Here is a 72,089-nt window from a genome sequence, read left to right on the forward strand (position 1 = left end):
TGTGAGAGAAAATGTTTCCTTATATCTATCTCTGCTATAGGTTGATCACATCACTGTGCTTTCAGACACAAGAAAGAAAAAATCCAACTAAGGGCATCAACTTGCCAGGGTTTCATGCTAGTCAGTGAAAGAGCAGCAATTAGCATTCTGTGGTGAACATGAATGGGGTAACACACGTAGACTTTGTTCACCCCTGTGGGCTCCCAAAAGCCACTGTCCCTACCCCCAAAACAATTTGTAGGCTGGTGGCTACAATATTTGCATAATATTTGCATAAATAAAATAATTCTTTTCCACTACTTTCCCTCATAGGAGAAATATCACTTCCCAAAAGGCCCCCACTGGGCTAAGGTGAAGATGATTGGAGACATGATAGCAAGTGCCCTAATATGTTGTCCACTTTCCCTCAGAACTGGCACTCACGTGCACCTGTCCGAGCCCCAAGGACCTCTAGGCTTCCTCCCAGGCTGTAGGCCCTGCTGTACCACTCAGTGTCCCATGGAGTTGGCTGTCCCCCACTTCCATGTAGGTGTCAAGGAGCACTGGACTGAGGCCACAACTCACCACCAGAGGCTGGTGTTTTCAGGTCCTATAAAATGACTCAATGCCCACCTTTGTAAGCCGTGCAAATTAAAAGTGTGAGAGAGAAAAAGGAATGGGAGGAAATCTCTCATGTGGCTCAGAAGGCCACAGGCAGAAGCAGGTACTTAAACTCTGCCACACTCAACCTATAAATTTTATGAACCACAACTTCTATATAAAAAAAAAAACCTATAAAATTTAAATATGTATTTAAAACCTTAGGAATGCCTTTTGAACTTCTAGAGAAAGTTAAGTATGCAAAAGTGATTTACTGTGGGGTTTACAACAGCAAAAAATTAAGAACAACCCAAATGTTCCTCATGAGGGGTTGAGCAAATATACTACAATACATCTTACAATGGAATACTATGCAGCCAGTAACATCAATGAGGCAGAATAGACATGGAATGGTGTTATAGTATATTAGGTTTAAAAAATAAGTAATAAAGTAGAAAATATGGTCTCATTTTCATTAAAAAATGTATCTGTACAAAGGCACAGAAAAAAGTTGAGAGGTACAGTTATACTAAGGCATTAAAAGTGGTTATTTTGGGGCATTAGAATTTTGGTTGATTTAAATTTCTTTTCTGCTTATTTTCAATTTTCATAAGACATAAGGAATGTTAATATGTGTAACATGTACCCCTCAAAAAAGAGCAGTAAAGTTTAAGAGCAAAAGCAGGGCCAAGCAGACATCTCCTTCAATACTGGGTGGCCCCAGACGTATCGGTAACAAGGTAGTAGACTCTGCGTGTTCTACCCTGTTCCCGCTGAGACAGCTGCATGGCATGAAGAGCAAAGACTCTCTATTCCCGTGATTCCTTGAATGCACTTGGAGTCTTCTTCCCAGTGAGTCTGACCACCTTCTTAGTTTAGGCTAAGAGGTAGCAGCCATCCAGCAGCAGCAGGAACCCCAGGCAGATGATGGCCGGGACGCAGGTGCTTAGTGACTCTTTCAGAGACACCAAGGTGAAGATAGCCCCTGGAATGGAAAGTGAGGGCCCTGAGGCTCCCTGGGAGAACCCAGGAGATCCAGGAGCTCAGGGCTCTCCAGCCTGGGCTGACCCACTCCAGCCCAAGCTCTCCCATTAACCACCTCCCCGCTGCACACACACACATAGCCACCCAAAACTAGCTGCACTCATGTCTCTGGCCTCCCAGAGAAAGCAGGACCAGGAATTAGAAGGGTCTTGAACAGATGTAGCTCCTGTTAAAGGACAAGAAAGAAACAGAAACAATCCAGCAAAATAGGGCAGGGGCTAAAGTGGGCAGATTGGGATTTGGGACAAATTCTTCCTGATCCTTCTCCTTTCTTAATCCTACACCTACTAGAGGGAAGGAGGCCCAGGGATTGGTGAGGAAGATGTTGGAAAGATCTGAAAATGACAGAAGCTCCAGAGATGGAAAGAAAGCCTGGGCGGTGGGGCTGTAGTGGTGGCAGCAATGGTGACACAGGCCAGAGGACATAAAAGAGCCTGAAGATATCCGGCCTTCGAAGCAGCAGCTGTCTTTGTACATCAGCAGTTCCTGCGGGCAGAGCAAGGAGGGGGCCTCTCTAGGGAAATTCTCTGCCCTCTTGTTTGAGGGCCCCAGCCTCCCTGCTCTCCACACCAACCTGCCAGATACATAAGTCAAGTGGCAGCTGCTGCTCCATCCCCCCTCCCAGGAGTGGCATGTGGAGAGAGGAGCAGGGGCCCTGAGGTTACAGAATACTACGCAGCCATTAGAACTGAGGAGGTACAAGGTATATTTGACAAGGGATAGTGTCATAGTATATTAAGTTTTAAAAGCACCTGTCCTAGTCTGAAGACTATGGAAACTGCGGTAGAGCAGGAAGTACTCCTGATCCCAGAGAAAAAAGAGGTGTGGCATCTGTATAAGAGGGAACGGCTAGGTCTTTCCATCATCCTCCCCCAGAAGACCCCATTTCCTCAGGCCAGTTGGCCCCCTTACCCATCATGAGCAGGGTCAAGAACAAGTTACTGATCTCTTGCAGCATCGGTGGGCCCATGACCAGCAGCAACCCAGCCAGCAGTTCCAGCCAGCCCACAGCTGTTTGGTAGCTCACTGGATCTGGCTGGTAGCCGAACGGCTTCAGCGGGAACACCTCAGCAAACTGCACGAACAGGGCTTTCTAGGGGCGGCAGGGAATGCCTATCAGCCATGCTCTCCAAGGAGGCACTGCCCAGGCACTCCATAGGGGCATTCTGTGCCTGAACCCTCAACTCCCTGAACACAGGAACTACTGCTGTTCTAGGTTGGATGCAGGCCTAAGGTCAGCCTGAGGAGGAGAGGGCTGCCCTGGGTGGCTGAGCGGTGTAATCAGGAAACAGGCTCTGTGCTCCCAGTGAGAAGGGCAGAGATTGACCAATGTTCTCACCAGACCTCTCAACCCATGACAACCCAGCCCCAAATCCCAGGAGAGGGAACTGCGTTTGGCTCCCTAGTGCCAAGGCCTGGGGAACTCAACAGCTTCTTCTTTGTGTCCAGCCTGGTTCCTGTTCAGGCTGCTATGCAGGGAATATTTCGAGGTGGAGCAGAGGGAGGAAGGGCTCATTAAACAGATTCCACCTTGAATCTCCCAGGCTGGATCCTGGACCCCACTGCAGCAGACAGACACTAGGGCAGGGTTAAGGGGGCTCAAAGTGATTCTTCTGGCTGAGTCAGGCTCTGCCCTGGGCCAAATGACAACTTCCCCCTGACCCTCGGGGCTATTTTTCCTGCTCTCCGTCTTCAGCTCTGCAGCAGAAGCTCTAAGCTGTCTGGCTCTGGGCATGTACCTCCCCAAATAACCCACCACACTAAGCCGGGGGCAGAGGGGAGTATCCAGGCCAGGGAGAGGGAGGCCAGCAGAGGTCTCCAAGTCTGGCTTCTTTGAGGGTATGGGGGATTGGTGGGCAGGACATGAATGCCTTCCCATGAGGTGGAACTAGACAGGAGGCTGACAGGTGACTTCTAGGCTTCACTCTCGGGCTTCATGGAAAGGACATGAGTTAATACTCTTGAGTTAGGAGAGCAGTTTGTGTCCTGCTTCCGGACTAGCTGTGCAACCTTGAGCAGATACACTTCACCTCCACGGCAGGTTTCCTACCCTGCAAAGCCAAGATGACTAAACCCCTCCCTCCAGAACCTCCCAAGAACTGAAGCAATAGAAGAATGAGGCGAAGAGGGTGAGGAGGGAGCTCAGTCACTTTTCCTCTGCACTGTCCTCCCACAGGGTCCCCTAGCGCTCCTCCTCCGGCTCTAAATTTGCCGGTTCCGTCCCCTCCCCTCTGGCCTAGGGAAGCTCCAGAGGACTCGAGGACCTCCCCACGCCTCAGTGGAGGTGTGCAGGCGCGTCCCCCAGCTCCAGCTGAGCCTCGGAAGCCCGAAGGCTGGCAGGGCCGGGCCGGGCTGGGGCCGGGCCGAGCACACGCCGCCGCGGGCCCGCCCGCCCACGCCGCGCCGCTCACCATCTGCTCCGACACCGGAGCCGAGAGCTGTTCCGAGAGCTTGGCCGCCCCCGTGAGCGCGAAGAAGCCGCCCAGCAGGACGCGCAGAGCCGAGAGAAGGAGCGCCATGGCCGCGCTCGCCCTGCGGGACGTCCCAGGCTTGGCCCCGCCGAAAACCCGCCCCTGCCTCCGGTTCATTTCCTCCCTCCGCGGGCCGGCCGGAACACCCGCGCCAGAGCGTCCCCTCCCGCGCCTGCCGGGGGTCGCCACCCAGTTCTGCCCGGCGCCTGCTGCGCGCGGCGAGAGCGTTGGGCGGGCATCCCCATCTCACAAGTGGGGACAGAGGCCACTGACCTTGACTGACTGAACCGGCCCCTAGGAATTCACTTTCCCAGCCCACATGGAGTGGAGGCAAACACCCGTGGGTACCTGGATGTGGCTCAGTTACAATCAAAAGACCCCGGGCTTGGTTCTGGCCTGTGTCACACAAGCTGTGAGATCTGAGCTGTCGCACAACCCCAGTGGGCCTCAGTGTCTGCATCTGTATATGGGGATAACGCCTTAACAGTTCCCTGGAGTTCGTGAAAGGCCCAGCACAAAGCTTGCACATGTAAGACCTTAGAAAATTATTTTTAAACTAGTAAATTAATTGATAAAATTAGAAGCAATAAATCAATAACCATAATTATTAAGTAACTTGTTCCTTTCTATCTTTGCCTGAAATCTCTCTTCCCTCTAATTTCTCTCAGCTAAAATTGAAATATGAAAGGTGTTTGAAAATTCAGATCCTTGCAGCCACGGGAAGAGACGTTTTGGGTTTTCACTGACAAAGCCTACTGGCCACTCCTGGCCCTTCTGCTCTTACCTGAAAATCTGTCTAGGGCTGGGATGGACAAACTATGGGCCAAATTTGGCCAGTTGTCTGTTTTTTTTTTCCCACTCTCCCCCTCCCCCCAAGCTAATAATGTTTACTTTGGATAATAAAAAAATTTTTAAAGAAGCTTGCATCACACATGAAAATTATATGAAATTCTTATTTCAGTGTTCACAAATAAAAGTTTTATTGAAACACGGCCACACTATTTGCATATTGTCTATGGCTGCTTTTGCACTGCAACCGCAGAGTTGAGTAGTTGTGACAATATGGCCTGCAAAGCCTAAAATATTTGCTATTTGGCCCTTTATGAGAAAAGGTTGCCAAGTCCTGGTCTAGTGAGCCAGAGAGGCCCAAGCAGGAGTCTCAAATTCCTCCCTGATGCTTCCATTTCTTGTTAGCCAAGCTGCTTAGATCTTGCTTTTCCACCACTTTTTATTCACAACCTTGCTGGGGTAGGTGGCTGGTTGGCTGAAAACTGAAATGTCCCATGTGCTTCTAAAGCCAAGCTGTTTCAACATCCAGGTTGTGCTATTACATTATAAACCAGGTGGGCCTTTCATTACCTGCAATCTTTGTCACTAGTCCAAATCTATGGATCGAAATAACAACTAAATTCTCTATCCTGGATTATTAAAAATATACATAATTATGTATAAATGCATAATAATTAAATTCCTCAATAAAAAGGGAAAAATTATGAAAACATTATTTAATCACTGAAAACACAAATCCACATTAGGAAATTATATTTTAGGAAACTTATACAAAACTTAACACAAAATTAATTGACTTTGAATATGCATGTTGCTATTCTTGCTCCTTTACTAATTTTTCTATCCTTGGTACTAAAGATGTAACTGCAAGTCTTATGGCAGGGCCAGAAACCAATAGATTTCTTTGTTTTGACTCAGTCAAAGCTGAAAAGGCAGCATCACATAAATAAACAGTTGAAAAAGGTAATAAAAATCTCATCGCCTTTTCATGGAGTTCAGGGTAACTTGTCCTTGCATTTATCCAAAACTGAGTTACAGACATTGATCTAAATACTGATTGCAATCCTAAATCTGAAGATAACTGTGTTAGTTCTTCTTCTTCAAACTTGGTGAGATTATTATTTTGGTGATTCATAAAAGGATTAATTATCCAGAAATTTCCTGAACGCAAGTCGTCTTCTGGTGGAAAACAGTCATCAAACATTTGAGAAAGTCCTTCCAGGTGTTCAAAAATAATATTTGTGATGCTTCTCATATTTAAGTCTGATGAGTTTGCGAATTCAGAAAATGAAGGAAACATGTCATAATCATCCTCTTGTGTGCGCTTCAACCACATTTTTAACTTTTTCTTAAATATATCAATTTTATTATGCAAATTGAAGAAAGTAGTCAAAGTTCCTTGGAGACTTAAATTTAATTCATTTATAAGTGAAAATATATCTGATAAATAGGCCAGCTTTGCAACCCATTCCTGATCATGAAAATACTTGGCCAAATCTGAATGCATTTGATTTAAAAATATTTCAATTTCATGTCGTAATTCAAATAATCTTGTTAAAATTCTCCCTCTTGATATCCAACGTACTTCAGCATGAAGTGGTAAATTCACATGCTCAGACCTCATCTCTTCACACAAAATTGTTAGCATACGTGAATTCAATGCATTGCTCTTTATAAAACTTAAAATTTGTGCTGACTGCAAAAGAATTTTATGTAAGCATGGAGTCAACTTTTCTGCTGCTAAATGTTCCCGGTGAATAAAACAACGTGTAAATGCCACTGTATTCAAGGCAACTTCTCGAATTTTTGCCCTTAAACCAAAATACCTGCCAGTCATGCTTACAGCCCCATCGGTACAGAGACCAACACAATGTTTCCAATTCAGAGATTTACTACCAATGTATTTATTTATTAGTTCGAATATTTCAAAACCAGATATTTCAGAAGGCATTTCAATGCAAAATAGTAATTCTTCTTTTATATCACTACAATCATAATCAATGAACCGAATATAGCACAAAAGAAGGGTGATATCTGAGATTTCTGATGACTCATCTATCTGAAGAGCAAACCACTTTGACTCTCTGACCTTTTGAATTAGCTGATCTTCAATGTCTGCAGATAGTTCATCAATCCTGTGTCCAATCGTATTATTAGAAAGGGGAATGGTTTTCATTTTGTCTCCAGCACTTGAACCCCAAACTTCTGAACACATTTCTACTAAATATGGTTTAATTAATTCTTCAGCAACAGAGAATGGCTTCTTGCTAGCAGCAATTTGGAAAGCAATTAAATAAGAAGCTTTCATAAGTGACTTTTCAACCAGTAAACACTTCTTTAAAGAACTATTTTGACATTCCATTTCAAGAGATTTTTGTTCAAAAAAATCTACTGGTTTGTTTTCTAATTCTGAATGTTTTGTCTTCAAATGATGAGAAAGATTTGCCGGCTTCATGTTTTCACTGGATAAGATCTCTCCACAAATGACACACTGTGGCCTTGGTGAACTTTCTTTTGATCCAGGACAGATAATAAAACCAACTTTTAAATATTCCACATCATAAGTCTGGAAAAAACCTATTCTTCTTTTCTTTGCAGGTGGAGAATCAAGTTCCGCATGATTTTTCTCATTAGGCAGAGGTAAATCTGAATGAAATATTTGAATCACTGTTATTTTCAAGAATAAATAAGCAATGTTCTTTAGGTTTTTCTCCATACATTTAAAACTTACATTTTGTTACTATTTATATTTATCAAAAGAATACACTGATTAAAGTTTAAACACAAACCATAATACCTTCATGATGCCACTGAAAACTGAATTTCTCTCTGCCCAAAGCTTAGTCACTGACTGTAATAAAACTGTAGGCTGTAGTACATGTACAGGTAATCCCAAGTATCCAACAGATTATTGGAATTAGGGCTAAAGTTCACAGAATACATCAAATTAAGACTAAATTACTTTCAAGAGTTCAGGGGGGAAAAAAGAAAACAAATGTAAAAAGTAAACATTTGATGAATGTAGAGGAATGGTATACTGGTGTTCATTGTACTGTATTTTCAACCTCTCTGAATTCTGAAATTTTTCAGCACTGAAGTTGCAGAAAAATATAAAGGGTAATTATTAATTTTAGTGCTGTCCGTGAGGTTGTAGAGAAATGGATCCCCTCAAGCACTGTTGCCTGGAACATAAATTGATGCAACTTTTCAGGAGAGGCAATTTAGCAACAGGTATCAAACGTCTTAAAAATCTATGATAGGCCGGGTGTGGTGGCTCACACCTGTAATCCTAACACCCTGGGAGGCCAAGGCGGGAGGATCGCTGGAAATCAGGAGTTTGAGAACAGCCTGAGCAAGAGCAAAACCCCGTTTCTACTAAAAATAGAAAGAAATTAGCTGGACAACTAAAAATATATAGAAAAAGTTAGCCAGACATGGTGGCACATCCCTGTAGTCCCAGCTACTCGGGAGGCTGAGGCAGGAGGATCGCTTACGCCTGGGAGTTTGAGGTTGCTGTGAGCTAGGCTGACGCCACAGCATTCCAGCCTGGGCAACAGAGTGAGACTCTATCTCCAAAAAAAAAAACAACAACAACAACAACAAAAAACCTATGATAGCCTTTCTGTCAGTAATTCTGCTTAGGATTTTAGGATTTACCCTAAGGATATAACTAGACAACTTGACAAAGATCTATTAACACACTTCAATTTGCTTATAAAAATCTAAATGTCCAATCTTAGGGGGTTGGTTATATTATTATAAAAACACTGAAATCTGTCTGCTAAGAATCTCAATGTGTATTTAAATTTATATTGATGTCGGAGGATGTTTGCAATGCAATGTCGAATGACAAAGTACTTGAATGTTTACTACAAGCGAGGCACTATTCTAAGCCCTGGGGATACAGCAGAAAACAAGACAAAGTCCTGCTCTTACTGACCTTACATTTTAGAGGGAGACACAGAAAACAAATAAGTAAAATAAACATATAATGTATAATTCGAGGTAGTAAACCAAGGTAAGGGAAGGCAGCATGATGTAATACTTTACAACAGTATTTTAGACAACAATCCAGTATTTTATATAGAATTCAAAAAGATGTGTAAGTACACACATACCCACACATATAAATGTCCACAGATTTTTTACTACCCTCCACGTGTGAGTGTGTATATAACGTAAATTCTTGTGCACAGAGTGTATCATTTTAACAGGAATATAAAATAAATTTCCTGAGGAAGGAAAACAGGATTCTCCTTGACATTTATTGAAAGAAAGGCACCCTACATAAAAATTTAAGATCACCTGTTCATAGACTAAGCTTTTAAATACAGTATACTCTATGAAGTAAAATTATATTAAAAACTGCTTTGGGCACAGTAGCTATTAAAATAATTGAAAATCCAAGGGTAGTGGGATTAAAAGTAGCTAACATGGATTGGGGCAATATTTCACAACTTTTTCAAGCATAAGTTCAAACAATTTTCCTGATCACCAATACCTCAAACATGTTAGCTGTACTTTTTAGCAATTGATGACTGAATTCACAATGTTAAATAATAATAATAAAAAAAAAATGGACCAGGTGCTGTGGCTCATGCCAATAACCCTAGCACTTTGGGAGGCTAAGGCCAGAGGATCAATTGTGGCTAGGAGTTTAAGACCAGCCTGGGCAACACAGCGAGACCTCATCTCCACAAAATACAAAAATTAGCCATGTGTGGTGACACACACCTGTAGTCCCAGCTGAGGCAGGAGGATCACTGGAGCCCAGAAGTTCAAGGCTGCAGTGAGCTATGATCGCACTACTGCTCTCCAGCATGTGCAGAGAGCAAGACCCTGTTTCTAAAAAAATTTAAAGAAAAAGAAACAAAAAAAGAACTGAGGTTAAATCAGTAATGCTTTTAATTAAATCTGTATCTTAGTAATTATAGCTTGTCTATACATTTAAAAAATACGTATAGGAGGGCACATGTATAAGAGATGCTTGTCTACACATAATGCTTTGTGTACATATGGATTCAATTTAATGGTAATTAGTGTTAATAATTATGAAAGAAATAAATTAGGTATTCAAAGTATGTGATCCAAGATAATGTTTCACATCCAAAAAATTGTCAATTATTTTCTTTTCCTTTCTTAAAAAACAAAAACAAACCAACCAGAAAATAAATTTTGACATGGGAAAGCACAGGACACATACCTGTCTGACATTCCTTGTGCTGTGTATGTGGTTTGCAAGACGTGGCCTTGGTCTGTGTGACGGGCTTGCACAATACGGCTTTGTTCTTTAAAAGCCTAAAAGGCTGGGAAGACTGGAAAGATAGAAGTTTCATGATGTTTGCCTGAGGTCTTTCCTAGTTAAAAACAAATTCAGAAACCAAAAGGAGATTTTTTTTTAGTACCGTATCACTTACTATAATGGCTATCAATTTAAAGGTGATATATATCCAGTGAAATAAATTCCTCTGAAAGAGTAGTTGCAATAAAAAAGTCACTCTGGAAAATATACATTAATTTCTAATTCTCCCAGTCCGTATCAGTTCCATTTGTTGATTTAGAAAAAATATTCTGCCTACAGTAAGATCAGAACAGTGAAAACAATCCTTGCTGATTACAACAAATAGCCCCTTAGAAAAATTAGACCTAACCTTAGAACATACGCAAAACTATATGCTATATCAGTTAAGAACTTCAACATGAAAAAAAAGACCCAAAACTTTAAAAATCATTGGAGAACTTTCAAATGACCAGAGCACAGAGAAAGTAATGTTAAGGTTAAGAACACAAAAGAGTAAAAACAAAGTAGAAAATACCGATTCATTTGATTACCTCAAAACTTAAAACTTTTGTCAACAAAGGTCTTTATAAAACAAAGTTATAGCATAAACAGCAGAGTGGGAGAATATATTTAAAACATGTTTATTCACTCAAAAAGTACTGAGTCTTTACTACAAGCTAGACACCATTCTAAGCCCTGGGGATACGGCAGAAAACAAGATAAAGTCCTACTCCTACTGGCCTTACATTTCAGAGGGAGACACAGAAAATAAATAAGTAAAACAAACATATAATGTATAATTCCAGGCAGTAAACGAAAGTAAGGGAAGGCAGCATGGTGGCATGGAGGAGGGGTAATTCTGGAGTAAACATCTCAGCAGAGATCTTCTGCATTGTTCAAAAGAGTAAGCCAGTGCAAAAGCCTAAGGTCAGAAGACGCCAGGCAGAGAGACCGGAAGTAGGAGAAAGCTTGGCATGTTTTAGGAACATCAACAAAAACAAGGCTGAAACAGAGTAAACAGGGGAGAATGGAGAGGTAGGCAGAAGCCAAATTGTGTAGCATTCTCGAAGGTCTTAGTTAAAAAACAAAATTAGGACTGTATTTTAAATGTGATGGGCAGCCACTGGAGGTTAAACTTACTTTTAAAGTAAGCGATACATACACTCATTGCAAAATTCAGAAGGTACAAAAGTGTAAACATGAATAACTGCCATCTATCCAGGCTCAACCTTGAACACAACTACTTTTCCCAGTCCCACTTTACCCTTGGGGGATATATCCCAAGCAAGACTCCTAGTGGATGCCCGAAACCATGGATAGTACCAAAAACTATATGTACTATGTTTTTCCTATACATACATACTTATGAAGTTTACTTTATAAATTAGTCACAGTTAGTGATTAACAATAACAACAAAATAGAAAAATTGTAACAAAATACTATAATAAAAGTTTATGAATATGGTGTCTCTCTCTCTGAAAATATCTTACTATACTGTACTCATCCTTCTTTCTTGTGATCTGTTGATCTGATAACTGAGATGGCTACTAAGAGACTAACAGGTGGGTAGTATATACAGCGTAGATATGTTGGACAAAGATGATTCACATCCCAGGTGGGATGGCATGAGATTTCATCACGCTACTCTGAACGGTGCACAATTTAAAACTTAAGAATTGTTTATTTCTGGAATTTTCCATTTAATATTTTTGGACCATGGTTGACTGTGGGCAACTAAAACCTTGGAAAGTGAAACCATGGAAAATGGGGGACTACTGTACATTCTTCTAGAGATGGTCTATGTTATTGAATAAGTTGCTTTTGACTACAAATGGTAGCCTATTATTAGCAAGATTTAGCACCTTGCTTCTGTCACTTAGCAAGCTGTCTTGTAGATAGTTACATAACTTTGTATAAAGCTGCCTAATAACAGCTTGCATAGTATTCCACACATTTGTAAGTAATTTGAAGAGTCCCTGCTGATGAACATTTAGAATGTAATAAATCTCTTGCTATTATAAACAATGCTGCAGTGACTATCTTTACACATAAATTAATTCTACATGTGCTAGTATAGCCACAGAATAAAGTCTTAGAAGTATTGTTGGTGGGTCACGAGGTATACAATTTTAATTCTGCTGATACTACTAAATTCTCTCCATGTAAGTTATATCAAATTATGTGACCATTAGCAATACATATGTGAGCCTCTTCTGACATCCCTGTCAACAGAATATTAGTGATCTTTTTGCTATTTCTCAGTAAGTGAAAAATTATCTCACTGTAGTGTGGTTAGGTATTTTTCATGGGAAAGCATTATTTGTATTTCCTCTTCCGTGAACTCTCTATTCAATCTTTGCTCTGTTTTCCTTTATCTTTTAAAAAAAATTCTATGCATATTTTTTGAATGGCAGTGTGACATAAAATTCAAAGATTCAAATAATAAACAATGAAAAAAATAATTTTCCCTCTTAAAATTCTTCCCCCATCATTCAGTTCTCCTCAGAGGGAACCACTATTACCCATTTATTGGTTGCCTTCAAGGGATATTCTATATATATGTGCAAGCCTGTGTGTGTGTGTGTGTGTGTGTGTGTGTATCTAAAGCACAAATGGCAGTATGCTATACATTGTTTTGTGTCTTCTTTTTTGTTCTGATATATAAGACTGCTCTATGTCTGTACATATTGAGCTGCCAAATTCTTTCTAATAATTGCATAGTATTCCATTGTGTGGATATACCATATTTAACTACAGCCCCAACAAGGCTACTGTGTATGCTTGTGCAGGGGACTCCACTTGCCAGGCCAGGTAAATAGGTACGAGATTAGAAAGAAGTGCATTTCAGACTCTGCCCATGCAGGGCTATTTTTTTCTAATTCACAAAGTAACTCAGAGTGAACACAGCATGGCCCTGATCACTGATGAAACAACTAGACTGTTTTCCAGCTTCTGCTGCTTCAAATGATACTGCAATTAAGATCTTTGTGCGTATTTCACTTTGTAAATGTGCAGAAGTATCTGAAGAGCAAATTCCTAAAAATGGAGTTCTTGGGTAAATGGTATTTACATTTTAAGTTTTAACAGGTTCTACTAAATCGTCCTCTGTAGCAGTTTTACCAATTTACACTCTTATTGGCAATAAGAATGACTTAACAGTGTTATCCATTGTTTTTCTTTGCCAATCTGGTTAAACTGTAGTTCTAACAGCATTTCTCTAATTTTCAAGTTGAATATCTTTGCATATGTTTAGAAAATATTTTTATGTCCAGGTCTATTACCTTATGGATCACACTTTTAGCAATTTTCCTACTGAGTACTGGGTCTGTTATTGATTCATAGAAACTCTTCACATATTAAGAATGAGCCTTTTCTGAAATTAGTTGCAACCTTTTCATTTTTGTCATTTATCTTCTGACTTTGAAATATGGCTAGATCTCCCTATTGATCCTTTTATGGCTTCTGGGTTTTGTGACATACTTAGAAAGACTCTCCCCACTTCTACATTGTTAAAACGTTTTTCCTACATTTTTCTGAGTACTTTTATTATTTCTTAAATTTAAGTCTTTTCTCCAAATGAAATTCATTTTGGTTTAAATTGTGAAGTACAAATCCAATGGTATTTTCTTCCATGTGTCTACTCAGTTGTCACATCATTATTTATTAAATAATCCACATTTCTCCTATTGATCTGAAATGCCACCTTTATCATTATTAAATTCCCATATATATATTTGGGTCTATTTCTGGATTTCTTTTCTATTGAGTTGTCTGTCTATTCATGCACCAGTACCAGTTGTTTTTATGATATAGTTTTAGAATATCTGTAGTTTTCCTATAATTTTAATATGTGGAAACTAGCTCCTCCCCGTCTTCACTTTTTCAGAATTTCATTGAACGTTTTTGAGCAGAGTAGTAACATGATCTGATTTGTGTTTTTAAAAGATCATTTTGGTAACAGGGTGGAGAAAAAACTGCAAAGGGCAAGAATGGAAGCAGGAAGACAGGCAGGAGATCATCACAATATTCCAGAAGACAGACAATGGTGCTCAGACTAAGGAGGTAGCAATAGGGGTGGTAAGAAGTAGGGAACACTGGAGAGGAATTCTGGGGGAATAAAAGGTACACGCCTGTAATCCCAGCACTCTGGGAGGCCGAGGCAGGAGGATCGCTGGAGGTCAGGAGTTCTAGACCAGCCTGAGCAAGAGCGAGACCCCGTCTCTACTAAAAATAGAAAGAAATTATCTGGACAGCTAAAAATATATATAGAAAAAATTAGCCGGGCATGGTGGCACATGCCTATAGTCCCAGCTACTTGGGAGGCTGAGGCAGGCGGATTTCTTGAGCCCAGGAGTTTGAGGTTGCTGTGAGCTAGGCTGACACCATGGCACTCTAGCCAGGGCAAAAGAATGAGACTCTGTCTCAAAAAAAAAAAGGAAGGAGAGATCAACTGTGTTAAACATTACTGAAAGGTTGAGTAGAGTGCACTGACTACTGGATTTGGCAAAGTAAAGACTGATGACAACCTTGACAAGAGCAGTCTCAGTGCACTGGTGCCGACAAAAGCCTGACTAGAGTGAGCTAAGGAAAGATAACAGATAAAGAAGTAGAGGCAACAAGTAGAAGCTACCTTCAGAGGAGTTTTTCCATGAGGAGAGCAGAGAAATGGGACAGTCGCTGGAGGCCATCGTGTTAAAGGAGGACTGTTTTCAGATAAGATGTACGACTATTACTGACAAGAAGGGTAGATTTAAAAAAAAAAAGTCTGACTCCATATTTTTGTGCTGACAAAAATGTAGGAGCAGAAAGGGGAGAAAACCAAGAACACAGAAAGATCTCCTAGAAATCAATGAGAAAAAGACAATTCAACACAAAAATGGGAAAAAATTAAAACAAGAAATTCAAAGAAAATTCAAATGATCAGCAACAGAAATGTAAGCAAACCTACTAGTAATCAGTGACATACAAAACAAGATAACAATAAGATGCCACCAAACAGATTGGCAAAAAAGTGTTTAAATTTGACAATATTAAACGATGGTGAGGCTGTGGGAAACAGTACAATCATGAACTGTTGGTGGGAATAAAAATTGGAATAGCCGCTCTGCAGGGTAATTTAAAAACTAAAAATGCAAATACTCTTTGGCCCAACAGTTCTGCTCCTCCATTTCTGCACTAGGGAAACAGCTGCACACATGCACAGGGAGACATATACAAGGGTATTCATCGTAGCAGAGGTTTTTCATAGTGAAAAACTGGAAACAACCTAATCTTCATCAACAGGGCAATGGATAAATAAACTAGGGTGCTTACAGACAATACAGTACTATACAGCAGTCAACAGGAATGTACCAAACCTATTAAGTATCAGCATGAGTAGATATTTTTAAAAACAATATTAAATATTTTCCACAGATTTATATATATTAAAGATTATAAAATAGTCTAAAAGGATGCATACCAAACTCATAATAGTAGTTGTTTCTAGGGATGTGAGTAGGGGATTCACTGGTGGTAGTGATTAATTTTTTTTTTTTTTAAGAAGGAGGGGCAGAAAATAGGCGGAAAAAACTGTGAGCAAATAACCCAAATCTAATAATGGTTAATTCTGGGTGGTGGGAACACAGTAGAGCAGGAGTTGGAAAACTATGGTCTGTAGGCCAAGTCCAGCCCACCACCCATTTTTGTAAATAAAGTTTTATTGGAGCAAAGCCACTGTCACTCTTTTATTTATTGTTTACGGCTGCTTCTGCACTGCAATGGCAGAGGTGGGAGAGTCTCTAGTTGCAACACAAACCATATGGCCTACAAAGTCTAAAATATTTACAGTCAGAAAAAGTTTGCTGAGTTTTGCAGATTTTCTTCTTTGTACTTTTCTGTATTTTTTACCTTTCCCCCAAATTTAAGACCATTTAAATAACATGAGGGAGATTCACACTAAAGTCCTCAGAGAAACAAAGAAAAAAATCTAAAACTGTTTGTTTTTCATATTGTTAAAGTACTATATTATTTATTACTATACCTTTTAGAGGCTAGAATGAAAATATTAATCAGAGCTGTTCTGTAACACAGTTTAAATGACTGGTGAATTATAGAAATATTCCACATGGAGAAAACATAGATAGGGCAGTCACATGAAATATGAGGTATATGTTCCTGAAAAACCTGAATAATTCAAAACTAGCATAATTCAAGACTAATTCTCTCATACATATAAAGTAGAAGAGGGATGCATTCTCAGAGTACATAAATCTACAACCAATACAGGATGTTTTTAAAAACATATGTTAATACTTATCAATATATAACATAATACATTAATATCTTATTATACAATTGTGTGCTTAATAACATAATTATTAATTATACAGCACAGTAATTCATTAATCATGTAATTCTAAAATATAATTTAATGCACAATACATAATTACAAATAAATACAAAGTTAACTTAATGACATTTCATTAACTAATATGATATACTGCCTGAAAATAATTTAAGGAGAAATTACCATCATCTTCCAACACAAATAATGGGACAGTTAAGAGATACTAAATTAGGACAAGCTATCTCTCCACATTGTAATGAGAGCTGGTCTGACTCCCTGGAAGACTTTTGCTAAAGAATGAATCTAATGTAGTTTGAGTTTTTTCTCTCATTTTTTTTTTTCACTGAAGATTTCTTGATATGCAGACCCATTTTCCATCTTTTGCCTTCCCACCATGGAACAGCAATCCACATTTGGATCATCTTCTTCAAAAATACTAACTGCTGCTGAAATATGGTCAAAAGCCCATGCCAGTTGTTATGCTGTTAATTATGCAGAAGACCCAGGCTGATTGCCAGGGGCCCTCTTCCTGCCGCCTTTGTTAATCCACGGGGGAAAACCCAAACAAATTTTCAATGTCCCCTTCATCAACTCTGTGCAAATCTACCTTCTGTTTCACTTCCACAGATTCCTTAATAGCAGGTGTTATGCTGTCTTCCAAGTTAAAGCCTCTTTAAATTATGGTGAAGCTGAAATGTTTTGATAGCTTCAGAGTTAGCAGATATAGCTTGCCTTCTCATTTTTATATTCTTAAAACCTTGGTGGGCTTTAAAATTGGAAAGCCAGCCATGACTTGTAGTAAACCTTTTGTCTCAGTCACCTCCTTTCAACTCATCAGAAATACTCCTGCCTTAGCACAGACGATAGATTGGCCTGGGGGGGGCAGGGGATTATGGCAGCATTGATCTTGCAGCTGTGTTGCCAGGATTTTTTCCATTTATTCCATTATCCTTGCCTGGTTGTAATTTTTGTGAACAAACTTAAAAACAGCTTTAATGCTGCTTTTGGTTTTTTGAGCATTACTTCTAATATTCTGCAGAGTATACTCTCCTAAATTAACAGCATGAAATATCATAGCAGTGTTTTGGTCATCTTCAAAGATTTTTATCACTTCTAACTTTTGTTCCAAAGTTATTGAATTTGGAGCACACTTTTTAGCCCTAGCACCCACCAATTAATAAACACTTGAATGACATTGCTATACGATATTACAAATATTTTTAATTATATCAAGAGAGAATGTTAAGATAGCAGCAACACAACAGTCACCAAAAACATTAACCCAAGATCTGACACAATTATCATGTGATACTGATAAAGGATGATGGGAATTTTGTTTTCTTATTAAAGTGATGCTGACACAGGGTAACAATGGCACAGTCTGCAATCCTTTCAGCCTGCCAGATTTGAAATTATGCATTTCTTGCAAATTTTTTTAATTTGGGGAAGTTTTACAGTATTTCAAATTTGAGACACAAAGTGAAAGTTTAAATATATTTTCACTTTGCACTATTTTCAGCTTCACATAATTCAAAGTTGCATAAAACAACACTACAGGCATGGTGGCTCACTCCTCTAATCCTAGCACTCTGGGAGGCCAAGCTGGGAGCATCACTTGAGGTCAGGAGTTCAAGACCAGCCTGAGCAAGAGCAAGATCCCGTCTCTACTAAAAACAAAGAAATTAGCCAGGCAACTAAAAACAGAAAAAATTAGGCAGGCGTGGTGGCATATGCCTATAGTTCCAGCTACCCGGGAGGCTGAGGCAGGAGGATCACGGGAGCCCAAGAGTTTGAGGTTGCTGTGAGCTAGGCTGATGCTACGGCACTCTAGCCCAAGTAACAGAGCGAGACTCTGTCTCAAAAAACAAAAACAAAAAAACACAAAAAAACACTATACTGAACTTTCAAAAGATTTTTTTCTAGTCTAAAAGGAAAATACCTGAATGTAGTAAAAGAAAAAATAAAGTAGTTTTGTTAATTCCAACTTGGTGGAATTAACAAATATTTAAAGAAATTAGGGAACCTGAATACAAATTCTTACTATAATAATAACAAAAGTTAGTGCATAATATATTACTCTACTTTTTTAAGACTAAGCTGCAAACAGAAAATGCTATTTGAATGCAATATCCAAAGTGAAAATAAACTGAAGTGGCATGATCAGGAAAAATATCAACAATAAAACTTACACCTTCAATGATCTTTGCTGCCTCTTTAGTAACTGCACCTGTTATAAATTAAAATATACATTATTATCTCCAGAATATGCAGAAGTAAACACTAAAACCAAGAAGTTACTTTACTCTCACTAAGGTGGGAGACTAGACCAGAATTTCTCAAAACATGGACCAAGGAAACTCTGCATCAGTATCACCTGGAGTGTGTGGTAAAGGTAAGGATTCCTGAGCCCCAACTCCATCCTACTATATTAGAATCTCTGATGGTAAAGGACCAGGTATATTAAAATCATTTGGGTTCTTAAAAAAATAAACTATACATATCAATTCTTTTCCCACTCACACCACCTAAAGAAAGTGGGGCACATTTCCTTATATAATGTAATGAAAGGTATTACCAGTGAGAACTACTTAGGCTAGACAACACTCACTTCTGAAGTCTAGGCAAATCCCCTTATATCAACTCATACCTTTTAAAACACTGTTAGTGTTCCCTCTGGGCTGGGCAGCAGGTATTTTTGCCAATGACACCACTTTGGTTATAACTGGTGTTGTATTTGTCCTTGCACAAGGGAGCTCCTTCAAAGCAGTTTGTGCCTTAGAAATACTAACTGATTAAAATAAACAGAAAGTTAAGACCTGGTATAAACAAAAGGCCACACATCCACACACCCACACACACTGTTTAACAACTAGGTTTTCAAGGAGCAATTGAAACATCTAACTCCTTATAATGTTGGGTTGGGTGATTCTGGTCAGATTAGTGGTCATTAGGGCTTAAAGAGAGCCTGATTCTATAAAATTCTATAAACCTCAAAGGATATTTAACAGGTAAAAATACAACTATTAGCTTCAGGACTAACTGGGCTGTTCTATCACTGAATATTAAAACTCCTATACCTAAACTTGCTTCAAATAAAAACATGACAATTTTTATAAATAACTCGATAAGGGAGCTATCCATCCATATAAACAATGGTTTTCTTAACTCACATTATAAAATGAATATTCTACCACCGACCTGACTGGTCCTAGGCTATGGACAGCTAACAGAAAAGATTAGCACAAGGCATATATACATGATTAAGGTAACGCAAAGGTAGGCACGGGCCAGACTGCAAGGAGCCAAAGCACGTGGATTCTGTCAATTAGGCAGCACTTCGGGCTTTAATCAGATTAGAGACATAATACCAAGTGTTTCAACCTAATACTCAGAAAGGGATACTTAGGAGAGCTACTTTATGAGCATGCCACATATCTATCTACTCAGCTGGATATTTTGACCACATTAGCTGTCCTACTTGAAAACTTATTTTATTCTTAGCCAGGAAAAACTTTGCTACCCATGAAGAACCAGTCTACTTTTTTTTTCCCTGAGATAATTAATGTGTTGTTCTTTTTTCCTGGGCTACAAGCAAGCTCGGAATCCAATCTTATGCCAGTCACAGCCACTATATTAATGTACTTATACCTTTCTCCCTTTGTTTGTCCTGATTTTCTACTCTTATTTCTAGTTTAATTGAATAGCATATATCCCTTAGTGTAAGTTATGTACAGATAAATTCAATCAAAAGCAAGCTTATCTAATTTTCCTAAAAAATTAGTGCTCATACATTTATTGATTTTTTTGTTGTTGTTGTGCTTCATTATCAGAGCAAAAAGCATTAGAATTAATTTTCCCTCAAGGGCAATCTTTAAGGATTCTTAAAGGAAAATTTAAGTAAATTCAGCTACTTGAATCCAGTGAAATTTTGTTTTTATTATATTATTTACAACCATGTGTGCTTATAGCATACCCTAGCACTGACGTAAAGATCCCATTATCCAAGCTTAATTTTACCTTTATTTTGTGAAAGAGAGTCATTCATAATTTGGTGATGACAAAACGCCAAGACACAGTATAGGTTACAGAAATGTTTGATGTTGCCTCGCCATTTTATGGACTCACTTAGCTTACCCTGTCGTTTACAACCATCACACTTGGCCATCTGAGAAAGAAATGTAAGACAAGATAGGCAGGCTTAAAACTCTAAAATAATGAAAAAATAACATTAATCATAAAACCGAATATGAGAGTCAGTTGAGACTACAAAATGTAAGGTTCTTACCTTAAAATATTATGATTAAGAATGTATAAAAAAAAAGAATGTATATTTTTAACTATGTGTTTCATTTAAATGTCCTAAGTCAAGAGAATGTAAGAATTGCTCTTTTGCTTTCAAAATTACTGATGAAGGAATCTAAAGATACGTTCTACTTTTAAAAGATTAAACAGCAGCTTATCACAGTCGAAAAAAATATGGGCTTTGGAGTCATAAAGACTTTGATTCATTCAACAAATACCTAATTAGACATCCATTGTCTTAAGCATTGTAATTGGTCCTGATAATATAATGATGAAAAGATAGTACTCCACCCCTTGAAGAAAATTCTATTTTGGGGGTGAGGAAGACAAGCAAACAATGATTTCACTAGCATGTTACAGGTGCTATCCAGCTGTCACCTACTAGCTTCCTCAAGGGCACATTAGTGAACCTCCTTGGGCCTCATTCTTTTCCTTTACTTATAAACTGGCAATAATATACCTACCTCTTGGGACTATGGTGAGGATTAAATGAAATAATACTTATGGAGCATCAAACATGTATTAGTAGTGGTTCAATTAATTTTAACTATTGTTATTAACCTTTCAAAAAGGTGATCTTTTTAAAAAGGAGGTGGGTAAGGTTGTCAGTCATTGTCATTTGACCTATGAAGTGAGAAAAAGGTCTGACTTCAAGTTCCTAAGAGTAATCTGAATGAAAGAGCCACTTAAGGAAAATTATGTGTATTTCTAATCTGAAAGAACTAAGTTATAAACAAGGTCAGTGTGCCTTATAAGAAAGCAAAAATAAAAGGAACATATCTTCAATCAACAACAAAGTCTCCAGTAATGCTATAATCTTTACCCCAAAGATTTGATGGTTATATTCAATCAAATTTTGCTACAGTACCCAATAATTTATTCTACTCAGTCTAAACACATTTTTCTTTTCTTTTTTTATTTTAATACATTTAGGGGGTACAAGTTGAATTCTGTTACATCTATATATTGTATAGTGGTTGAGTCTGGGCTTGTGGTGTACCCATCATCTAAGGAGTGTACATTGTACCCCACAGGTAGTGTTTCATCCCTCAACCCTCCCCACCCTCTCCCTGTTAAGTCTCCAATGTCCACTATACCACTCTGTGTGCCTTTGTGTAGCCATAGTTAAGTTCCCACTTATAAGTGATAACACGCAGCATTTATTTTTCTGTTTCTGAGTTACTTCACTTAGAGCAATAGACTCCAGTTCATCCAAGTTGCTGCAAACAACATGATTTCATTCCTTTTTATAGCTGAGTAGTACTCCATGGTATATACATATACACTATATTTTCATAATCCACTCATCAGCTGATAGGTACTTAGGTTGATTCCATATCTTTGCAATTATGAATTGTGCTGTGATAAACATATAAGTGTGGGTATCTTTCGATATAATGATTTCTTTTCCACTGGGTAGATACCCAGTAGTGGGACTGCAGGATCAAATGGTAGATCTACTTTTAGTTCTCTGAGAAACCTCCATACTGATCTCTACTAAACACCAAATTTTTCTTCACACAATCTGAACAAATTTTAAATAAAAAATAATTTGCACTAACTTCACCAAAAAAGTATATCATATTTACCTGATAAAACAGAACTGTAAATTTGGACATGCACTCTTCACAACAAAACTCTTCTAACTTGCCCTCCAATCGATTTTCTATCAAATTTGGGGATGTCTGTGAACAATATCTACACATCTTACAGTAGTTTCCCCACCGTTCTCCAAAGTCACGGGCAGAGAGGAATTTGCAAACTGAGAACCAGAAGGATGAAAGGAAGAAATATCAAATTTACATTAACATAAAGGAGGTAAAGTGAATTTCTATGGTCTTAGATTTAAACTTTAACCTAATTTCTAAATACTTGACACAATTATTTGCCTCTAAGTTAAAGGATAGTCTCTATATTAAAAAATCAAACTCTTTATCACCTTTTAAATATACTCTAAATATTAGGCCATCTACATTCAGAAATGTCATATATAAGTTTCTTTTTTTTTTATAATTACTTATCTTTCTTTTTTCCACACAGGAAATCAAAATCTTTAGAAGCAGCAATTGCCTAAGTTCCCTCTTTACAAATGGGTGCAAGATCAAAAAGATTTCTGTCATACCTAAACTTATAAAGAGATTTTCTAATATTAACACCATTGATCTAATTATTTTTATACTTTTTCTTTATTGAAATTACATTTAAAAAGACAGATTTTAAAGTGAATTAAATATAAACTCAATATAAAAAAACCTCAAATTATACCTTATACGACAAAAATTATTTGAAAATTAATCATGGATTAATAGCCAAAGTCATCATGAATTATTATATAGCAACCATATGCTCTGTGAATAAAAACAAACTTTTTCCTTTACCTTCACTACAGAATGGCTTATCAACCCCTGAGAATCGCACAGTCTCCTTTATAATTTTCTGCAGTTTACAGTAGTCACACATTGCCACAACTTTATTTTTCTTTTTGTACTCATCAGAACAATTCTTGCCACAAAACAGAAACATTTTACCCTGAAGAGAAATAACAGTCATTAAGATCTAACTAAACAGTTGCTTTATCTTTAAGAAATCCTTTTCCCTCTCATTTCAAAGCAAAGTGAGTGACTATCAAAGACGAAAAGGCAAAAGTGCTTCTAGTGGGTAAGTTTATATTCAATCCCTTTCACGATCTTTCTTTACCTTGTAGAAAAGAAGCTCTGGTTTTGTGGCAAACAGATGGTTACAGTGCTGACACTTGAGTTTAACAACTGTGTAGGTTAAAGCAACTTGCTGGGGTTGTTCAGCAAGAGGCTGGAGACTGGCTGCAGCAGAGCCACTGGTGGAGCTGGGGGAAACGGCAGAGGTTTTACCTCCTCCTGCAGGTACTGCTGCCCCGGAGGGTGGGCTTATAACCACGTGGCCCTGAGACAGGGGCACCGCTGAGGAGTTTGTTCCTTTTGGCTTGTTAAATACATTCTGAATGAACACAAATAAGGCAAAGATTTTAGCAATTCAGAAATAACATAACTTGGTAATTTTTACTTCCTCATTTGAATAAATTAATTTCCTCACATTTTTTTCAAAATCTTCTGTCTCACAGAGAGAGTTTAAATGGCACACTTCCAGAATAGAAGTACTGAGAAATACAACATTAAATGTTCAAAGACTGGAATTCAGGCTTTCCAGAGACTTCTAGCATACGTCTCTAATAAAGCACAGCAGGCCTCTCCTTTCCCCCAAAATACCCCTCCACCTGCACTCCCATGGCCAACCAGCTCCTGATGGCTATTAAGACACAGTAGCTACCAATAGTCTCTTTCTCCCTGATACCAGAGAGACTGCATCAGGCATCTTCCCACTGTGGGGATCACTAAACTCTACTCTTTCTGGGTGTGTTGTAGAGAGTGAAGGGAAAATGGGACAAGTAGATGCTCATAATTCCATGCCAAGAGTCATTAGGTATCTGGCCCAGGATGAAAGGAAGGGGCACGTGAGCCCCATCAGGCTATTGTTCTTACCATGACACCTACCAAAACCATAGCCCAGCTTCTATCCTTTTGAAAAGGAGACAGCCACGGGAGAAAGTGGGAGGGAAGGGTAGTTTAGGCGAGGACCCTGAATAAGGAAGAAAATTCTGAGGCCAAATATCTGGGCTCAGACATTTTGTAGAAATGACCTCTGAGACTCTGACTGAACGAATTTTTTTCCTTTTAACTTAAATTTAAATGTTGATAAGTATGGACCTTCAGCAGTCAATATTGTACCACAGAGCAATGCCTAAGAGAACTGCAAGGATGAAGTACTACCTTAGATCATACCTGGAAAGCCACCACACAATTGGAGCTGCAGAAGCTGTATATGGTTCCATTTGACATGGCTAGGTGATACTGAGGGATTGCTGAGGTTTTACAACTATGACACGAAACCTGGACACCTTGGTGACAAAAAATAAAAACCAATGAATAAGTTACACAAATGAACAAATAATCCAAACGTGTATTAGGAGAATGAAAAAAATCAAATACTCATTAATACACAAAATAATCAAGGAACTTTACAAAAATATGTAAATCTAACTACAACTGCAATTAAGTCCTACTTATACAAAAACTAACTTGAAACTTGTGTTTTTTTTCTTTCTTTTCACATATGAAACTACAAAATACTATATACACCGTAACCAAGAAAATCAGTGAAAAACTATTTTCATGTATTTATCAGTTCTTTAAAAGTAAATCAATCCTGGGTCTTTATTTAACCATATAGTTACATTTAGTTTCTAACAAAATGAAAGAACAGCAGTTACAGTCTTCTTCAATAGTTATTATCAAATTTAAGCATTACCTGAAGAAGTAACAGTCTTAACTCTGTAAGCAGATAAGCAATTAATAGAACAGAAAAGCTCTGTTTTTCCCGAGTCATTTGTAGTCTCAATCATTTCAGCTGAGGGCCTCAATGATTTCCCCAGGGCATATGGAGGTGTTTGGGCTGAATTCTATTAAAATAAAATAACATTTAGATACCTAGTATAAGCATACATATTTACACATTGTTCAAAAAAGAACAAAAACAAGCTACCTACAACCACTGCCTTTGGTTGAAATATTTGAGCATGACAATGAGATCACACTATTGGGATATGGGAAAAATAAGTTCTTCCAAATAATAAAATGTAAACTGAACAAAATTAGGAACTACTCAGATACCTTAACAACAACAAAACACATTACAAGTAATGAAGTAGGTAGTCATAACATGATTTTTTCATCACCAATAACCAAAGAAGACCATAAATCAAAGGGCCATCCCCTGTTAATCTAAGAGAGTCACTCACCTTTAAGGTGTGAGACTTATGAAACTCTTTAGCAGGAGATAGAAATGATATTTAATGTTTATTAGGATATCCTGCAGAACTCCCTATTTTTCAAGCTGAGTTTCATAATAAAATTTGCCTGTAAGCTTGTTCATGTTTTAAGAAATAATAATAATAATAATAATGGCTACCATTTATATAACCAACATAGAGTGTCCCAAAAGTCACCAAACATAGGGAAAATGGGAAATTGTAGCTAAATGTATCTTTATTTACAAAATACTCAGTGCAAAATTTTACAAAATTTTAGGAATTTTAGGAATGTAACTGATGTTTGGATCATGTATAAAACAACATGGATTCTTTTCCTGTGAAAGTAGAAACCAGACTGTCAAAGTGGTAATTCTTAAAAAACAGATACTTTTCAAAGATGAATGCCTGTTACCAACTGCTCAAAGGAATTAACAAATCAAACTTGCTAACTGAAAAAAAAAATTTATATATTTAATTATCATTTACATACTTAAGAAAAATAACTTTTTTAAAACTACAAATCATTCAGCAATAATTAAGTTGACACAAAGTGATATATTTAGTAACCAGATTAATCTGTTATTCATTACAATAAATAAGCTAAAGTATTCTCATAAGCCAATGTTGCCCAAGTAATTACAATTCATTCCAAAACACTTTAAAATGAAAAAGATATGCTTCATTTAGATTCATCAATTTTATCATCTTTTAACTCTTGCTCATGGTTCATTTACAATATGAAGTTTTCTTTGCTATCAATGCATCACAAAAAACTTCATACTCATAGCAAATCAAGAAATGACATTTATGAATTCTCAGCCTTGAAGAGAACCTTAAACAGGACCTAGTTTACCTGTATCATCTCACAACCACAATCACCCCTCACAGTATCAGAATCTATCCCATTTTTTTGGAAGGGAAATCACACACCAGGATGAACTGATGGGAGGAGCTCATTGTTCACTTTGCAGTTCATCCCTATATAGCCAAATGAGAAGGAGTCAGCCTAACTACATGCAACAGACTGATATTCATACCTGCTTATATGCTGTGACACTTGTTGAACTAAAAACCTTCTGGGATTGGCAAGGACCAGAGCTACTATAGCAATAGCTCCCACAGTTCTCACAACAGTTCATGGTGAGCTGGTTGGTAGAGTGAAATTTTGAAAAACAGGCATCACTACAAAGACCGTGTACCACATTTTGATATTTAACTTCAAATCGAATCTAGGAAATAAACACATACATATGTAAAATAAGCAGAGTCAGTTTTAAAAAATCTCTGATCCTTGAGCAGAACCCCAATAGAGATAAAATGTAACTTACATCAGCATTCTTCTGACACATGCTGCACTTTGTCGAAATGCTATTGGTATATATGGTAACAACAGGTTTTTTCTTTAGCTCATAAGAAGACAGGCATGATTGGCTGCAGAAATCTTTGCTAGAATTATTTTCAAATCGGGTTGTGATCACATCCTTTGGATTTAAAATGTCTCTAAAAATAAGTAACAAAGGCAAAGTGAAATGTGTTCTTCACAACTGTAACTTCTTCCTCTTTGTGAGCTACAATAGCATTTACTAGGGGCAGCTATTGTGTAGTAGAAAAAAGCTCTGAATAAGGCACCTGCAAACCTAGGTTTGATGATTAGTTCTGTTACTTATCAGCTGAGTGACAATGAATGACGCAATTACTATCCCAATTTCCTCATGTATAAAATGGGATCAATAATACCTAATTCATAGATGTGTCAACAGAGAATTATATTTAAAATATAGCCAGCCAGATGTTCATGACCAGCTCCAACCAAGTTTCAACCACTGGAGCCAATGGGACTAGATTCAGTGGCCATCCCACAACTCCAGACTACAAGACACTTGTCCTCTTACTAGCCAATAGTTGCCAAGAATAGAAACATGAATGAGACAAGAGATGAAAATTTTTTAAAAATGCACAATTTTGGGAAACAGATGAACTAGAAAAGGTTAATATTAATGTAAAAAATAAGCCTGATATATAAAATTTAGCTATAACTGAAAGTATCAAGGAAACAGATGACAAAAGGGCTGGAAAGGCTTTGTATCACAGGAAACATGGAAACAAGAATGAGACAGGAAGAATACAAATAATTGAGTGGTTCTATGAGATTCCTAGAGCCAATTTAAGAGAGCTAATTATTGCGATAAGCACTAATAGCAATATCCTGGTAAAACAGAGGCTAAGTATTGCCATTCTTCTGATAAGTATAAAAACTGAAGGAAATAGTCATTAATTACAACCAGTAGTGCAGGCCACAAAGTAAGGAGTAGCTGGGACTACAGGCATGAGCCACCATGCCCGGCTAATTTTTTCTATATATATTTTTAGCTGTCCATATAATTTCTTTCTATTTTTAGTAGAGATGGGGTCTCGCTCTTGCTCAGGCTGGTCTCGAAATATACTTATACACAGTTTAAGTATTAATTTTGAAAAGCTATTTTTCTATTAAAAATAGAATAAAGAAGTTTATTTAATAAGATGAATCTGCCAGTTGCATAATGTATATATAAGTAAACCAGTGAGAATAACTGTATAATGAAAATCTGTGCACATAATTATGGATGTACTCTAAACCTTATGCTTCCAAATGAGTGTTACACCTTAACATTTATCTTGGAAAAACCACACCTCTTCCAACAATAATGTAGTTAAAAAAATTTTTTTTTCTAATTTATGTTTTGATTTATAAGAAACCTAAGAACAATTTTTTTAATTTTTAATTTTATAAATCTCATGTTTAACAGTATGACTCAGTTTAATCACCTACCATATTGATCTGATAAGGTATAGCAGCCTTTGGCAATTTGTAAAATCCAACCCATGCTGCAAAGATAAGATCTGTCACCTAACCTAGTCCAGAGGAATGTTTCATAGGCTCTGAAGGCAACGCCAAATGAAGAGATCAAAAAATTTTTTGAATAAGAGCAGCATTATGGTAAAAAGTGACTGACAAGGGTGACTCCTTTTAAGAAAACAACATGCAGTTGTGCATGTAAGTTGTGGTATGTTCTTTAAAATTTAATTCATTTTATTTTGATGATATGTTGAAACAGGATCTAAAAACAGTAAACTAAATTTACTCTCTCAGATCAGTTTCATGAGAATGACATAAAAGTGTTAAAGTAAGGTGTCAGAAGGGCATTTTACAACAAAACTAATTTTGAATACTTAAGTAAAATATAAAAAACTCCCTCTCTCCTTTTTAGTTGGAGATTTCCATTTTAGCTGGATCTACACTTATCTACCTTAGGTTAACACACCAAGCAGATAAACTCTCATATATCTATATTTCTAAAGACAAAATAGGGGCCTACAAATTATACATTTGATATACATACTAACATTCATTGTAAATAGTAATACATAATAATATAAATTTTATTATTAATAATAATAGGATCCCATTTATTAAGCACTTGTTTTGTGCTAGGCCATGTGCTATCATTATCTCACTAAAATCCCAGGAAGCAGATATTAATATTATTTACTGATGAGAAACTGGGGCTTGAAAAAGTTAAATATCTAGCCCAAGGTCTCAAAGATAACAAGTGATAGAGCCACAATCTAAAACCAAGCTCTTAACTTCTTTCGCTCTATGTTAGTGACTACTGAGAACACACTGTTTTCCTGGAATTATACTACCACAGAAATAAGCAAAACATGTCAAATTCTTCAAATGTTCTAAAGTTAAGAAAGGTTTATGTGACTTTGTTGATGTTTTTTTCCTCTCTGCATCTAAGCATTATAATAAAGCAAAAATGACCCCAACAAAAGCTTACAAGGACATTAGGAATAAACACATTTTTGTGACCACTTAGAGTTTTTAACCTTCTAAAGAATTAAATAACTTTCACGTACTATGAAAAGAGTAGTCTTATTTTACTCTGTACTTCAACAACTTTCAAGATAACTTAAATAACTTTAAACGGTTATTATCTACAATTACAGGATGGTTTGTTGTTTCTTTCCATAGTAAAATTTAAACTGAAAGAGATAAAAAAGTGGTTTAGGCAATACTCCTAACACCAAGTCATTTATTAATGTTGCAAAACTATAGAATTTGAAAATTCCTCTATTAGCTAAACAGCTATTGCCAAGGAAACGTGCTAAAGATATTTAAAGTGGCAACAGTACGTTTGAACTCAACTATATATACACTTAAAAAAGTAAAGTAAAAAAAGATGTCATTAAGAATTTTATACTTTGAGCAGTTAGTGCAGGTTTTCTTGGGAGGAGGTGGTAGGCAGACACGTGAAGAATACCCTGTGATGCATCGTGTGGAACAGAAGAGCTGAGTAGATCCTGTCTTATGATATGCAGTTTGCCCCTTATATAGCATTTTTTTACAGCCAGAACAAAAAACCTGAATAGCTACAGCTGGAACTGAAGGAGGCAATATATTTGGGGCAGATGATGCAAGAGAAAACTGAAAGGCTGGCGTCAGCTGTTGGGCTATAAAAACAAAATAAGAAGAAAAAAATTTTAGTATTGACACTAATGCATATACATTCTCTTTTTTTAGAACAAATTTCCTCAGTCTTGAAATCCAATACTAGTGAGGCAATAAGCATTCCAAAACAGGGGGTTTCAATTTCTTTTTTTTTATCATTACCCATAGTAAGAACTACATTTAACACTATAACCCATTTCTCACATAAATATATTTGCATGTGGGTGTGTATAATTTAATAAATGGAACAGAAATTTCATGAAACAATACATTTCCTTACTACATGCATCACACTGATATAATCTTACTCTATTCCACTTTTTAAAATTCGGGTGTAGACCAGCTACCCACAGTTCAAAAAACACAGCTCTAAAGGAAGAGAAAAACATACATGACGAGGTACTTTCCCTCTATTTTACTAGTCAGAATAAACAAATATTAATTGTAACTAACTTATACGGTTCTATTTCTTACCAAGAGGACTGTCATTAACTGAAAATACAGCACTAATCTTCAGTTCACTTTCCTGGGTTTTTGGCTGTTGGGCATGTCCATATTCCTCAAAAAAAAAGAGAGGAAACATGAATACATAATATAAATAAACTAGAAATTCAAGCAAAAAAGGATTCTGTCATATTCATGTGGTATACATTCTAATTATAATCACCTTCACAAACACCTGAAAAGTCCAAATTTGCAAGTTATTAGACTATCTTTACAAAGACAACCTTTCAAAATTGGAGAATCTTTCATAATAGCTGTATCTACTTTTCAAATGTAACCTTGATATATGGAATAATACATGGCTATTCCAGTGCTGACCACTACGTTTTTTTTTAGGCTATGTTTAAAAGAGAGCAGTAAGTAAAATTAAATCTGAATGATTTAGAGTTTGGATCTAAATTAATAATTTTAGCCAACAGATTTACAAGCTGTTATACCTGTTAATGGCAGAAAAGATACAAGAGTTTCAATGCAATCTGCTCATTATACATAAAATCATCATATCCCAAATCATATTTACCCTTAATACATTCTTTAAAATGTTTTAAAATAAAATATAATCATGAAACAAATTTTTAAAAATATAAATACGTATCTTGAAAAGGACTGTCCTTCATTCTGAGACCACAACCACCTTTTTTTTGGTTTGTTTTTGGTGTTAAAATATCTCACTTATTTCAAAACAGAAAGTTTTAAAAAACAATCTTTTTTTGGAACAATGGTGATAATAAATGCCGGTTCTATTTTTAGTCTCTCTCTACTTAGCAAAATAAGTGACTGTGTCAGTTCCAAAGTTGGTTTAGAAGTTTCTTTAGACTATTAAACGCCAACAACTAGGAATCACTGCATTAATTTACTACTTCCCATGATGTATACTGTGGCACCAAGAGAAGGCAGAACTTATACCTTCTTTATAGATGAGGAAAGTGAAACTTAGAGATGTTCGGCAACTTGCTCAAGGTTGTGCAAGTGCACAGATTGGAATCAAACCCAGGTCTCTCTGTTCCAAAACCCATGTTATCACTCTAATAGATATGTAAATACATTATAATTGCTATAATGAATTCAAACCCTGGCCCCCAAGTGAAATTAAGTTCTCCCGTTGTAGTCTCTCCTATCTCCTTTTTCTTACAGCACTTACCATAATACATCATTTCATCCTTATCTGGGTGATAATTTGATTAAGGCCTACACTCCTCCTCCTCACTACACACACACTAAACTGAAAGAACCACGTCCACTATTAACAGGGACCCTATCTGTTTTTTCACCTCTGTATTCTCAAAGCTGAGCATAGTCAACATAACACACTGAAAGAGACTATGGGTTCTAACAGCAGACAGAAACAGATGAGATCTTGGCTCTTAAATAAGTTATTTAATCTTTCTTAGTTTCAATATCCTTATCTGTAAAATAAAGATAGTATTACCTAACCCATAGAGTGGGTGGGGGGTAGCTTGGGGAAGGTAAATGATTTAGTACAAATAAAATATGTAGCTTGATACTTACAGTTAGCCCAAAGCAAGCATGATATGCACACAAAAATGCTAGTTCTTATACTTATTATTAGTGTCATAACTGTGGCATTTAATAAACATTTGTTGAATGAATGAATTTAAGTCCACTCAATCCAAAGTGGATGTTCTTAAACATACTTAAATAACATTTATCTACTGACACATGCAAAAAAAAGAGTAAATTAAAAGTGCTATATACACCCTCAAATCACCAAAATGAATGCTTAAGACTCAATAAAAAATTACCTTGCTTTATCATCAACCCAATTTCTAATATTTTTCTAATATTCCTGTTGTATTTCCCTGATCCATTTATTTTACTTCACAAAGTAACTGTTCTAAACCGTCACGGCTCACAAGTTCCAACCCCACGTTTGCCCACTGATACTTCAATTTCACCAAGTAAAAGAAGCAACTAAGAACTCCAGCATCCTGATTCTTCCCACCACCGTTATCTACAAATTAATCAGCAAACTATACTATCTTACAGGAAAAGGCAACCTTCTTAGCTACAGCTAAAATTATGCTTGTTGTTCTGGTTCCCTTTCCCTCTCCCTCCTTTCGGCACTCCATCCTATCTCTCCATCTCTATGCTGGTTTCTTCTCAGCTTACAATGAATTTGGTCCCTTAAGAACTACTGCCCTCTCTTCTCCCTCACTTTACAACCAAACTTAGAGAAAAAGTGCATGCTTCCTTCCTTTGCTACTTCTTCAGTTTGATTCTCTCCTGAACCCAGTGCAATCAGGCTAATGTTTCAACTGAAATGGTTTTAAGAGGGGCTGGGAACCTGCAGCCTTGGGGCCACATGTGGCCTTCTGGATCCCTGAGTGCGGCCTTTTGACTAAATCCAAATTTTAAGCTTCCATCTTAATTGGCCTCTCGTACACATCTGACACCACCAATGAGTCCACTGTCTTTTGGTTCTGTTACTTCATTACTTCTTCTTAGTAACTGCAATGGACTCAATGTCTGTGTCTTCCCAAAATTCCTACGTTGAAACCCTAATTACTAAAATGATGGTATCTGGAGGTGGGGCTTTGGGGAGATAATTAAGTCATGAGGGTGGAGCCCTCATGAATTGCATTAGTGTCATAAGAGGCCAGAAAGCTAATAACTCTCTTCCTACCATGAAAGGCTACAAGAAAAAGCTGGCTGTCTGCAACCCAGAAGAGGGCCCTCATCAGAATGCAACCATGCTGGCATCCTTACTCAGACTTTCGGCCTCCAGAACTGTGAGAAATAAATTTCTGTTGTTTATAAGCCATCCAGTCTATGGTAATTTGTTATAGCAGCAAAGACTAAGACACTAAGACAGTATCCTTCATTGATCTTCCTATATTCACCCTTAAAATCAATGGTTCCCAAAGTCGGTGGCATCAGAACCTCCTGGAGGTCCTGTCAAAACATAGATCGTTGGGCTCCTGCCCCAGAGTTTCTGAATCAGTAGGAGAAGTTACATTTCTAACAAGTTCCCAAGCAATGCTGAAGCTGCTGGTTGGGGGACTACTTTGAAGCCCTAAATTAACCCAGTTTCCAGCTTTCTTCTCTGAGCTCTACACTCTTCTTTTACTCTTGTTCTCTGAACAATCTCATCCACATTTGGGGCTTCAACTATCACATACAGGGTTGCTAGATTTAACAAATAAAATACAAAACACTCAGTTAAATTTGAATTTTGGCTAAATCACAAATAATTTTTAGAATAAGTATATTCTAAGTATTGCATGCAACATACTTACATAAAAGTTATCATTATTTATGTGATAATCAAATTTAACCCAGCATCCTACATTTTTTCTGGGAGTTCTACACCTCCAGGTAGATAACTTTCTAATCTCTAAATCCCAGATGCCTCTAGTGCAAATTATCACTTGAATGTCCCACAAGCCCCTTAAACACAACAGATCCCAAATTACACTTATTTTCCCCAAAATCCTATTCTAGCCCCTCAGTAAATGGTATCACCAGAAACCTGTATGTATTCCTGGACTCCTCTCTTTGTCCATCTAGCCTCACATACAATCTCTAAATTTGATCAATCCTACCTAAACATCTAAAAATCTATTCTCTTGGCTGGCCCCAGTGGCTCATGCCTGTAATCCTAGCACTCTTGGAGGCCAAGGTGGGAGGATTACTTGAGCTCAGAAGTTGGAGACCAGCCTGAGCAAAAGAGCAAGACCCCATCTCTACTAAAAATAGAAAAATTAGCCAGGAATCATGGCAAGCACCTGTAGTCCCAGCTACTCAGGAGGCGGAGGCAGGAGGATCACTTGAGCCCAGGAGTTTGAGGTTGTAGTAAGCTATGACGATGCCACTGTACTCCAGCTGGGGCAACAGAGCAAGACTCTGTCTCAAAACAAAACAACAACAACAAAAAAACCCTATTCCCTTCTCCTACTTTATTCTCTTGAAATACTCAACTGCTAAACATACCACATTCCCTTCGCCTTCCATGACTTGGCACAGGCTGTTTTCTCCATCTGAAACTCGTAATCATTTGTTATAACTCAATTGGTACCTGCTCTGTAAATCCTTCCCTTCCTTCCCAGACAGATTTAGGGCTCCTTCCCCTATGCTCCCAATGCACCTTACATAGTTTTTTTTTTTTTTTACCAGCAAAACTTAATATTATGATTTTCTATCTGCACATAGGTGGCACAAGGCAACACAAAGAATACAAATTTAAAGCCAATTGGCCGGGCGCGGTGGCTCACGCCTGTAATCCTAGCACTCTGGGAGGCCGAGGTGGGCGGATCGTTTGAGCTCAGGAGTTCGAGACCAGCCTGAGCAAGAGCAAGACCCCATCTCTACTAAAAATAGAAAGAAATTATATGGACAGCTAAAAATATATAATAGAAAAATTAGCCGGGCATGGTGGTGCATGCCTGTAGTCCCAGCTACTCGGGAGGCTGAGGCAGGAGGATCGCTTGAGCTCAGGAGTTTGAGGTTGCTGTGAGCTAGGCTGACGCCACGGCACTCACACTAGCCTGGGCAACAGAGTGAGACTCTGTCTCAAAAAAAAAAAAAAAAAAAAAATAAAGCCAATTAAAACTAAGTTCCTATTCTAGCTATGATGTTCCTTTAAGTTTGGATAAGTTACCTAACCTCTCTTTGCCTTAGTCTCCTCATCTGTAAAACAGGGTAAGGATACTCCCCTCAAATGCTTGTAGGGTTTAAATGAGAATGCTTAAGACAGGCTTAGCACAGCTTCTGGCAAGCCACAGTCTCTCAACAAATACTACCTCTCTCATTCCCGTAACTTTCCTCTCCATTACACTATCAATTGCCCTGAGAGAAGAGGCCCCATCTTTTCATCTCTGTAGCTCTTCTGAAAGCAAAGTAACTAATATGGCTTACCATCCTGGTTAAAGGTTTGAGCTCTTGAACCAGACTGCTGGGGTACAAATCCTGGCTCAATCATTTACTAGCTGTGTGGCCTTTAACAAGTTATTATTTATGTCTCTGCTTCCTCATATGTAAGGTGGGGAGAGAAAGAGTACTTAGGGTTGTGAGCATCAAATGTAAACTGCTTAAACATAAAACAGTGTCCAAGTGTTATGGATTATATTAAACAGGAATAAAAACTCACTGAATGAATGAATGGGAGCTCGACTTTATTTATTTATTTTTTTTTTTGAGACAGAGTCTCGCTCTGTTGCCCAGGCTAGAGTGCTGTGGCATCAACCTAGCTCACAGCAACCTCAAACTCCTGGATTCAAGCAATTCTACTGCCTCAGCCTCCCAAGTACCTGGGACTACAGGCATGCACCACCATGCCCGGCTAATTTTTTCTATATATATTTTTAGTTGGCCAGATAATTTCTTTCTATTTTTAGTAGAGAGACAGGGTCTGGCTCTTGCTCAGGCTGGTCTCAAACTCCTGACCATGAGCGATCCTCCCGCCTCGGCCTCCCAGAGTGCTAGGATTACAGCCGTGAGCCACCACGCCCGGCCTCAACTATAACTTTAATACCTAGAGTAGACTCTTATATACCAGAAAATATTAAACATTTTTTTCTTGTCTATTTGCCAATATTCAAATGAGATTCATCAATGCAAGATGGAAAATAGCACACATGATTTGTTCAATTGGCCTTTCTATCATAGTCCATATCCTCAATCATGAAAAAATACAGCATATTCACCTGAAAGCATTAATATAAACCAAAGAGAACTGAGGAGGTCCCTATCCACATAAATTTACAATCTAAGCTATTAGGGAGATTCTCAGTATCATAATTTTTATATTCAGAAAGAAAAATTAATAATATTTATAAAGTTTATATATTTCTGGCAAGGTATAATGGAAGAAATACTGGATCTGGAATAAAAACAAATTGGTCTGTACCACAGTTTTATCATGGGACGCCGGTAAAGTCACTTATCCCTTCCAGCTCAGTTTCCTTAAACATGAAACAGAGGCTCTTTTATTCCAATTATTGAACATGTACTTTGTGCCAGTCATTTCAGCAGGAATTAGGGATTCACGTCAAAGAAGACCAATAATCTCTGCCTTTAAAGAAACTGCAGTCTAGTGTATGAATGGTCGGGGGGGAGTGATATGCAGCATTAGTATGACCAGTATGAAAACAAACTTCATTGACCTGTAGATGCTGTAATAAAAGTGAATGCACTATATAATAGGAAAAAAAAAAGAATGGCTAATTCTACCTCTGAGTGCCAGTCAAACTCTATCTTAAAAGAGGAGAAAAATTTTGCCAGCCTATTTAGTTTATTTCTTCTGCCACAGGCAGCAGAAATGGCATGTGCAAAGGCAAGGAAATAAAATTGAACAGAAGATAACTTTGAGTGAACTGCAAATAGTTTGCAGGAGCAGAGATTACAAAAGGCAGAAAGAATGAGTGATGACACTGAAGAGGGAAACAAAGGCCTAAACATGAGAGATGGATGTCACACTAAAAAATGTATGCTCTATCAAACAAGAGGAGACATGGTCTTTAAGAGGAGTAATATCATCAGATCTATAGAGTACAATGGCATCACTGCACAGTGTTTTGATAGGGTATGTGACTGAAGGAAGAATGAGTAGGGAAGTATTATAAAAAAAGTCCAGATGAGGAATAATGAAATAGGAAAAAAAAAATAAAGGGACAGATTCAAAAAACATTTAAAAGGTAGAATCCACAGAACCCGGCAAACAAATGGACACTTTCGGCAGAGAAAGAGGAAGAATTTACCAGCTGGGGGGAAAATAAGTGTCACAGATGACACCCTGACATGTGCCCCCTTTCCCACATCTTATAGACACTACCTCAGAACTCTTCTCAGCCCAGCACTCTACGAAGGCATGGAGTTCATGAGTGAAACAAAAACTATCTGACATCCCTGTGCTGGAATGATACTGCCTGTGAGATAGCATGAAAAATAAAATATTTTAATTATTTTTATCTTTCTATTTATTATATTAATAGCTATTATTTTAAAATATTATCGCTCTGCTTATACAATAAAGTCAATAACTATAGAGTATAAAGCAAAAGAATTGTTCAAGAAGAAAAAAATGTTTTTGCCAAAAAAACTAACTTGTCTCTCCACACTGATTTTTGCACTTCCTAATCTGGGTCCCTAAGGAGTAGCCAGAATGATCTTTCCAAACACAAATCTGTTTCATCTTACTTTCTCACTTAAAACTCTACAATGGCTCCCCATTGATTTTAGGATAAAGACCAAAATTCATAACAAGGCCTACTAGGTTCTGCATGATCTGGCTTCAAACTATGTACAGAGCCTATCACAGTAACAGGAGAGCACGGGCTCTGAAGTCTGACCACCTATATTGAATCCAGACTTTGTCATTTACTAACCATGATCTGTGGTAAACTGTTTGACTTTTTTGTGCTTCGGTTTCCTCATCTATAAAATGGGAATAATGATATGGGTTTTTTTCCATTTATTTTTTATATGCATAGATTCATGGGATACAAGTGCAATTTTGCTACACTGATGCATTGCACTGTAGTGAAGTCAGGGCCTTCAGTGCATACATCACTGAAAAAAATGCACATTGTACCCACCAAGCAACCTCCCATCATCCACCCCCTCACCACCACCCTGAGTTTCCATTGTCCATCATTCCACACTGTTTCCATGTGTACACATTATTTAGCTCCCACTCAGATGTGAGAGCATGCAGTTTCTGTCTTTCTGCGTCTGAGTTGTTTCACTTAAGATAATGGCCTCCAGTTCCATCCATGGTGCTGCAAAAGACATGATTTCATTCTTTTTTATGGCTGAATAGTATTCCATCATGTATATATGCCACATTTTCTGTATCCAATCCCCCACTGATGAACACTTAGGCTGATTCCATATCTTTGCTATTGCGAATAGTGCTACAATAAACATGAGTGCAGTTATCTAATAGCATGGTTTTGAGAATGATGCTTGACATACTCTTAAGCACATATAAATATTAATAAGTTAATATTAATGTCACATATTATTTTGATATAAACTACATGTTCCTATATGAATATCATCTATTATTATTGTTGTTGTTACGATCATTATCATCATTACCATTTTCATACCTTTTCTCCAGGCCCGGTGCTCCAGGCCCACCAGTCCTGCAATTCTTCAAAAGACCCATGCATCTTTCCAACTCAGGGCTTTCCTATTCACGATTCCTGCTGTCTAGAACACTCTCCCCCATGACCTTTGCCTGATCAATTCATTCGTCATAATTCAGCTTACAAATCCTTCCCTCAGAGAGGCCTTTCCTGGCCATTCACAACCCCTAGCTGCTAACCAAACCTAGGTCAGATTTCCCATCTAAGAGCACTTATCATAGTTCGTAATTCCAGAGCACTTATCATAGTTTGTAATTATATATATTATTTGATCAATTACTTGTGCAATCTCTCTCCTCTCTACTAAGCGATAATCTCTATAAGGAAAGTGACTAAGCTGAATTTGCTCACTCCTGGATCCCCAGAGCCTGGCACAGAGTTGACCATAATACTTAACTTAAAGGAAACTACTATCAGATACAAGAGAATTTGTTTTAAAAGTACCAAGTATGGAAAAATGACAACACACATTACTTTCCTTTTACAAAAAGAAATATCACAGAGTTACCAAGACCTTTCATTCAAACAGCTAAAAACCTGATTTACCTATTGAATGGGGAAATAAAGTCAGTTTGCGTTGTTTTAACTTATAAACCAGAAACTGCCTAATTAAAATTTTCAATTCACCAGACCGAAAAGGAATTAAAACATTTTCTTAGATCAAGTTGAAATGCTTACTTGAGCATTGTCAGGTTCCTCTTTAATTTTGTCCAGAAGCTCCTGCTGTGGTGCCATTGCTTTGCCACATTCACCATCCAAAGGTTCCTTCATTCTAATTTTTTATGTCAAGGAGGTCCCCAGGCTAAAACTAATAGATTTCTTCTGGATAATGGGTCACTGGACACCTAAAACACAACATAAAGGATTGGTATTCAGGTTTATTCTTTTTTCTTCTTCATGTTTGTCTATATTAAAAGCTTTGTGTTGAGCAGAAGGCTTCAGGGCTCAGCATTTGAAAAACAACTCTTCTGGCTTTTTTTCTCTCTACCTGCATTCCACTCCTTTAGTAGCCACCTTCACATAAGAAAACAGTCTTCCAGCAATAGCTCCCACTTCTCTAGTATCTTTAAAGACAAGCACTCTGGTCTTTTAAATATGTTGAATGCAGTTGAGGGGAATGAGACTAGTAGATCAAGACATGGGAGGAAGTTGCCAAGCTCTGAGAAGAATGGACTCAAGAAACAGTTTCTGACTCCATGAGAATTAGTATTTGCAGGCCCAAGTCACCTATTATTTCTCAAAGCGGGACACAACCACCTCCCTGCCCTTATCTCTTAATTCAGCCCTCACGGGAGACCTCGCTAAGGACCCAATTTCTTGGCCTCAGACTGGATAAGAAATCAAGACGCCATCCATCGCAAGTGAACAACAGGTATGCCCTTTCTTAAAGTGGGTCACCTGCAACTTTCAGGGTCTCCATGGGGGTTAGGCCTCTCTGAGCCCAGCTTCACAATCGCCTTCCTGTAAACAAGAAACTCTACTGGCCACTCAGTAGATTCCCTTCCCCTAAAAGTAAACGTACTAATCAGAAGGAATTAAACCTGAAATTTAAAAACAAAAAAACAAAAGCCTCCCCAAAGTTGTCTTTAACCAAACAGTCAAGCCAGGCACGGAAATGGACAGCTGGTTTAAAAGCCAGTTCTGAAAAAACATGAGAACTTTTGACCACTTGCCACAGTCACAACAATCTATGGACGCGCATCTCTCCTCTGAGTATCGCATGCGTTCCGAAATTCTCCTTCCCACCAAGAATTCCCACGCCCGTCACTGAGGACGAACAAGGCAACGCAATCTCCGTGGGAGAGCACGGGATCCGCAAGTGCCTGTCACCGCGTCCCTGAGGCGAAAGCTGCAGCACAGCCCCACAGCCCGCCTGACGTCGCCCCGCCCGCGCCGCCTCGTCACGTGGCGCGGCCCCCGCCCCGCCCCGCCCCCCCCTCCGGTGCCACCGCGGCCGCACCCACCTTCTGTCACCTCCTAGCTCCCGAGAGATGCACCAGGCGGGAAACCGGCAATAGGTTCCAAGTCCCCCGCGCCTGGACGCGGATTATTTCCTCTTACTGGAATTCCGCCTGATCCATTGCAACGCAACACCAGACCAACCGCGCGTGCGCAGCCCTAGTCTCCGCCCACCTTTCCCGTCATGCCCCAGACCCGAGCTGTGTGGCCCTTCCCAGCATTCCTCTTACCTCAGTTATGGTTGACTTCTTAAAGAGACCCAGGGTCAGTTGTGAAAAGGTGGAGGAAAGATGGGGTTTAGGGAAGAACATCAGGGGCGATGGAAGGCGTTGTAGGTAGGCTGCATCATTCTTTAATGCCCATTTCCAGAAAGGTGGCCTGGTGAGAGAACATGGTAATAAATAATATCTGATATTTATTAAGCCAAGTGCTTGCTAAATACTTGACATGTATCATCCCACTTAATCCTCACCACAACCCTAAGAGGTATATATTTTTATCTTTGAGATGTTAATGAAGAGATTAATTAACTTGACAAAAATCAAGACTTAGGTGTTTTTTTTTTTAATTCAACATTGTTTCAGAGATATATTAATGTTTTGTGTGGTCTTTTATTCATTTTAACTGCTGTATAGTATTCCTTTGTACAAATATGCTACAATATAATCATCTACTACTGGTGAACATTTGAGCTGTTTCCAATTCTGGGCTATTAGGGGTAATACAGCTGTGGACATTCTTGTCTTTTGTGGTATTAAAGGACAAAATTACAGCAAATTTAGTTTAAAGATCTCATTGTCTTTATTTATGATTCTAGAATCAGACACCACTTCATTCCATAAAATATAAATAAGTATTTACAATGAGCTGAGCAGAGGAAGTAGGTTTTATAGGCAAAGAAGGGCTAAAGAAACAGAAACAAAGAATAAAAAACAGATTGGTCATCTCAAAGTTATTTTCCTTGTAAAGCAGGAACAGGGAAACAGAACAATAGAGAAATAACTGGTTGGTTAACATAGGTTACTTCATTTTACTTTTTTGATAAGGATTAAAGCAGGGGGAACTTCATTATCATGCTGATTAAAACTGGCTTGTTTGGGAAATCAGGCTGTTATTATCTATCTCTCTCACTCTCTCTCTCCTCCCAGCCCCTGTGATTTCTAGGGAGTCAGATAACAATTTAGTTTCAGTTATGTGATGTGGAACCTCAGCATGAGTGACTCCATTTTGATTTTTAGTCTGGTGTATTGGGACCTAGCACAGAAATTAGTCCAAAGCAACAGCCTCCTATAATTTTTATTTAACAGTGGCACATATGCACACTTTTCTGTTGGGTCTATATCCACAAGTGAATTAGTTTGTTAGGTATATGTGAAACTTAGGTAGAAAATGTCAAAAAATTTTAGAATGTAGTTGTTTCGGCTTACACTCCCCACCAGCCAAATATGACTATTTCAGTTGCTCAACGTACTTGCCAATAATTACTACCATACATCTTTTTAATTATAATCATTCTAGTGGGGGTATAGTGGTATCTCACTGTGGTATAAATTTGCATTTACCAGGTTACTAATAAGGTTAAACCCATTTTCATATTTTTTGATATCTGGATATCCTCTCTTTAAAGTGCCTGTTCAAGTCTCTTACTCATTTTTGTATTGGATTGTCTGTCATTTTTTATGGTATATATTCTAGATGTGAGTCATGTTGTGGTTTGTATGTGTCCCTTCAAAATTCATATGTTGGAACTTAAACCCAAAGATGAGAAGTGAGGCCTTTAGGAGATGATTAGGTCATGAGGACTCCACACTCATTGTGTTGGTCCATTTTGTGTTGCTATAAAGGAATACCTGAGACTGGGTAATTTATAAAGAAAAGAGGTTTATTTGGCTCATGGTTCTGCAGGCTATACAAGAAGCATGGCACCAGCATCTGCTTCTGGTGGGAGCTTCAGGAACCTTCCAATCAAGGTGGAAGGTAAAGAGAGAACAGGCACATCACACAGTGAGAAAAGAAGCAAGAGAGAGAGAGGAGCAAGAGAGAGGTGCCAGTCTCCTTTAAATACCCAGCTCTCACAGGAACTAATAAAGTGAGAACTCACTCATTATTATAGGGAGGGCATCAAGCCACTTATGAGGGATCTGCCCCCATGACCCAAACACCTCCCACCAGGCCCTACATCCAACACTGGGGATCAAATTTCAACATGAGATTTGGAGGGGCCAAACATCCAAACCATATCACTCATGAATGGGATTAATGGTCTTATAAAATAGGCTTCATATGGGTTCACCCCTTTTGCCCTTTTAACCCTTCACCATATGATTACACAGTGTTTGTCCTCTCCAGAGGACAGCAACAAGGTTCCATCTTGGAATCAGAGCGTAAGCCCTTACAAGACGTCAAATCTGCTTGTGCCTTGATCTTGGACTTCCCAGCCTCCAGAACCATGAGAAAATTTCTATTATTTATAAATTACCTAGTCTGTGGTACTTTCTTATAGCAAGGAGGAATAGACTAAGACAAGTCCTCTTTGAGTATACAGTAGTCCCCTCCTTGTCTACGGTTTCACTTTCTGCTGTTTCAATTACTTGCAGTCAACCACCATCTGAAAGTATTACATGAAAAATTCCAGTAACAAACAGGGTAAGTTTTAAACAACTTTTATCAAAGTATATTATTATAATTGTTCTATTATTAGTTATTGTTGTTAATCTCTTACTGTGCCTAATTTATAAATTAAACTTTATCTTAGGTTTGTATGTACAGGAAGAAACATAGCATATATAGGGTTGATTACTACCTGCAATTTCAGATATCTATGGAACATCTTGGAACACATCCCCTGTTCATAAGGGGGGTACGACTGTACATATTGAAAATACCTTCTCCCATTTGGTAGATTGTCTTTTCATTCTATTGTTGGTGTCTTTTGATGAATATAAAAGACCTTTATGCTTAGTGCTTCTTGGGTCCATTAAGAAATATTTTCCTAAAAATATATATATTTTCCTACCAAAGATAGGAAATTTCTGGAAGTGCTATTACTTTGTCTTTCACATTTAGACCTATAATCCACGAGAAGTTGGATTTTATGTGTGGTGTGAGATAAGTCAGATTTCATCTTTTCCATGTGAATATTAAATTGATTAGGTACTATTTTTGAAAGCCCTGCTCTGCATTGACACCTTTGTCATAGATAAATTGTCTATATATGTGTGGGTTTGTCTCAGGACTAGGTAGTCTATTCCTTTTGTCTCTGTTTATAGAAATACCATACTGTCTTCATTTCTGTAACTGCTTTATAATAAATGTTGATACCTTATAGAAAAAGTCCTCCCTCCCATTATGTCCTTCAAGATTGTCTTGGCTTTCTTTGGTCCTTTACATCTTCATGTAAATTTATGAATCAGCTCATCAGTTATGACAAAACTTTCCTTATAAATTTTGGGATCAGTTGGGATTTTGTTTAGTACTGCATACAAGTAGTATACCTGTTTTGGAGAATTGGCATTTGTTATTCATTGTGTTGAATTGCATCCCCTACAAAAGATATTTGTAAATTCTACCCCTCAGAATGTGACCTTATTTGGATACAGGGTTATTGTAGATATAAAGTCAAGATGAGGCCATACTGGAGTAAGGTGGGCCCTTAATCCAATATGACTGGTGTTCTTATAAGAGGAAAAAAGACATAGAGATACACACACAGGAGGAAAGCATCATGAGACAATGGAAGCAGAGACTGAAGTACTACAGTTGCAAACCAAGGAATGCTAAGGATTGTCAATAAACTCCAAAAGCTAGAAGAGGCAAGAAACGATTCTCCCATACAAGTTTCACAGAAAGCATGACCCTACTGATCTTTAATTTTGGACTTCTAAACTCAAGAACTGTGAAATAATAAATTATGTTGTTTTAAGCCAACTAGTTTGTGGTAGTTTGTTATAGCAGCCTTGGAAAACTAATAATAGTATCATATAGGGTTGAATCTTCCAATCCATGAAAATGATGTATCTCTCCATTTATTTGGGTGTCTGTAATTTCTCTTAATAAGGTTTAATAATTTTAAGTATAGAGATTGCACACATCTTTGTTAGATTTATTCTAGGCATTTGATATTTTAGGTTATTTTAAATGGTAAAATTTTATTTTCTAATTGTTTCCAGCATATAGAAATACAATTTATTTTGTATGTTGGTCTTGAAGCTAGCACCCTTGCTAAATTTACTTATTAATTCTAATATTTTGGCCATTTTTTTGGATTTTCTAAGTTTTCAACTATGTAGAGAATGATGACAATTTTATTTCTTTTTTTCCAATCATATAACTTTTATGTCTTTTTCTTGTCTACTTCTAGTAATGTCTTGAATGGAAATGGTAATATTGGGTATCTGTATCTTGTTCTTGCTATGTTGCTTTCATTAATTAATTATTAAATGTTATATTTAATTTAGGATTTTTGCAGTTACCTGTGGGAGGTCAAACATGGCCATAAATTCTTTGCAACTTCTCCTAACAAGAGGGAGAGTCTGTGACAGTTAATTTCATATGTCAGCTTGAATCCTTGGACTCAGTAGAGTAGATTGCCCTCCCATATGTGGATGTGGAAGGGCATCATCCAATCCGTTGAGGGCCTGAACAGAACAAAAGGTGGAGGAAGGAGGAATTTGTCCTCTCCCTTTTTTTTTTTTCCTGCCTCACTGCTTGAGCTGGAACATCTCATCTCATTTTCTCCTGCCCTTGGACTAGGATTTATACCATCAGCTCCCCTGATACTCAGGCCTTTGGACTCAGACTGAATTACACCACTGGCTTTCCTGGGTCTCCAACTTGCAGATGGCAGATTGTGGGACTTCTCAGCCTCCATAATCATGGAAGCCAATTCCTCATAATAAATCATCTTCACATCATATTGGTTCTGTTTCTCTAGAGAACCCTGACTAATACAGAGTCTATTTCCCTACCTCTTATTTCTGGATTGGCCCTGTGAATTATTTTGACCAACAGAATGTTACAGAAGTGATACCATATGAATTCCTAAGCATAGGCCTCAATAGTCCTTGCATCTTCTAATTTCACTATCTTGGAACACTTCCACTACCATATCCAGGTTAGATGGATTAAAGTACTAATTGATGAGTAATCACATGTAGAAAGTGGCCCCATGGCCAGGACCAAGTCCCCATACATGTGAGTGAAACCATCTTAGATCCCCCAGGTTACTAGATGATTGTAGCACCTATTGCTACATAACAAGGGGTACTTTGTTATGTAGCAATAGATAACTGTTACAGAGCTGATATCTACAAATGGGGTACTGCCATAACTAAAATGTAAAACATCTGGCATTGACCTTGGGACCAGGCAGCATGCAGATTCGGGAAGGACAGCAAGGAGACTTAGTGGAGGCTAGAAGGGCAGTGAGGAAATTGTTATTGGAGCCTGAAGAAAGACTAACCTGTATTATACAATAGCAAAATGTTTGGCAGCACTGACACTTGTGATAATTTAGAAGCTAGAAAACATACCTCATGACCTTGTAGATCTGGCTTCCATGCAAAATATTAAAAGTGTTTATTGATTTCTTTGAACAATCTGTGATATGGTATTACAAAAGACAAATAAGCTAAGGAAGAAACTATCCAGTTTTTAAGCAGAAGCTAGACAAAATATAAAGGGCCCGGGACAGTCTCTCCAGCTTGCAAAAGATCATCAAAATAAGAAATGGCTTCAGAACAAAGATCAAATTTAGTACATTGTAGGTAAAAATGTGGCCTCAAGGTCAAGATCAAATCAGCAGCTGTAAGACCTCATAAGGAGTTGAGCAGTGCCTCATAAACCATCTCACCTAGACAAAAGGGCCTCTGAGAAATGTAAGGGCATTGTGCCACAGCAATCTGACATATCCAAAGTAGAGATGCTTCTCTCTCAGAAACAAGTGTGATTGTGGTTTCGGGAGCAGGGAGTAAATCCCAGTAAGATTCATAAAACACCCACAAAGTTTTTAAGAGAAGTATATTGGCCAAATAAAACCATAGATGATATAGGGCAAAAACAGTTTGAAATGAAAAAGATCTCTGGCCCCCCAACTTTTTATGGGCAGAAAGAAGCTGAAAAAGCAACTCAGCTGCAAATATGGACCATTTCCTATGGAAAAGCATTTCTCAGGAAGTAAAGCCGAGAGTCCAGAGGGCAGAAGCAAAAGTCTCTGAAAAAATGGATTATGAAACCATTCCTGGAAAACAAAACAATCAAAGAGCATTCCTTATCCTTAGAGAAGGAGAGCCTGAACCATAGCTGCCCAGGTAGATTTCAGAATTACTATGAATCAACGACTGCCAATGTGCTTTGTATTCTCCTTTTTGAACAGGAGCATTCAGTGGCTTCATTATGTCTCTATATTATAAGGTGTATTGGGGTATAGGGGTGGGGAGCAAGGAGGGAGGGGAGCAGATAACTTGTCTGTTTAGGTCACAGGTCTCTGGGTTGAAGAAGTTGCACCTGAGCAGCTGTGCCCAATGAACTACACCAGAGAAGTTTCTTTTTCATGGCCCTGAATTAGATACTGAGATCCTGGACTTTGAGCCAATGCCATAATTGTTTGAGACTTCTGGTGGAGGGGATAAGTGTTTTTTGATTGGAGGGGATATGAATTGTTATGGCCAGAAGGTGAACTATGGAAGATAGTTTCCAAAGATGCTGCCAATAATTCTCCCATATTGGTATGTGCATGATGCTTCTCCCATCAAGAGATGAAATCAGTTTCACCTCCACTTGAATCTGTGCTGGACTGTGACTTGTTTTGACCAATAAATTGCAGGAGAAATGACACTGTGACAGTTATAGGCATAGGCTTTAAGAGAACTAGCAACTTCTGCCTTTGCTCTCTTGAAGCCACCATATGTATAGGTCTAGCCACTCTGCTGGAGAGAGCACGTGGAGAGAGAGAAGTCTCAGAACTTTCCTGCCAAGGTCCGAGGCATGTGAGTGAAGCCATCTTGGATGTTCCAGCCAAGCATCTAGTTGAATGCAGCCACAGAAATGACCACAGTCAACGTCATGTGAACAGAAGAACTCCTGCTGAGCCTAGCCAATCACAGAATCATGAGAAATAGCAAATTGTTGTTTTAAGCCACTACGTTTTGGGGTGGTTTGCTATGTAACAAGAAATAACTGGCACACCAAAATAGTTTGCAGCTTTTAGTCTGATGTTATTAGGAATCTCCTGTCAGTTTGCATATTCTGTTTCAAGAATCCTTTCTTTCTCGTCTATGACGAATTCCCAGTTGCAATGTTGTGTTCTATTTAGATTTAACTATACAGAGTACAGATTTATTATAATCACTCTTTCCCTTTCATTTTCCCTACCTTGAAATCTAGTTACAGTATTCTTTCAGTTGTTTTTCTCAGATAAAGTTAGGGTTGATACACTCCCCGAGTCCCTGTGTATTAGTTAAAAGACTAAATTTCTATAACAAAGAAACCCCCACATGCAATGGCTCAAATAAAATTGAAGTTTATCTTCACAATCATTTATGGACATAGTGCTCCTCCATACTGTTTCTCCATCACTGAAACTGAGTCACAGGCACTTCCTCCTGAGAGTGTGGAGGAGGCACACACTGGGCTCAGATGTGGCACATAACACTTCTGATCACATCCTATTAGAGACAACTTAGTCCATGTGGCCACGTGTAAGTGCTCTGGGGCCTGGGAAATAGAATGTCATGTTCAGAGCCTACAATTATAATTCCAGAGAAAAGGGGAAGATTGAATTTTAATGGAAGGGTAGGAATCTCCACCACATCTTCTGCAGTATTTCCAAAAATAATCAATTTGCTGGAGAATGATGTCTTAGCAATGTATAAGATTCTTGGATTTTAGTTTCAATCATAGTATTGTAGAAAAGAAGTCCGAAGCTAATCTAATTCTCTTTTCTTTGTAGGTAAAATATTCTTTCTCATGCTTGGAATCATATAAGACTTTTTTCTTTATCCCTGTTTCATTTAGGATGTTCCCCACCTTCTACTCACACACCCTGCACTCTGCTCTGGGGAGTTGCCTATCACCTTCCGGCAACTTTTTCTTAATCTGGCAGCACCTCATTACCAAATGTGTTATTATTCTTTCAGCAAAACTATCCTAAATAGAATAAATAAAAACTAAAAATAGCCTCACATCAGTTCTGGTCAGTCTTTACTACTAAAAGAGTTCAGGTCAGGTCATATTATGTCACCAACCAATTTGTGAAAACTTTCCATTTTTGGAGCCTTTTGGATTTCAGGATTGTTAAGTAAGAGATTGTGAACATGTGAATTTAAGTTTAAACGTTTCCTACTTTCTTGTGAAGTTTTTGTTTATATTGGTAAGAATTAGGGACAAGGTTTTTGTTAATATGCACTTTATGTATCCCTTTTCCGGTAATTTGGGTTTTTTTTTTTTTTTTTTTTTTTTTTGAGACAGAGTCTCACTCTATTGCCCAGGCTAGAGTGAGTGCCGTGGCGTCAGCCTAGCTCACAGCAACCTCAAACTCCTGGGCTCAAGCGATCCTCCTGTCTCAGCCTCCCGAGTAGCTGGGACTACAGGCATGCACCACCATGCCCGGCTAATTTTTTCTATATATATTTTTAGCTGTCCATATAATTTCTTTCTATTTTTAGTAGAGATGGGGTCTCGCTCTTGCTCAGGCTGGTCTCGAACTCCTGAGCTCAAACGATCCGCCCACCTCGGCCTCCCAGAGAGCTAGGATTACAGGCGTGAGCCACCGCGCCCGGCCCCTTTTCCGGTAATTTGGGAGCACTTGAGTCTGCACATGTGGCTTAAACAAGATGGAAATGTATTTCTCTCTCACATGGAAGTTCACAGGGTGTTGGTATGGCAGATCCATTGACATCAGAAAAGTATATAGATTGTAAGCGTACAGCTCCATGAATTATTACAAAGTGAATATGTCTTTTAACTAATAACCAGACCAAGGTATAGGACATTACTAGCCCTCCAGAACCCCTACTTTTGGGGAAATGAACTTTGGAATCACTCTTCTGTGAATGCTAAATTTTAAACTGGAAAGATAAATTGTCTTCTGGCAACCAGATGAGGGGATGGACTTGAGGGAAAATTGAGGGGACAATGGTGCCAACATGAAAGTTACGTGACCCATAGCAAGACCAGCTAGGAGCCTGGAGATAAAGGTAAAGGAGCCCAGCTTTGCATCGTGGCAAAACCAGCCCCAACCCAACACCAGGCTGCTGGGGTCAGAACAGAAAAGCAGGTCAATGCAAGGGCTCTACCCAGAGGTATCTCAAGAAGAGTTAATAGAGTAAATGTGAAATATCTCGGGAACTTGGGCCCTAATTGGAAAATATTCAGTCAATAGTCTCAGCATGTCTCCACTCTAGGCTTATTCCCACCTTCAAAGATTTGACCTGGAGCCCCTTCCTCACCCCAGAATGAGGAGGAGGAGGAGGAATGTATCCATGGAATTACATGGCCTACTGCCCTGCGTAGGCCTTGACCACATGCTGGTCCAGGACCTGAGAAAAACTCGCTGGCTACACCTCAGCAGCTACCATCTGACCTGACCTCTCTCCAGCAGGGAGAACGATGCCCAATCACTGCTCCTCCCCGCACACACTCTGGTCATGTCCTAAAGCTGTGGGGTCAGGACTGGTTCAGGGTCTAATCCAGAAACTTCTAATGCCCAGAGACCACCGAGATACTCTCACTCTCTTACTGTCCCTCAGCCTTGACCATAGGTGGGAGACCAGAGCTGGCCCAGGCCCTCTGCTCTGCACACATCGCACCCACTAGTCCTGCATCCTCTCCGCCCCGCCTACTCTTGCCTAGATCCTCACCCTCACCTCCAGCTCCGCCCTGCTTGCTCCACAGGCCTCAGAAGTGAGATCTCTTTCATTTCTTCCCTTGTCTTCAGGCCTGGAGGCACTCTTCCTGCGGCTGCCTTTCTGACTTTGGCATCTCCTTCCCTGGTCGTGTTAGAAATGACTCGTGGTGTTGTTAAGAAAATAGTTAGGCATTGTAAATTGTCTCAGCAAGGTAAAATTTTTATTTTTGATTAGAAGGGCATTTAGTGGTAGTAAGAGTAATTAACTAGTGTGTGTTATAGGGGGCTTTTTTATTTCTAATGTAGACCTATGGCTGTGTCTTCTCCCATTGGCCGGGATTTTGACTGCACAATTTTGTTTTTATTTGATTGGCTAAAGTGTGTTGTTAAGACATAAAGGAAGAGGAGGTAGGGAGCTCTTAGTATAGTAAATATTTAAAGTTGGTGGGCTAGTCAGGCACAGTAAGGTATGTGGAAGTGTGTTATTTTTTGATATTTTGGCAGAAAATATTAAGTCAAGGTTATCTCCCCCTATAGTCACAAGAAGAGGAAGACAATTTTCCCTAGGGGTCCCAGAGATCCTTTGAGCCATTAAGTTATCCTTATCTGACTCAGAAACCACGAGATTCCCCTTGTTATCTGACCTGTAGGAATAGAACCTCTTTTCTGTAACTCTGCTGGCCAGAAAGGATCTCCTGGGGCTGTCTCTGGGACGGCCTCTTCTAGGGCTCTCTGGGGCTGTTCCTGCCTCGAAATTGACCAGATCCTGTAAATGGCTCTCACAGAATGGATTTATTCCCTGAAAAATAAGTTTACAACAGCTTTATTTAGATACACTTCACATAGCATAAAATTCACCCACTTAAAGTGGTGAATATACAGTAGATTCTGTATATTCAGAGTTGTGCAACCATTGCCACAATCAATACTTGAACATTGTTATTGCCCCAAAAAGAAACCCTATATCTATTATTAGTTACTTCCCATTTCCCACCAATCCATAGGCAACTACCAATCTACTTTCTGTCTCTATAGAATTGTCTATTCTGAACATTTTGTACAAGCGGAATCACACAATATGTGGTCCCTTGTGACTAGCTCTTTTCATTTAGCATAATGCTTTCAAGGTTCATCCATGCTGTAGCATGTATCAGCACTTCATTTCTTTTTATTGCTAAATAATATGGATGTATTGCCATATTTTATTTGTCCCTTATATAGATATACCACATTTTATTTATCCATTCATCAATTGACGGACATTTGCGTTGTTTCCACTTTTTGACTATTATGAATAATGTTGCTATGACTATTCATGTACAAGTTTTTGTGTGGACATGTTTTAATTTCTCATGTTTACATGTATAAAACAGGAACAAATGCTATGAAAAGTAGAGCGATAAGAGAATAAGAAAGAGGTCTTGGAAATTAAAAATACAGTATCAGACATTAGAAATTTAATAGTAGCGTTAGAACAAAGTTGAGGAAATCACTGGGAAAGTGGAACAAAACGATACGCTATGGCAGCTGAGCCACCTACAAGTGGCATTGCTGGGTTACATGGTAACTCTATGTTTAACTATTTGAGAAACTGCCAGACTGTTTTTCAAAGTGATGCACAATTTTACATTCCCTCTATAGCAGTGTATAAGAATTCAGTTTTCTCTTCTTCCTTACCAGCATTTGTTATTATTTCCCTCTTTTATTATAGCTATCTTAGTGGGTTCAGAGTGGCATCTCTTTGTAGGTTTTGTTTGTTTGTTGTATTTTGCTTTGTCTCTTGACACAGGGTCTTGCTCTGTTGCCTGGGCTAGAGTACAGTGGCATCTTCATTGCTCATTGCAACCTCAAACTCCTGGCTCAAACCTCAGCCTCCCAGGTTGGTCTTGAACACCTGGGCTCAAGCAATCCTCCTACCTCAGCCTCCCAAAGTGCTGGGATTATAGGCGTGAGCCACTATGCCCAGCCAGGAAGCGAGTTCTATGCCCCGATACCTTTCACCCTTTCATTTTCTGAGGGGAGCCAGAGGATCTGTGTGGAGAGGTCACTTCCTGCCATCCTGCCCCAAACCAGAAAATGTGTCTGTTATGACTGGGAGTTGAGGATCCCAGGAAGAACGTTGATCCTGAGCCTGATGAAGTCGACACCATCCCCATACACTCCCAGGATGCATCCCATGGAGGAGCAGGAAGGGCTCTGGGAGGGTAGAAGAGGGCCCAGACCCTCCTCTCATCCAGTTTTAGCAGGGGGTGGGGTGGGTTTTTTTCTGAAGCTGCTCCATTTCCACTTGGAAAGAAAGATCTTGTGGCACTGGTGAAGCATGTCTGTCTGTCTGCTTACTGGTGTTCCTCTCTGGTCTGAAGGGCTCTGTCTGTGCCTGTCTTCCCAAGGCCCTCCCCATCTCTAGATTATTGGTCTGGGCCTCAGAGCCCCCTCCCTCCCTTGGCTATATCAGCCTTGCTGGCTTAGGGAGTGATTAGGAATTTAATTATTTCATTTTTCAGTTAGTAGATTAATCCCATCCATCACGGGCAGGCCTTCTCCCCTGGCTCCCCTCTCAGGCTGCCTGGCCAATTCCAAGAGGAAGGAGCTCCATAGCTCACTGGGCCTGGGGGCAATGGATGAAGTTTTAATGAAGGTGAGGGGGTGTGTATAAATTTAAACAAGTGAGTGTTTGTTTAGTGATGAGTATAGGTCTTAACATGTTTGTGTGTGAAGATTGTATGAAGTTAAATATTCAGGCCTTTCAATTTTTGGCTCAGAGGAGGCCAAGGTGCAACTTTCTTCCACTATGCCATCTTCGGGTGCATCTGACAGCAGCTGCCTCCACCATACTGCCAAAATTTAACCCCAGTAAGATGAAAGTCGCATACCTAAGGTGCACCCATGGGAAAGTCGGTGCCATGTCTGCCGTGGCCCCCAAGATTGGCCCTCTGGGTCTATCTCCCAAAAAGACTAGTGATGACATCGCTAAGGCAATGGGTCACAGGGCCTAAGGGTTACAGTGCAAACTGACCTTTCAGGAAAGACAGGCCCAGAATGAGGTGGTAACTTCTGCCTCTGCCCTGATCATTAAAGCCCTCAGGGGACCTCCAGGAGGCAGAAAGGAAACAGAAAAACATTAAACACAGTGGAAATATCACTTTTGATGAGACTGTCAACATTGGCTGAAGGGGCAGCACCAGTCTTTAACCAGAGAACTCTCTGGAACCATTAAAGAGATCCTAGAAACTGCCCAGTCAGTGGGCTACAATGTTGATTGCTGCCCCCCTCGTGACATCATAGATGACATCAAGAGCGGTGCAGTGGAATGCCTAGCTAGCTAAGGAGTACAAAGGAAACTATTTCGATAAAGGATTACTTGGCAACAACAACAAAAACACCATTCATTGCAACATGTATTAATATATACATGCGGGTATTTGTGTAAGTTTTATGTGATTTAAATTGCCGTGAACATGTGTTTGCATGTATAAGGAAGGGATAGAAGGAGTGGAGGTTGATTACGCTGTGACATTATCCTGAGTGTCCTCCAAGCAACCTTGACCACCACGAGACAGACGGACAGTTTCCTTAGCGCTCTGCCTCTCTGGGACCAGCCGCGTGTTCTCCCACAATCTTAGATTTCAGAGTTGGAAGGCACCTTGGGGGTTACATAATCTGAGGCCTGAGTTGTACTTGACTCCCTGCTTCAGCTTCCAAAAGAAGTCTTCAGTCTGTATTTGCACGTTTTTCAAGATAGGGAGTTAACTCCTCCCTGGCAGCTCCTTCCACAATGGACAACTCTGCCATCAAGGAGATTCTGATTACAAACCCTGGCCCAGCCACAACACGATACTTCCCTTCTCTCTTTCCTGCCCTCACTCCTACTTACATAATTCAGCGCTAGACTGCAGCTTTCCTTTTCTTGATCACTGAGCCTCATGTCATTGAGTAATGTTGAGCCAGAGCTGCTGTTGGGCACTGGACACATATAGGTGGACTCACTAGTAGGGAGGCAGACATGGAAAAATAACTATTAACAAGAATAGAGAAGGGAGTAATTAACTTAGCCTCAGGGGAAGAGAGGTCTCCAGGAAAAGTTACTAGAGGAAAGAAGACACCTGAATGGAGTCAGAGGGCAGAGGTAGACAGAGGGAGCTCGCAGTCTGTGCAGCCTCTTCTCCTCACGTGCTCTCCTGCTCTGTCCCCAGCTCCCAGCTCTCTTTTCTCCTGCTGAGCCCAGAAATCAAAAGAGCAGAGCAGAGGCTTGGATGTCCCTGTGTCTGGAACAGACGCAGGCAGAGCTGAGGGGTGGAAGGTACCACCACGTGAACCCAGCAGTCAGCCAACCAGCCAGCCTTTGTGGGGTCCTGTGGGGCCCAGCCCTGTGCGTGACTGCCCTGCGGGAGAGGCCCAAAAGGTGCTGGAAGCCCCTGTCCCAGCTCACACAGACAGCTTACAGGACAGTGTGCTAACCCAGGAGGCAGTCCTAAACTCTGGACCCCATAAGGGGACCAGACACTTAGGTGAGAGGGTGGGAAAGGCCATGGTCCTCGCCTGGCTGAGCAGCTCTTGCCTCATGGACCCCTGCCCTGGGATTGGGCTCCTAACTACTGTTCTCTGACAGTCCTGGCAGGCCTAAGTCTGTCAGCACCCCTAGAAGCCAGGGCATAGCTTGGACTGTATGGTCACACCAGCCTAGCCCAACACTAGTCATGGACTCTGAGACAGGAGACTCTGGGGCACTAAGGGTCGGAAAGGAAGTGAGTTCCCATTGTGCCCGGCACCATGCTGGGTGCTTCACACAGATTAATCCTGTAATCCTCACCACAACTCTCAACTTCAGCATGTTCATAAGGAAAGATACACACTAAACTGTTAACATTTATCTGTAATGGGTAGAATGGGATTTTGTTTCAATGTTTAATACAATAATGTATTGTCAGAAATAAAAGAAGGATTTTACAATTGCAGAGATATGGAACCAACCTAAGAGCCCATCAATTCACAAGTGGATAAAGATAATGTGGTATGTACATAACATGAAGTACTACTCAACCATAAAAAGGAATGAAATGATGTCTGCAGCAACTTGGATGGAACTGGAAGCCATTATCCTAAGTGAAGTATCTCAGGAATGGAAAACCAAACATGATATGTTCCCACTAATAAGTGGGAGCTAAACGATGGGTACACACAGAAACAAAAAGATGCAAAAGACATTGGAAACCAAAAAGGGCGGATCCCAACCAGGATCAAAACTTACCTGTGGAATACAGCGAACACTATTCTGGTGATGAACACACCAAAAACCCTGACTTAAGCATTATACAAGGTATCCATGTATAGAAGCATTTGTACCCCCTTATTATTTAAAAATTTTTTTAAAAAGTACTTACAGCAGGCAAAATATTATCTGTTGATCAATCTAGAGATATCCACATCTTATTTCCCATTTTTTATGTAAAGGGTTAGTCATTAGCATTGACTAGTCCTGATTTCTGTCCACACTTTCATTCTTCCCCAGTTGAGGAAGTGACTTCTTTAAATGGAAACTTTGAAAGGAAAAACTCATTGTGTGCAGTACAGCCTCTTCCTCTTTTCCTTCTACTTATAAGTGAGTTTTCAACAGGGGACACTAGTTGTCCTTTGCTCTTCTCTGCCTTAAGTCTCACAGGGACAGGTCTGCCAGATGAGGAGGCTACACCCTCCAACCTAGCCTTTTCCAACAATGAAGGTGATATATACCCTTGATTTGCCACTTCTTGAGTCTTACTGCTCAGGTGGTTTAGAAGTGGGTGGGGAAAAGGAGTGTTAATTATTGGGCTCCCTTTGAACTCCCAGTAGTATGGTGGAAAGAACACTGAAGCAGGAGATATAAGGCCAGGTTTGCAATCCTAGATCTGCCCCTTAATGGGTTGTATCCTAAGGCAAATCACTTACTACCTAAGGCCTCGATTTCTTATCTAATAAATGACTCTAAGTCCTTGATTATAAGCAACAGAAACCAGGTCTGGTTATTTTAAGCCAAAAAGGGAAAATATGTAATAAGGATATTGGTGGCCTGTGTGATGAGGCACAGTAATCACTATAGCTCTGTGAGCCACAGTGAAGCCATCTTGTATGTAGGCTAGTGCAGCCATCTTGTGTACAGATTCACTGTTGTGTAAAGTTAAAAAAAGAATACATGAATAACAGAAAAAAAATGTATACAGTGATTAACTTGTAAGTGATTGTTTAAAATCATTAGGTGTGTATAGTTACATTGTACTATGCTTGGCAGTTCCTTGGAAAAATGTTCCTTGGATGTTCCTCAAGGAAATGTTCCTTGATTTAACGGTTGCTATTTGCTTCTATAAGTTTGCTTGCTTATAAATTATTATAATCAGCATGTTCTGAGCTGTATGTGTATTGTTAGTATTGTTAGTGGTGAAGGTATATAACCCCTGCCCACTTTAAGACCGGGGCCATTCTCTGTCTCTGGACTTTCCCAGGACAGGGGTGGTCGCTGGCCAGCTAATAAAGACTCCTAATTTGGGTCAATTTGGTCTTTAGGTGGTCATTTCTCGCATCTTAGGCTATAACAGCCTGTAGAATGATGAGAAGCTAAAATAAAAGGTTTAGACAATAGACAGAACCAGGGACCTTCCAAGATCTGTTAGCAAGAACAGCTTGATCCATGTCACTGCTAATGCGAAAATAAACCTTGTGCCAAACATTCTGTCTTTTAATCTGGGTAAAATAAATGCTAAAATAATGTTCCAAATTACAGAGGTTTTACACAATGTTAGTTTATTTCTGTCTCACACAGCCTAACATGGGTGCTTCCAGTCTAGTGGCTTTCTTGGCAGCTCTCCTCCAGACAGTGTCTCAGGGACCCAGATTCCTGCCATCTTGTGGCTCTGTGCTCCTCTTTGTCTGTGGAGTCCTATTAAACCAATGACTGGGAAAGGAGAGGGGAAAGATCATATGTGGGAGGTTTTTATATGTAAGTATTTTTCAGTATTTTCTCTTCTGTTAAGGATGTGTTGATTTAAATATATACACATATAATTTACTTACATTATGTTATGTCTATATTATGTATTTGACTCAGCAAGCAGGTAAAAATGAACAAAAAATTACAATGAGCCAAAACATCCTTTTTTAAGTACCAAGAATAGGAAGGATCCATCAGCACTAGTGGTTGTATAAAATCATCATGACCAGATAGAAGAGGAATCTAGAAGTTAATCAGCACTGGATTAACAATAAGCAAGTAAAGATAGAGTTCAACAGATTATTCTAAGTATAAGAAGGGTGAATCAATTCTTCATCTCTCAGGACATAAAACTACTAAATGGCCCTTCTAATTGTAATAAAATACTGAGAATAAATCCATATATTTTTAAGCAGATCAATGTTATATGATGGCAAGATAATTGATTAGGAACTGCCATTCATGCAAATCTAAGTGTTTACATAATTTCTGGGATAGATACTAAGTTTCAATAATAAAACCCATAAGAAAGATGAGGACTTACAAGTCCTGTGATATAAAACATAAAAAAAAAAAGGTTTTAAATTAATGGTTTTAATCACCTTGGACAGCAAAATTAGGTCTTATTTCCCAACTAATAAAAAATATTTGATTTCACAGATTCTGTAACCTCAACTGGTCTAAAATTATATTTATTTTTCTATTGGATTTGGTAAATTTTCTGAAATGTCAGAAAATAATCAAAACAATATTACTGAAACTTTAAGAAGATATCAAAGTAAATATAGGTATAATCTTCAGAGATATAAAAATAGTGCAAAAATAATGCAGAAATATTTAACCCATGACATTGAACAGATTTAGAAATGGTGTAGGCATTTTGTAATCTTCATATTTGTGCACACTTTGCTGATGTTTAAGGCATTTGAAGTATTCAAACATATCAGACACAATAATTCTGTAATTGCAGTTTAAATTGTTTTAGAGAATTAAATCAAATGTGTATTACATGTTTAATGCTCAAGAAAAGATGGTTTCAATGTTTTGCTTATTGGAAATACGACTTTAGTAAATTGGGCAGTAAATAACGAACAAACAGCTGTGAGTATTTCTCTCCAGGCATAAACGTCCCTTGGACATGAAAAAAATCCATCGAAAGTACTGAGTCATAAGGCACAAAGTAGATAGTGTGCTTTTACTCTCCTTAGGAAGAAGCAGAAGTAATACTTAAGGAACTGCAATGAAGGGTTGGTTGAAATAATTTAAGAGACTGTGGCCCACACACTGAAAAGAAAGACAGACAGCCAAACAGATAATTAGCCTGAGTCTGGTGAATATTACAGAAGGGATATTCTGGGAGCACAGAGGGAAGAGAAGTTAATCCAGCCTGGCGTGGTTAGGAAAGGTGAGAAATAACCTTTTCTATGCACCTATTACTAACCAGACACAGTACACTATAGAATGCTGTGCAATTCAGTAGATGTTTGTAATCAGATATCATGGAAACCTCACATCAGTTCTAACTCCAAGCATTTTCACAATGAAGAGAAATCAGATTAACCATGTCCCCATGGAGAGGATCTAGACATATCCCCCAGGCCTGCCTAACTGGTAGGATATTTTCTTGGCTGAAATTTGCTTACCAAGGTGACTTCTGGGCAAGAACTGATGTGGAGGGAAAAAATAAACCAGCAAAGCAAGCTTGGTCAGTAACAAAGATCCAGGGACCAAGGAGAGGAGACTGAACAGAGTACAGTGTCTGTCACTTGGATTTGATTCAGCCTTGGCTCAAGCAGAGTCATGTCCAGGTCTAGGGAAAGGGAGAAAACACAGGAAAAGTGAGGGAGAGGAAGCAAGAAAGAGCAATAATCAAAACTTGAAATAGGGGGCTGGGCGTGGTGGCTCACGCCTGTAATCCTAGCACTTTTGGAGGCTGAGGCAGGAGGATCGCTTGGGGTCAGGAGTTTGAGACCAGCCTGAGCAAGAGTGAGACCCCATTTCTACAAAAAATAGAAAAATTAGCCAGGCATGGTGGCTCCCACCTGTAGTCCCAGCTACTCAGGAGGCCTGAGGCAGGAGGATTGCTTGAGCCCAGGAGTTTGAGGTTGCTGTGAGCTATGACAATACCACTGCACTCTAGCCCAGGTGCTGGAGAGAGAGAGACCTTGTCTCAAAAAAAAAAAAAAAAAAAAAAAACTCAAAATAGAAGTTTTCCTAAATTTTCTGACAGATATTAATATGACCTTAGGATCCCTCTAACAGAGTGTGCCACGAAAGTAAGAAGAGATCACCTCTTCACTTTATTATGCATATGCTGGGATCCACATTGCCAGGGAAATGCTGATTAGAAGCAAACTGGGAAGCTGGCACTTTGATACTAGACAGCTTCTCCAGATTCTGCCAGGTCATAAGTGATAGAAATAGAATTTGTATCCCAGTATGGCATGGAGCTAATCCAATTCCTATCCTTTTTTCATTTCGACATGCTCCTCTGTGGTCTCCTGACGGTTGTTTATTTCTTTTTTTTTCTTTTTTTTTTTTTTCATAAGACCATTGTTGCTAGTTGTTTTTTATCTCTAATGACAACTCCTTCACCTGCAGCTCTCTCAAGTGGGATACTCAGTCTCCTGTCCAGCTGCCTCAGGATCTGAAGTTGAATCTATGTCCTCTCTGCTCCCCATTTGCTGCTCTCATGTAAAAATTCATGTTCGTTTAAAGCTTATTCCATCAGGCTTTATTAGACCTTCCCTGTCCTCATTACTGACATCTACTAATCTCCCTGTCACTCTCCAACACTCATTGAAAAATGTAGCTGCTGGCTCACTGTTTTCCTCTCCATCCCAAATCCTGCCACGATCTCACCAATCTCGTGGACATTTCTAACATCCTGGTCTCTCAGTTATTTATTTAGTTCTCATTTTCAATGAACTTTTCCCCATTCCACTTGAGCTTCCCCATTCCAATGGCCACATCATGACTCCTTTGATGTCCTAAGAGTGCTCTATCTCTGAAATACTGTTTTCAGATATCCCACTTTCTGATCACAGCCTTCTATCTTTTCTGTTTTCTCACTCAGTTTCTTTCTCTGAGGCTATCCTTCTATTTTATAAAGACCTCTGTTCCTTAATAAGTCCACTTTCATCCTATTTATTAACCTACTGCTGTCCGCTCTTCCTTATGTATTCAGATAACAGTTCATATTGCATCATTTCTAGTAGTCACTTGCCAACATCCTCATCTCTCTCCTGTGAACCTTCTGTTGTACCTACCTGGAAAAACAACCCTCCATGCCCACACTTGGGCTGGTTATCATTGTTGGTAAAAATCATACAGCCTGCCAAGCTGGTACAAATATAAATTCAAGGTCCTCAACCTCAGCTGGGCTAATGGCATTGTCCAGAAAGCCTCCCGTGACTCTTTTGTAGTTCTCTCTTCCATTTGTCACAATGACTGTTCAAAGTTTCTTTCTTTTCAAAGCTCTGACCCTACCAGCTCACCCACAGGAGATGACCTGACCTCTTATTTCACAGAGAAAATACTATAGACACCATTAAATAAGAGCTCCCTCAGTTCCTGGCACCACACTCACAAAGTTTTCTGAGTTCCACCTACCACTCTTTCTTTCCTCCCATTACAAAGGAGGGAGGGTCTCTCTAGCTACCAGCTTTCTTCTTTGTCACAGCCACATACTCCATGAAAGAGCTGACTACACTCACTGTTTCTACCTCTTCATACACACCCACTCCTCAATCCATTGCTATCTGGCTGCTGCCTTCTACAAAAACCACTCAGTAAATTCACTAATGACTTTGTTGCTAAGTCCTATGGATATTTCTCAGTCCTCATTTCATCAATCAATAGCATCAGCCAATAGCATTGCTATTGTTGGCCTCATCCTGTCTTTAGACCCCTCTTCTTCCCTTTTCTTTGTAATACCATATTCTCCAAGTTTTCCCCGTTCCACTTTGGCCATTTCTTTGTAGTCTCTTTTTTATGTTTCTATATCCATACTAATTTTTCATTTATCAATGTTCCTCAAGGTTTCTCTCTTTGGCCTTTTTCTCCTCACTCTGCCCACAGTAGAGACACACTCACCACCCACTTCTATGGCTCTAATCAACGCTATGTGATGACTCACAAAGCTATAATTTCTTCACAGGTATTTCTTCTGAACCGTTTATCCAACTGCCTATTAAATATTTCCCTTTGGCTGGGCGCAGTGGCTCACACTTGTAATCCTAGGACTCTGGGAGGCTGCAATGGGAGGATTGCTTGAGGTCAGGAGTTAGAGACTAACCTGAGCAAGAGCAAGACCCCCATCTCTGAAAAAAGTCAAAAAATTAGCCAAGTGTGGTGGTACTAACTTGTAGCCCCAGCTACTCAGGAGGCTGAGGCAGGAGGATGGCTTGAGCCCAGGAGTTTGAGGTTGCAGTGAGCTATGATGACACCACTGTACTGTAGCCTGGGTGACAGAGCAAGACTCTGTCTCAAAAAAAAAAAAAAACAACTTCTCTTCCGGTATTCCACACCACCTCCAACTCAACACATCTGAAACTGAACCCATTATTTGTGCCAGTGCCCCACCCTTCACCCGCTCCTCCGTCTATGTTTCCTATCATAGAAGGATACTACCGTCCATCAGGTTTTCTGATGATCACGCTCAACTCCCTCATCCCCCACCCTTTCAGCCACAGTGATTCTTTTTCTTAAACAGCTCTTGAACCAGTCTGTTTTTCTCCATCCCCACTTCTACCCTCCAGGTTCGGGCCACCATTGTCTCTGATTTAGATGACTAACTTCTGAGTTAGTCTTCAGAAGTGGTTATTGTCCCTGCAGTTATTCTGCCCTCTCCCCATCCTTACCCCCAACAGCAGCAGCCAGAACAGTCTTTCTAAAATGCAAATCAAGTGATTTCCTTGCCTAAAACTTTTATGTCTTCCCATTCCCCTTCCTACTTCCTAATCTGGTTTACAATGCTCAGCATGATATGGCCCCATCCACCTCCAGCCTCATGTCTTGCTACTACTCCCACCTTGCATGATAGGCTTCGGTATGCCAAATTTATTTCAACTCCTCAAATGCTTCAGGCTCCTTCTTACCTCTGAGCCTTTGAACATGCTGTTGCTAAAATACTCTTCCTCCTTCTCTTCACTTGGCTAAATCCTACTCAGCCTTCTTGTAACAGTTTTTATGTAACCCTCCTGGAACGCTTCCTTGACCTCCAAGACCAGAATAGGCACAAACACCCTGTGCTTCCACTCTCATAGCCTCATGTTGGCAATGCCTATGAACATGTCCAAATCCCCCACCAGACCAGCTCCATGAAGGCAAGAACTGTATCTATCTTGGTGCTTTTTGAAAAAATCACCACCATCTAGTATAGTGGTGAGGATTTAAAAATCCCCACTATCTAGTACAGAGACAACACTCAACAGATGTTTGTCAAATAATAGTAATGACTAACATTTATTCACCATTCACTTTAGGGCAGATGTGCTTTACCTACATTATTCCATTTGATCTTCTCAGCAACCCCATAAGGAAAGTACTATCGCTTTCACCATTTTACACACGAGGAAACTGAGGTTCAGACAGGTTAATGCCTAAGGTTAGTCAGCTGGTAAATGTCAGAGCCATATTTGCATCCAGCTGTCTTACTCCAAAGATAATATTGCCCTATGTCAATCTTGGAAATAGGGAGATGAGCTAGCAGGAAAAGAATACTCCTTGCTGACATTCAATCATAAAAGTGGGAGATTCTTGTTTCAGATTTTATCAAGTGGCTCACCCCATATTAAGTGACCTCAAGCCTTCCTTGGAAGTCAACAAGGAAACATAGGGGAACAGTGTCAAAACCTGTGTTCCCTCAAGGTTTGATGTTAACTGAAAAGTTAGTTTCAAGATGAATTTATTCAGCACTGGGTCGTTTGTATTCATTGCTCAGAGATGGTGAGAATGAGAGACAGAAATAAAGACATCATGAGGCATAAAGGATACATTCACCCATCCATTCATTAAACACACACTTACCAAGTGACAACTTCATGTCCTTAATGTGCAGGGTACTAGGAGACAGGGACTGTAAGAGACAAAGACATGCTGTTCCAGAAACAGATGAAAGTGTGTGTCAGGCAGAAATGCAGAGTCAGACCTACACAGAAAGTTTCATTTGAGTTTATTTGTTTGATAACCAGCAAATAAAACCCAAAATATATTCCAAATAGCTGTCCTGAGACAGGATGTTACACATAATTATAGTGTTTTTAAAACTTTTTCTTCAGCGTAAAATGCCTTAAAGAGGGAGAAGGGCTCTTCAAGGAGATAAACAGAATTATGACTCATTCTTACTCTTCGTTTTGCAGATTGTTCCATTTATTGGCAATTAGCTGCATACTAAATATCTGGTGAAATCTCATTTTGCTGTTTTGCATCATTCTTTGTTGATATTTTTTCCCATAAGTTTCTGGGCTGGTTTTTATTTTTCCATTATAGAAGTGATACGTGGTTATGGTCATGGATAGATATCTATAGATAGAGTTATAGGCATAGGCATAGATATAGAAGTAGATTTTTAAGTTAAAATGTAAAGGAAAGAGGAAGCTACTCTCAGTCTCATTGTCTCACATTCTAAATTTAGTGTATTTCCTCCATCTTATCTCTGTGAGTTGTTTTTGAAAATGTATTTGAAATGGTACCAATTATGCAATCTTTCATTCCAACAGTCCTCACTCTGTTGCAGTCATGTGCCTTGAATGGGACTCACACTGCCTCCAAGTCCGGAGGTGGGCCCAGATTGGTATAATTCAATAAAAATATCCCATCCTCCTTATCACACAAGATTGGGATGATAATAATTGGTTCAGAAGCAGCACAAGACCCCAAATAGGCCAGCTGGTCCAACAGTTATGGAAAGAAATACCCTCTTTCTTCCTGATTGTGAATAAGGAAGTATATTCCATGGTAACCACCTTACTACCATGAAGAAGCCAACTTCAGAATTTAAAGCCAATCAAAGAAGGCAGAGCTGAAAGAATTACAGAAAAATGCAACCTAACCTTGATTGAGCCAAATATATTGCTTGTCCTCTTTTTGTACTTTTCAATTTTATGAGTCAATGCATTCCCTTTTTTAAGCCCATTAAAGTTGAATTCTATATCACTTGCAATCAAGCATGCTAAATAGATAAACCACACACAGGAAATCAAATGAAGCAATTTTAGCACTAGGCTCTTAAAAAATAAATAAAGTGTGTTTTTGTGGTTATAGAATATAAAGAATAAAGTGGTAGTATTAACTCCCATTCTCTCTGGGAGGCCAAGGCAGGAAGATTGCTCGAGGTCAGGAGTTCAAGACCAGCCTGAGCAAGAGCAAGACCCCCATCTCTACTAAAAATAGAAAGAAATTATCTGGACAACTAAAAATATATAGAAAATAATAGCTCCCAATGGAAGTCCTCACCTGAAACCAGGATCCAATCTTTTTTATAGCATTTTTTTTCTTTTTACTCTTATTATCAAAAGCAGGGATGTATACTCACTACTCCAATTTTCCTATTTTGTGTAGTTGTTACACAAAAGCACTAGGGCTTATCTCTCATTGATATTTTTCACTTGTAAGAGCTATTCATTTATTAGAAACAGGAGCCTACATGTCTTATAGGGTTAACTGCTTTATCTTGTCTAGTGAAACAAATTTCATTAACCTAGAGGCTAAAACATACTTCCTGTCAGGAATTGTTCATGAATATATGTACAGTCATATGTGCCTTAACAATGGGGATACGTTCTGAGAAATACATCATTATATGATTTGGTCAACGTGCAAGCATTATAGAGGATACCTAAACATAGATGGGATAGCCTACTACACACCTAGGCTATATGGTATAGACTGTTGCTACTGGGCTACAAATCTGTATAGCATGTTACTGTACTAAATGCTGTAAGCTGTTGCAACATAATGGTATTTGTGTATCTAAACATATCCAAGCATAAAAAATGTACAGTAAAAATACAGTATTATAATCTTATGGGCTCACCACCATCTATGTGGTCCATCAGTGACCAAAACATTGTTATGCCTGCACAATTGTATTAATCAGGATGTTTGGCTGCAAATGACATAAAACCAAGTCAAAGTAGATTATGTTCAGAAGATAATCTATTGGCTCACAGAATTTGGAAGTCCAAGAGTTGGACTTCAAAAATGGCTGGAGAGGGGAGATCAAAGTGTCATTACATGACCTAGACTGGTGAATCTGAGTACTCCATCTTCCAGGTATTGTGATTAGCTAAATAATAGTCATCAGGTAGCGTCAGCACCTTGCTGGAATTTTTTCCCCCTAAATTATTAGGAAATACACTTCCATATCCAGTGAAAGTATCCTTCAAGAATGGAGGTAAAATAAAGACATTATCAGGGGAAGAAAACCAAAAGAATTTGTTGCCAAAAGACCTCCTTTAAAAGAATTGCTAAGCAGGGCGTGGTGGCACGTGCCTGTAGTCCCAGTTAATTGGGAGACTGAACCAGGAGGATCACTTGAGCCCACAAGTTTGAGGTTACAGTGAGCTATGACTGTGCCACTACCCTGCTCTCCAGCCTGGGCAATGGAGAAACACCCCATCCCTAAAACAAAAAGAAAAGAAAAAATAAATTGGAAATGTATGAATCACTGGATTAAATTATTTAAAAAAAAAGAATTGCTAAAGGAAGTTTAGCAATTCAGACAGAAGGACATGATACCTGAAGGAAATCTGAAATATCAAGCATGAAGGAAGGACAACAGAAATGGTAAATACCTGGGTAAACATAACAGACTATTCTTCTCTTGAATTTTTCTTTAAAAACTTAATAGTTGATGACAAAAGTTATAACACTGGCTGTTGGGGTTTTCAATTCTACTGCATAAGATAACTATAACATAAAGGGTGGGGAGAGGATAAGGAAACTTAGATGGTGGTAACACTTCTACACTCTTCTTGAAGTGACAAAATATTGATTTTAAGTGTACTATAAAAAGTTAATTATGTTTATTATAATCCCTAGACCAACCACTAAAAAAAGCTATGCACAGATATGGTCATAAACACAATAGAGCAATTAAAATGGAATACTCAAAAATGTTCAAATTATCCAAACAAAGGCACAAATATTAAAATAGTATACCTAAATCTGAACATAGCAATAGTTACATTGAATGTAACTGATCTACAAACACCAATTTAAAGAAAGAGATTATCATAATGGAATTTTTAAAATGACCCAACTATATGCAGTCTTCAAGAAATATCCTTCAAAACAAATCAGAAGCTGTTTTATGACTCAAAAATAAAAAAAATACTCCTCAAATAAAATGTTACACAAAAGTTAAAAGTAAAAGGGTGGAAAAGATATACCATTTAAACCCTAACTAAAATATTACAACAGGAGTGGCCAGATAGAGTGGCTCACACCTATAATCCTAGCACTCTGGGAGGCCAAGGTGAGAGGATTGCTTGAGCTCAGGAGTTCGAGAATAGCCTGAGCAAGAGCGAGACCCTGTCTGTCCCAAATATAGAAAAAAATTCAGTTATTTGGGGGTGTGAAATAAGAACCCAGTGGTCATGGTGAGTGAGAGAAGGGCGGTCGTGTGCCCCTTTGTTCCCAGACAGGGCAGCTCCAGACAACATCTTGTTTGCACCTCTGAGCTGAGACAGTTCCTGTCACCTGAACTGAGACACCATGGCCAGAAAACTTTTCCCAGCAGCCACCTGAAAGGGAAATCCATCAGAGACTTTGGCCTTGGAAGCTGCCCATTTGGGACTCAGCTGTTTTCAGTCCCTCAGGATTGAATTCTTCATTTACATACATGGACCTAATTGAAGGCTGGAGTGGGAGTTTTCCCTAGTTAAGCCAGACACTTTCTTTATTCTATGAGCACACTTTCATTTTACATCTAGATATATGTCTCCCCAATCTACAGTTTTGTTTTTTTTTTTTTTTTTTTTTTGAGACAGAGTCTCACTCTGTTGCCCGGGCTAGAGTGAGTGCCGTGGCGTCAGCCTAGCTCACAGCAACCTCAAACTCCTGGGCTCAAGCGATCCTCTTGCCTCAGCCTCCCGAGTAGCTGGGACTACAGGCATGCGCCACCATGCCCGGCTAATTTTTTCTATATATATTTTTAGCTGTCCATATAATTTCTTTCTATTTTTTTTTTAGTAGAGATGGGGTCTCGCTCTTGCTCAGGCTGGTCTCGAACTCCTGAGCTCAAACGATCCGCCCACCTCGGCCTCCCAGAGTGCTAGGATTACAGGCGTGAGCCACCGCGCCCGGCCCAGATTTTTTTTTATAGAAAATAAAAGCTCTCCTTTTTTTCCTCTGCAGACTTCATGATCTTTTGTTAAGAGGTGAAATGGACCAATAGCTCAAAAACCAAAAACTAGCAAAACTCACCCATGATGAAGCAGATAACCTGTCATATACAAGTCAAAGAAATTGAATTCAGAATTAAAAACTTTCCAAGATAGAAATTTCCAGGCCTAGATGGTTTAGCTAGTAAATCTTACCAAACATTTAAAGAACTAATATCAATGCTTCCACTTCACATTATCTTCCAGAAGATAATCCAATTTGGATGTCTTTTATTTCTTTCTCTTGCCTAATTGCTTTGGCCAGGACTTTCAGTACTATGTTGAATAGGAGTGGTGAAAGTGACCATCCTTGTCTTGTTCCTGATCTTAGAGGGAAAGTTTTCAGCTTTTCCCCATTTGATATTCCATATGGTGTTAGCTGTGGGTTTGTCAAATATGGCTCTTAATGTGTTGAGGTACATACTTTCTATGCCTAATTTGTTTTTATGATGAAGGCATGTTGAATTTTGTCTAATGCTTTTTTTGGTGTGTATTGAAATGATCACATGGTTTTTATCTTTCTTTTTATTAATGTGATATATGACATTTATTGATTTGTGTAAATTGAACCATCCTTGCATCCCTAAGATGAATCCCACTTGCTCATAGCAAATGATCTTCGGGGTTTTATTGTGCTTTTTTGTTTTGGTTTTTTTCCTTCTTTTTGTTGAAACAGGGTCTTACTCTGTGTTGCTCAAGATAGAGTGCAGTGGCATCATCATAGCTCACTGCAAACTCAAACTCCTGGGCTCAAGCAATCACCCAGCTCATTTATTTTTTATTTTATTTTATTTTATTTTATTTATTTATTTATTTTGGTAGAGACAGAGTCTCACTATGTTGCCCAGGCTGGTCTTGAATTCTTGACCCCATGAGATCCTCTTGCCTCAACTTCCCAAACTGCTAGGATTATAGGTGTTAGCCACCATGCCTGACCCTATGATCCCTATGATCCTGACTCTATGATCTTTTTGATGTGCTGTTGAATATAGTTTGCTAGTATCTTCTTGAGAGCTTTTGCATCTGTGCTCCTCAGTGATATTGGCTTATGGTTTTTGTTGTTGTTTTCATTGTGTATTTGTCTGTTTGGAATTAGAGTTATGCTGGTCTCTTAAAATTAGTTTGGAAGTATTTGTTTCTTTTCAATTTCTGGAATACTTTGAGGAGAATTGGTATAAGTTACTTTTTATATGTTTGGGAGAATTCAGTAGTGAAGGCACAAGGTCCTGGACTTTTTTTTTTTTTATGGAAGACTTTTTATTTCTAACTCCAGTTCCTCACTCATATAGGTCTGTTCAGATTTTCTGTTTCTTTATAATACAGTTTTGGTTGGTTGTATTTGTCTAGGAATTTATCTATTTCTTCTATGTTCTCAAATTTGTTGGTATATAGTTATTAATTATAGTCTCTTATTACCCTTTGTATTTCTGTGACATCAGTTGTCTCCTTTTTCATTGCTGATTTTATTTATTTTAGTCTTTTATCTTTTTTCTTGGTTAATCTAAGTAAAGATTTGTTGATTTTGTTTATTTTTTCAAAAAAACCTCCAACTCTTTGAGTGTTGATCTTTTGAATTTTTTTTAGTCTCTATTTTGTTTATTTCTGCTTTGAACTTTATTGGTTCCTCCCTTCTACCAATTTTAGGTTCCGTTTGTTCTTGTTTTTCTGGTTCCTTGAGATGCATGGTTAGGTTGTTTATTAGAAATCTTTCTTCTTCTTCTTTTTTTTTTTTTTAAAGAGATAGGGTCTAACTCTGTCACTCAGACTGTAGTACAACGGCACGATCAAAGCTCACTGAAATCTTGAACTCCTGGGCTCAAGCAATCCTCCTGCCTCACCCTCCTGAGTAGGTAGGGCTGCAGGTGGGTGCCACCTCCCCCAGCTATTTTTTTTTTTTTTGGTACAGATAGAGTCTCACTATGTTGCCCAGTCTGGTCTTGAAATCCTGGCCTCAAGCAATCCTCCCACCTTGGCCTTCCAAAGTTCTGGGATTACAAATATGAGCCACTATACCTGGCCCCTTTCTTCTTTTTTCTTTTTCCTCCCCACCCACCTCTTCTTTTTTGATGTAGGCATTTATTGCTGTGAACTTCCCTCTTTGAACATCTTTTGCTGTGTCCCATAGGTTTTGGCATGTACATGCCATTCCAAACATACATGCATGTATGTTTGGAATGGAATGTATTCCATTCTTGTTTGTCTCAAGTAATTTTTAAATTTCCTTTTTAATTTCTTCATTGATTCATTGGTCATTCAGGAACATATTCAGGAATGTATTCCATTCTTGTTTGTCTCAAGTAATTTTTAAATTTCCTTTTTAATTTCTTCATTGATTCATTGGTCATTCAGGAACATGTTGTTTAAGTTCCATATATGTGTGAGGTTCTGAAGTTTTTCTTGGTGTTGAGTTCTATTTTTATACCATTGGGGTCCAAAATGTTAATATTTTTTTGTGGCCTAACATATAATCTATCCAGGAGAATGTTCCATGTGCTGATAAGAAGAGTGCATATTCTGCAGTTGTTGGATGGAATGTTCTATAAATGTTTGTCAGGCCCATTTGGTCTATGGTGTAGTTTAAGTCTGATGTTTCTCTGTTGATTTTCTGTCCAGATGATCTGTCCATTGTTGAGAGTGTACTGTTGAGGTCCCCTACTATTATTGTATTGCAATCTGTCTCTCCCATTGAATCTAATAATATTCGCTTTATATATTTGGGTGCTCTGGTGTTGGGTGCATATTTATTCACAACTGTTGCATCCTCTTGTTGAATTGATCCCTTTATCATTATATAGTGACCTTCTTTGTCTCTTTTTACAGTTTTTGACTTAAAGTCTGTTTTATCTGATATAAGTATGGCTACTCTTACTCACTTGTGGTTTCCATTTACAAGGAATATCTTATTCCACCCTGTCACTTTCAGTCTATGTTTGTCTTTAATGGTGAGGTGTGCGTCTTATAGGCACCACATAGTTGAGTCTTTTTTTTTTTTTTTTTATCCTTCAGCCACTCTGTATCTTTTAACTGGAGAATTTAATCCATCTATATTCAAAGTTATTATTGATAGATAAGAACTTACTCCTGCCATTTTGTCAATTTTTTTTATGGTTGTTGTGTAGATCTTTTGTTCCTTTCTTCCACTTTTTTTGTTTCCCTCTGTGGTATGGTGGTTTCCTGTGGTGCTAAGCTTTGTTTCCTTTCTCTTTCTCATTTGTGTATTTGCTGTAATTTCTTTCTTTGTGGTTACCATACTCATGTAAAGAGTCTTGTAAATATAATAGACTCTTTTAAGCTGATAACAACTTACCTTTGGTCAAATAAAAATACTCTAAAGCCAGGCATGGTGGTGCACTCCTATAGTCCCCGCTATTTGGGAAACTAAGGTGGGAGGATCACTTGAGCCAGGAGTTCAAAGCCAACCTGGGCAACATAACAGGACTCTGTCTCAAAAAAATACTCTAGACTTCCCCCTCCAATTTATATTTTTGCTGCTTTGATTTACTTCTTCATCTATTATGTGTTCCTTAGCCACTAATTAGCTGTTGCTGTTTTTTGCCATTTGACTTTAAACCTTCATACTAGAAGGTTGTGAGATTTACATAGCACTATTACATCACTGGAATAGTCTGAGTTTGTTTTATGAATTTACCTGTACTGGTGAGTTTTATGCTTTCATATATTTTCATAATAGTAATTATCATCCTTTCATTTCCAATAGTAGCACTTCCTTAAACATTTTTGGTAAATCCAGTATAGTGGTGATGAATTCCCTCAGCTTTTACTTATCTGGGAAAGTATTTATTTCTTTTTCAGTTCTGAAGGATAGCTTTGCTGGATATAGTATTCTTGACTGCAAGGTTTTTTTTCTTTCCACACTTTGAATATATCATCCATTTTCTTCTGGCCTGCAAAGTTTCTGCTGAGAAATCTGCTATTAATATAATGGCATTTCCCTTATATGTGACTTGAAGCTTTCCTCTTGCAGCTTTTAAAATCCTCTGTTTGTCTTTGACTTTTTACAGTTTGATTATACTGTGCCATGGAGAGGAGCTTTTTGGATTGAATCTAATCAAGGACTTTTTTTTTTAAGAAAAAGAAAGAGAAGTTTATTAATTTGCCAGCAAGTGAAGCAGGCAGCAGACAAGTGTCTCAAAAGACCGCCATCCTGCCGTTAGGCAGAAATACAGGGCTTTTT

At 38.8% G+C, this 72,089-nt stretch overlaps 2 protein-coding genes and 1 pseudogene across 2 annotated transcripts; 1 reads left to right on the top strand and 2 right to left on the bottom strand.

The window, feature by feature from the left end:
• Window positions 1-1,156: 1,156 nt before the first annotated feature.
• On the bottom strand, window positions 1,157-4,154 carry TMEM35B (transmembrane protein 35B). Its single transcript, XM_069477658.1, has 3 exons — window positions 4,035-4,154; window positions 2,536-2,716; window positions 1,157-1,564 (listed from the first exon to the last, which is right to left on the bottom strand). The coding sequence occupies exons 1-3, from the start codon at window positions 4,140-4,142 to the stop codon at window positions 1,455-1,457; spliced, it is 399 nt and encodes a 132-aa protein (XP_069333759.1). The 5' UTR covers window positions 4,143-4,154; the 3' UTR covers window positions 1,157-1,454.
• Window positions 4,155-5,697: 1,543 nt separating this feature from the next.
• On the bottom strand, window positions 5,698-40,582 carry ZMYM6 (zinc finger MYM-type containing 6). Its single transcript, XM_069477657.1, has 16 exons — window positions 40,416-40,582; window positions 39,421-39,587; window positions 30,605-30,689; window positions 29,883-30,132; window positions 26,967-27,138; window positions 26,676-26,867; window positions 25,137-25,287; window positions 24,611-24,726; window positions 23,493-23,768; window positions 23,174-23,324; window positions 22,385-22,557; window positions 20,511-20,658; window positions 19,141-19,281; window positions 18,683-18,720; window positions 10,087-10,240; window positions 5,698-7,529 (listed from the first exon to the last, which is right to left on the bottom strand). The coding sequence occupies exons 2-16, from the start codon at window positions 39,511-39,513 to the stop codon at window positions 5,698-5,700; spliced, it is 3,972 nt and encodes a 1,323-aa protein (XP_069333758.1). The 5' UTR covers window positions 39,514-39,587; window positions 40,416-40,582.
• A 12,665-nt stretch (window positions 40,583-53,247) lies between these two features.
• LOC138390263 (large ribosomal subunit protein uL11-like) lies at window positions 53,248-53,871 on the top strand (annotated as a pseudogene).
• Window positions 53,872-72,089: the final 18,218 nt, after the last annotated feature.

The sequence above is a fragment of the Eulemur rufifrons genome, chromosome 8 (genome assembly GCF_041146395.1).
Source record: "Eulemur rufifrons isolate Redbay chromosome 8, OSU_ERuf_1, whole genome shotgun sequence".
Classification (NCBI taxonomy): domain Eukaryota; kingdom Metazoa; phylum Chordata; class Mammalia; order Primates; family Lemuridae; genus Eulemur; species Eulemur rufifrons.

What these genes read in the sequence shown, in the direction of transcription:
- TMEM35B (XM_069477658.1), bottom strand. Translation starts at nt 4,142, where the DNA reads ATGGCGCTCCTTCTCTCGGCTCTGCGCGTCCTGCTGGGCGGCTTCTTC. An exon ending in CTCCGGTGTCGGAGCAGATG is followed by an intron (nt 2,717 to 4,034) that starts GTGAGCGGCGCG and finishes TGCCGCCCCTAG; the next exon opens with AAAGCCCTGTTCGTGCAGTT. An exon ending in CTTGACCCTGCTCATGATGG is followed by an intron (nt 1,565 to 2,535) that starts GTAAGGGGGCCA and finishes TTTCCATTCCAG; the next exon opens with GGGCTATCTTCACCTTGGTG.
- ZMYM6 (XM_069477657.1), bottom strand. Translation starts at nt 39,513, where the DNA reads ATGAAGGAACCTTTGGATGGTGAATGTGGCAAAGCAATGGCACCACAG. An exon ending in AGTTAATGACAGTCCTCTTG is followed by an intron (nt 30,133 to 30,604) that starts GTAAGAAATAGA and finishes TTGTTTTTATAG; the next exon opens with CCCAACAGCTGACGCCAGCC. An exon ending in TTACAGTTCTGTTTTATCAG is followed by an intron (nt 20,659 to 22,384) that starts GTAAATATGATA and finishes TTTCTTTCTCAG; the next exon opens with ATGGCCAAGTGTGATGGTTG.